This window comes from Euphorbia lathyris, chromosome 1, assembly GCF_963576675.1.
Source record: "Euphorbia lathyris chromosome 1, ddEupLath1.1, whole genome shotgun sequence".
NCBI lineage: Eukaryota > Viridiplantae > Streptophyta > Magnoliopsida > Malpighiales > Euphorbiaceae > Euphorbia > Euphorbia lathyris.
The window spans coordinates 31,950,862-32,022,950 of record NC_088910.1 but is presented as its reverse complement, the minus strand read 5'-3'; the positions used below and the strand labels follow the sequence as shown (position 1 = coordinate 32,022,950).

General features: G+C 34.5%; 4 protein-coding genes and 2 non-coding genes across 7 annotated transcripts; 2 read left to right on the top strand and 4 right to left on the bottom strand.

Annotated features, from left to right (window-relative positions):
* Window positions 1-5,782: 5,782 nt before the first annotated feature.
* Window positions 5,783-6,838, top strand: LOC136227060 (ethylene-responsive transcription factor ERF106-like). The gene has a single exon (XM_066015787.1). It carries the CDS (start codon window positions 5,970-5,972, stop codon window positions 6,657-6,659), a length of 690 nt encoding a protein of 229 aa, XP_065871859.1. The 5' UTR covers window positions 5,783-5,969; the 3' UTR covers window positions 6,660-6,838.
* A 16,842-nt stretch (window positions 6,839-23,680) lies between these two features.
* On the bottom strand, window positions 23,681-26,073 carry LOC136227042 (phosphopantothenoylcysteine decarboxylase-like). Its single transcript, XM_066015774.1, has 3 exons — window positions 25,919-26,073; window positions 24,578-24,925; window positions 23,681-24,302 (listed from the first exon to the last, which is right to left on the bottom strand). The coding sequence occupies exons 2-3, from the start codon at window positions 24,920-24,922 to the stop codon at window positions 24,024-24,026; spliced, it is 624 nt and encodes a 207-aa protein (XP_065871846.1). The 5' UTR covers window positions 24,923-24,925; window positions 25,919-26,073; the 3' UTR covers window positions 23,681-24,023.
* A 3,324-nt stretch (window positions 26,074-29,397) lies between these two features.
* On the bottom strand, window positions 29,398-38,059 carry LOC136227026 (ATP-dependent 6-phosphofructokinase 4, chloroplastic). Of its 2 annotated transcripts, XM_066015760.1 has the most exons (14): window positions 37,623-38,054; window positions 37,490-37,536; window positions 37,369-37,408; window positions 37,223-37,285; window positions 37,013-37,150; window positions 36,749-36,907; window positions 36,598-36,651; window positions 36,418-36,486; window positions 35,272-35,401; window positions 35,137-35,177; window positions 34,236-34,460; window positions 31,915-31,963; window positions 31,376-31,530; window positions 29,398-30,658 (listed from the first exon to the last, which is right to left on the bottom strand). In XM_066015760.1, exons 1-14 carry the CDS (start codon window positions 37,869-37,871, stop codon window positions 30,551-30,553), a joined length of 1,527 nt encoding a protein of 508 aa, XP_065871832.1. In that variant the 5' UTR covers window positions 37,872-38,054; the 3' UTR covers window positions 29,398-30,550. The 2 variants fall into 2 exon arrangements, with proteins under 2 accessions (XP_065871832.1, XP_065871836.1); XM_066015764.1 differs by lacking the exons at window positions 29,398-30,658; window positions 31,915-31,963 and having other exon boundaries at window positions 31,382-31,530; window positions 37,623-38,059.
* A 4,234-nt stretch (window positions 38,060-42,293) lies between these two features.
* Window positions 42,294-46,978, bottom strand: LOC136227018 (lipid droplet phospholipase 1). The gene is made up of 11 exons (XM_066015753.1): window positions 46,553-46,978; window positions 45,952-46,019; window positions 45,722-45,792; window positions 45,344-45,586; window positions 44,343-44,506; window positions 44,176-44,231; window positions 44,031-44,083; window positions 43,821-43,941; window positions 43,563-43,660; window positions 43,235-43,366; window positions 42,294-42,479 (listed from the first exon to the last, which is right to left on the bottom strand). The coding sequence occupies exons 1-10, from the start codon at window positions 46,717-46,719 to the stop codon at window positions 43,295-43,297; spliced, it is 1,113 nt and encodes a 370-aa protein (XP_065871825.1). The 5' UTR covers window positions 46,720-46,978; the 3' UTR covers window positions 42,294-42,479; window positions 43,235-43,294.
* Window positions 46,979-56,441: 9,463 nt separating this feature from the next.
* Window positions 56,442-56,514, top strand: TRNAK-CUU (transfer RNA lysine (anticodon CUU)). The gene has a single exon. It is a non-coding gene; the product is annotated as a tRNA-Lys (tRNA).
* A 1,104-nt stretch (window positions 56,515-57,618) lies between these two features.
* TRNAK-CUU (transfer RNA lysine (anticodon CUU)) lies at window positions 57,619-57,691 on the bottom strand. Its single transcript has one exon. It is a non-coding gene; the product is annotated as a tRNA-Lys (tRNA).
* Window positions 57,692-72,089: the final 14,398 nt, after the last annotated feature.

The following is a 72,089-nucleotide window of genomic DNA, read 5'->3' as shown; positions in this document are numbered from 1 at the left end:
ATCCTAATTGTTGAAGGCATAAACCTTAACAAAAACTTGAAAGAGAAGATTATAATTTTGATTAATGAAAAGTTAAACATTACACATGAAAGAGATGAATTTATATCATCCCTAACCCTAAAATTGAAATTACATAAAAGCCCAAAATATATAAACTAATTAAATAAAGCTTAAAAGATATAAGGATAAAGGGTGGTATGATTGTAAATAAGGAGTGACATGAATTGTAAATTAATGAGAAGTTAGAGTGAGGAGCAAGATGGACCTCTTATAGCATTTTAGAAGTCCACACGAGTGTAGGCTTATTAAGTTGAAAAGGTTGTTGAGTTTGTAAGTCCACACGGCTTGTGGACTTGGAGCTGAAACTTCTGGTTAAAATTTTTGATTCCACACTGCGAGAGTCGGTCCTAGGCCTAGGTCAGGAGTGCCCTGGCCAAGGGGTCCCAAAATTTTTTATTAGGTGTGTGTGTATATATATATAAAGTAAAAACAATTTGTATAAATATTAATATTATTTAGGTTTTAAAAGGCCCAAATAATTAATATTTTAAATTAAAAAAATGTCTAATTAATTTTTTGAATATAAATTGCGCGTTAATTTAAAAATTAAACTCGTACTTGATCCATGTGGTATCTAAACTTTTGTCATTTGCCCTATAGGTATAATTTGGAATAAGTTTTAGGGATCAAAACTTAATTTTCCAAGTATAAAAAAAAGGCAAGAATAATCCTCATGTTTAAATTGGAGAATGAACTTTTATTAGTTGAAAAAATTAGCTCAAAATAAATAATAAAATTCAATATAAAGACCAAAACGGGTAAAAATCTCATAGTTTGGGAAAATAATTTAATTTAAAATCTATTTTGTTTTAAAATGAATCCAGAGAATAAAGAATATCTCAACTGAGTCTCACCAATACAGAATAAGTAAAAAAAATAAAGGAATAAGATGACGACTCTTATGTCCCTCAACACATTATTCTTAGAGCTTGCCTCGAGTACTTCGTGTAGTCTCAACACCAAGAGTACTCTTGAGCACTTTGGATCTATATGGATTATGTAGATCTCTGATATTTGGCGCCTCGAGTCGGTATGCAGACTCTGCTTTATTTAGAAACTTGCATCTACAAGGTGTCTGAAATGTATTGACACCATTCTATATGCAGGATTTGCTTTGTTTGGGAACTTGCATTCGCAAGGTTCCTAAAATGTGCTGACACCAACCCGTATATAGGCTTTGCTGGATTCAAGCACTTGCATACGTAAAGGTGCCCAAAATGTGATGATATCATTCGGTATACAAGTTTTGTTTGCAAGTAGATGCTAATTGTACTAAGATTGTTTGAGAAGTGCGCTCTTTTATTTATAATATTGCCGTAGAGTTTGTATATTCCAAGTATTGTTTAGAGGCTTTCTCGTCAGTTGATAGTTTATATGCACCATTCGATAGGTATTGTGAAATTATATATGGTCCTTCCCAATTTATTCTAGTTTCTCCTTTCTTAATAGAGACTGTGAGGCTACAAGGTCTCCGACCTTGAATTGATGGGATCAGATACGATGGTTGTTGTATTGGGTGACCTTTTGCTTGTAAGATGTGATGATGAAGAGAGAGTTCAAACGAGATTTCTCAACGATGTCGTTTGCGTCCTTGAGTGTCTCCTTATTTTCGTTGTCGCTATAGGATTGTAATCGAGAGGATCACAAGATGACTTCGGTGGGGGGCATGGACTCTGATCCGTAAGTGAGGAAGAAATTAGTTTTCTCGGTGGCCGTATGTGTGGTGATGCGGTATGATCACAAGACCGAAGGTAGGTGGTTGACCAAAGAATGACTTTTGTCATGAAGTCGTGCTTTAAGGCCCTGGATAATGGTTCAGTTGGTGATTTGGTTCACTCATTGCTTTGTGTGTGAGTTACCGAAGTGAAACGACATTTGATCTTCCATTGATCATAAACTTTTGGAACAAAGCATAGTTGAATTGGTTCTTATTGTCTATAAAGAAGGAGTGGGGGATGGTGAAACGATTTAGCACGTGGGTCTATAAGAAATAAATAATGTTGGCCACAAAGATTATTGTCAATGCATGTGCTTCTACCCATTTTGTGAAGTGGTCTATTGCCACTACTACAGATTTTCTCTGTCTAGGCCACCGTATCGTGGATGTATACTTGTACAGTTCTTCCAATGTGTTCGACGAACATCATGTTTATTAATCGTTGGTAGTTTGCGTCTTTTTTTAGCCCGAAGGAAATTACTTTATAGCAAAAAGTGTCTTCATGGATAATGAAAGAAATTTTCTTAGCGTCATCAAACTTCATTGCAATTTGTCGGTATCATGTTATTGCATCGAATACAGACAGAATCTTACAGCCAGTTGTCTGATTGATATAGCAGATAACAATGGACATGTTTTATTAATATCGATTAAATCGACACATATTCGATAATTTTTGTTACTCATTTTTACAAAAACTACATTAAAACTAATCAAGTATCCATAAATTAAATGATACGATCATGTAATTTAAAAAATATATCCGTTGCGATAATAAAACGGGATAAGAATGCATATGGCATTACCCACGGGTATCGGCACCTTGTTCCCTACTAGACACCAAAGCAATTGTTGCAAAAGCTGTTTCAAATTTGACCGTTAATAAGATGAACAAAAGTTAGTTCATTCACCAAAAATAAAATAGCTATGCTTGTGTTAATTGGAGGGCCGACAGAAACAACAAAAGCATCATCAATTATGGATATGTTTGGCTTGTCTGATCCACTTGCTACCAACTTATTTATGATATTTATAGCTTCCCATCTTAATCTGCAAGTGGCCAACAATCATTCATTTTAAAACCATTTCTATTCATCTTTCTTAACTAAATTACTCTTTAATTTATCAAACATGTTCTATTAGTTGACATTTTAAAAAAATTAAATGACCAAGAGTAAATTATTGGCAAAAAAAAACATCATGACATTCCTGATCTTTCATTGTTTGGTGTATTAAGCCTTCGATCTTTTATTTAGACACTTTGAACTCTTGATCTTTCATTGTTTGGTGTATTAAACCTCCGATCTTTCATTTAGGCACATTAAACCCTTGATCTTTCATATATGGGTGTATTAAGTCATTCCATGAATCAATTTATATATATGTATATTAAGGGTCTGTTTGGTTAGGTTTATATAACCGCAGTGTTTAGCATTTTCTCTAGACACTGTATCATTTTGGAACTTTTTACGGAAAGCTATTTTCTAGAGTTTTTTTATGAACAACTGTTTATAGTTACTTGTTATTGACAAAATTATCTTTCTTATTTCCACAAAATGTGTTTCTTTTTTAACATTATTTTTTATTTTTAGAACATAATTATCGAAAAACAACGTTTTATTGTGTTCAATAAATTTTTTATTTTTTATTTAAATTACTTTTATTAATTTGTATAATACATTTTTTATTTTTAAATTTATTTGTTGATTAATTTAAAACATGTCTATATTATTCATTTTAAATACTAACAACAATAGTTCAGTATAATTTTACCAAACTAATAATTAAACAACTAATAACAAACAGCCAACAATAACAACAAACAGTTTACTACAATCGCAAACAACTAACAACTAACATTAACATCAATATCTATTAGCTAACAGTTGAATCAAACAGACCCTTAATACACTCATATATGAAAGATCAAGGGCTCAATGTGTCTAAATAAAAGATCGAGGGCTTAATGCACCAAACAATAAAAGATCAGTGACTCAATGCGTCTAAATAAAAGATCGATGGCTTAATGCACCAAACAATGAAAGATCAAGGGCCTTAGAATGCTTTTTGCCTAAATTATTTATATTATTTTTAAAAAAATAGATTAAGAGGTTGTTTGTTTCAGCACCATAGACTCGGGAAACAAAAAGAAGATGTGTACGAACGAGATATCCAGCAACAAGAAGGAAAAGGATTGAATAGAGGAACTCCCGAACATTTGACGATCTCAGATGTGTCGAATAAAAAAAATTCTTGTTTTGACTAACTAGTTATGGGCGAGTTATTTACAACCAGTTTTTAGGTGAGATTACACACAGAAAAAGAAGAATGTCATTTATTTTATCTGCTGGAGACGGAGCTAAACGATAAGCTGGCAAAGAAGCAAGGAATGAAGGGCATGCTTCCAAGAGGTCGTCTCCTTCCCCGGACAAGCTCATCTCATGGAGCTTTCCATAGCATAATGATTTCGGGCTACCTCGATTGCTAATGTCATAAGACATATTATTAGAGAAAATCAGAGATTTTCATCGAAAAAACACAGGTTTTAGCAACTTTTAGGAGCTCAAATGATAGATTTCGAACATGCTTTGGATATTCTGAACCTCGATTGCTCAGCAAAAGCGAAGTGAAGGAGGTATATAAGCTCACTAGAGTCATTCCTTCGGATGCATAAAGAGATTTGCTAAGTAAGTTTCTCACGGTTCAAGGACAAATCTATTTTGATCAATGCTTTTCGGAGGAGTGTTTAGCGTTTCATTCCAAACTGCATGAAATATAGCGTTTGGTTAGGTTTATATAACCGCAACGTTTAGTATTTTCTCTGGAAACTGCAGTGTTTTGAAGCGTTTCACGAAAAGCTCATATTTGGAGCTTTTCATAAACAGCTGTTTGTAGTTATTTATTATTGACAAAATTATCTTTCTTATTTCCACCAAATATGTTTATTCTTTAACATTATTTATATTTCTACAGCATAATTATCGGAATGACAAGGTTTTGTTGCATGCAATAAATTTTTAAATTTTTATATAGATTATTTTTATTAATTTGTATAACATATTTTTTATTTTATAATAGGATAAATTGAAAAAATACCTCTAATATTTATAGTCAGAAGCAATTTTACTCTTAACGTCTAAAATTGTTCAATTATACTCATAATATTGGTAGCTAAAAACAATTTTACTTCTAACAATTGCATCATTTTAGATGTTAAGAGTAAAATTATTCATAGTTGTAAACGTTATGGACAGTTTTTCACATTTCCCCTTTTATAATTTCATCGTTGGTTAATTTAAAACATGTCCATTTTAGACATTTTAAATCCAAATAACAACAGTTCAATATAATTTTACCAAACACTAGTAATTAAACAGCTAATAACAAACCGCTAACAGCAACAGCTAACAACGTACTGCATTTGTAAACAACTAATAGCAACCGCAACAGCTATTAGCTAACAACTGAATCAAACAGACCCATTCTAATAGTATCTCCAACAACCATTTAGTTTGGCTCTTAAATTAAAATTTGAGGAGAGAGAGTTAAAAATCAGCTTCAGACTCTTCAAATCATTATTAATAATTTATTATAAATAAATTTTTTTCATCTCAATATCGATAAATATAATAATAATTAATAATTTTTATAATAAAATAATAAATAAAAGGTGAATATGAAATATATTTTCAGAAATGATTTGTTTTAATGATTTTTAAATCATTAAAATTAAAAAGTGAATTATTTATATTATTAAGAGTCCCTCTAAAGTAATATGGGAGTAAAGTGAGCAAATGTAAATAGCATATAAATACTAAAAATTTTGCTAAACCCCTAGGCATATACCATGAGCTAATGGATAAGTTAGTTATGAAACTTAGGAGTTTTGGATTGATATGCACACAAAAAATGTTAAAAATTTATAAAGAGAAGTGGAGCCCATATATGATAGAGCTACTTGCAGATTGGACCCCGACCCTATTTAACTCATATACTGTATCATCATACCTGATTTTCCTGAGACAGCAAGCACAACTCCTAATCAACACCCATCTCCTGTGTATTTTCCCTAATTTACTTGCAAAATCTGTACGAGTTTCGATCAAATCACTTCAGTCCCCACTTTCAAACTCCACTTCTCACCTTCTTATAAATCTAATTTCTTTCTGAGTTCTGATCAATATCCTCAAAAATGGAAACCCCAGATGATCAATCTTCTGTTCTTGACCTCATCCGACACCATCTCCTCGGCGACTTCACTTCCACTGATTCGTTTCTCAACGATCTTGATTCCCGCATTTCTATTTTCTCCCACTCTCTTCAACCTGTTAAACTCGAAAACGACTTCTCCGATTCCAATTCCATTGATTCTAATCTTCTTATTTCACCTCAAACTTCAAATTTTCCCCCAAATTTTGAAATTCTCGACTTCACTATTTCAGAACCCAAGCCTCTCACTTCGGGTTCGGGTTCGGAGTCGGTTAAGCAGCCCTCGAAACCTCTAGCGGAGTCCCTGGATGGAGAAGAAGAGAGGAGGCATTATAGAGGGGTGAGGAGACGGCCATGGGGGAAGTTTGCGGCGGAGATTCGAGACCCGACCCGGAAGGGAAGCCGGGTTTGGTTGGGTACTTTTGATAGAGATGTGGATGCTGCAAAGGCTTATGATTCTGCTGCTTTTAGAATGAGGGGAAGGAAGGCAATCTTGAATTTTCCTTTGGAGGCTGGACGAGTTGAGCCGCCGGAGAATACTGGCCGGAAAAGAAGGAGGATGCAGAATGAGGAAATGTCCCCGGAATCAATCTCATCGGGAAGTTGGAATTCGGGAGTAGAGGAGGGAGTTTCCAGTGAAGAGCAACTGTCACCCGTTTTGCTGACGTGTTAATATCTAATTGGATAATAATTGTCCCCACATATGAATTCTCTCCTCCTACCAAATATTCTGTAAAAAAAATATCTCAATATTAACTTTTTTTAATGGGAAAGATGTTTAGTTAAGTTTATTGTTTTTTAGGATTTTTTTAATAGAAACATTAGTATTTTGGACCATCTTAGGCATTGCTTTTTTAGAGATTTTCATAAATAATTATTTCATATTTGATAAAATTATTTTTTTTATCTTCACAAAATACATTTTTTATTTAATGTTACCCAATAATATTATTGCTAAACAAGAACTCGGGAATTACAACGATAAAATAGAAATAAAATATAAATGTAAAAAAATAGCATACAACAAAGGAGTCATATTTAGATATAGGCCCTGTTTGGGAATTAGATGTTAGCTGATTACATTAGCTGATTTGATTAGCTGTTTGTGTAGACCTGTTTGGTAAAAATTAGTTCATTGATAATAGCGGTTTGTGCAAAAAGACGAATAAGGGCATTAATTTTGGCGCAGGAGAAGAGAGTCTATTTATTAGGGTTAAAGAAGTCCATTAATTTTAATATTGCAAAACGCTAATTGAAAAAGCTCCTTTTAAGAGCTTTTTCTAAATTAACGTTTTCATCCCAAAACTCTCTTCTAAACCTCTTTCCACCAAACACTCAAATTAGCGGTTTCAGTGGTCAAACCTCTAAAGTTGGTCAAAACCGCTCTTTTTATCCCAAAACGCTCTTTACCAAACAGGGCCATAATTTATCATTATTTTTTATAAAAATAAAAGATTAAAAATAGAATATATTAACGAAAAATATAAAAAATGAAAGATGATTGGACACTGAAGAGTTTGGTATATCAACAACAATAGGTAATATAGTTATAATTAGTATTTTCGTATTGGCTGACTTTTGGTGTAGGGCATAGTATTAAAGGATGAATTTGACACAATTTACATTTCAGGTAGAGAAGACTATTGAATATATTGACTTATCCGTACTCTCCGTTGACTTCACTGTTTCTTGAAACTTAATACTCTCGTTGATATGTAGATGGGGCAATATAAAGGAGCTGAGTTGCTCATAAGCGCGGTTCGGTGGTCGGTTCGATTTGTGAATGAGTCGTTCGTGAGTATGATTTATTGGTTCGGTTCGTAAACGAGACGAGTTTGAACAGGTTAAAGCTCGGTTCGAAAGCTCGATTATTATAAACAAATTTTAGTTTTGTAGAAAACTATATAGTTTTGTGTTAATTCACAAATATATAAACTTAATATTATTTCATTTGCTATTAGATTAGTTCATTCACAAACATAATAAATGAGTAATAGACGAACTATTTGTCAGTATCTTGTTTGTTTATTTACTAACTTTGCTTTGTGAGCTTGTTTACGTACACAATTAAAGAGCTACTTGCGGTAAAACTTTATAAATATAATTAACGATTTACTTACAAACAATTCATGGTTAAATAATTTTCTTAATGAACCAAGTTCAAATAGGATTTTGGACTCGAAGCTCGGCTCAAACTCGTTTATTTTCTAATGAGCTGAGCCGAACTTGAGCAGACCAAAGCTGGGCTCGGGCTCGTTAATTTTATAGCAAGTTGAGTTTGAACTGGCGAAAGCTTGGCTCGGCTCGACTGTAGCCTTATATGTAGAGTTATTAGTTGTTTTTTTCTAAAACATTTTTTATTTTTTATTGTATTAAACACTTTTTATCTTTACGTAGAATTAAAAATTAAAAAGTAATTTCAAACAATTGAAAACAAATGTATAGTGCTTTTTTTTGGTTCCTAATTAGTACAAGTTAGTGAAACATTCCACTTCAATAGTAAGCATATATTATTTGTATTTACCTAAATTTAACCTATTAGTTCTCATGACTTTAAAATATGGTTATGTATATTGCAAACATAATTTTTTTTATATGGTGGGCTGACATACTTTACTAATATGATACATTTACTGAATTACTAAACGAAGCCACAATTTCCTACTATTAGTCTCGTAAATAGACAGAAATATCCTTTGAACAAATTTTCAAAAATTCCAAAACCTCTCAAACACCCCAAACGCTATTGGATCAAATCCGGACTAATTTCTCAACCAAACCATGGATCGTGACAGGGGCAGTAAAGAGAAAGCAAAAATGGTAAAATTTACGGTTTTATTTTGTTGATTTGTTGTTGTTCTTTGAATCTGTGAGGCTTTTTTAAAAATCGTCAGAATCGCACTCGGGCGTATGAACATTACGCCCGACCTATGGTGCGGGCATGATAGCCTCATGCTCGCACCATAGGTCGGGCGTAATGTTCAAACGCCTGAACCACAGGTCGGGCGTAATGTTCATACGCCCGAGTGCAATTTGGGGCTTTTTTTATTTTTTAAATAAATATAATTAAATTAAATTGTTTGTTATTTGTTTAGATTAATTTGATTATAATTTATATGTTAAATGTTAAATGTTGTAAATTATATTGTTGTAATGTTTATGTTGTTGTTGTTGTAAATATTAAATGTTTATGTTGGCCCTGTTTAGGAATTAGCTGTTAGCTGTTAGCTGATTACATTAGCTGTTAGCTGATTACATTAGCTGTTAGCTGATTACATTAGCTGATTTGACTAGCTGTTTGTGTAGACCTGTTTGGTAAAAATTAGCTGATTGATAATAACGGTTTGTGCAAAAAGACGAATAAGGGTATTAATTTTGGCGCAGGAGAAGAGGGAGTCTATCTATTAGGGTTAAAGAAGTCCATTAATTTTAATATTGCAAAACGCTAATTGAAAAAGCTCCTTTTAAGAGTTTTTTCTAAATTAGCGTTTTCATCCCAAAACTCTCTCCACCAAACACTCCAATCAGCGGTTTCAGTGGTCAAACCTCTAAAATTGGTCAAAACCGCTCTTTTTATCCCAAAACGCTCTTTACCAAACATGGCCGTTGTAAATGTTTATGTTGTAAATTATATAGTATTCTAATTTAATTATTGTAAATTGTATAGGTAAATTTAGTTGTTGTAAATCATATTTGTTTTTAATGTAATTTTGTAGACGGAGCGGTCTCTATCACGGGGAAATATATCCCATCATCAGCTCGTCGTCTAGATATGGACGAGGAGGAGGATACACCACGGCATACGAGACAGCGTGGTATTGATGTATCGGGTCGTAGATGGAGAGGGGCTGCGACGCGGCAGGTGCGGAGGGGTTCGACTGAGGAGGCTGTATTGGATCAGCCCGAGATTCGAGGAGCGGAGGCGGCGGTGGATTATTATGATGACCGAGATCCTGATGTTGATGTTGTGGATGAGTATTTCCAGGAGGTAGCCCAGGTACAGCGACGGCATGTATCTGGTGGTGATGGTGAGGGTGGTGATGGCGATGAACAGCCGACCCAGGACAGACAGCGCAGAGGTGGTCGCTTTGCGAGTACAAGTACTTTTAATTTGCGTATAGTATAGTATAATTTTATAATTTTAGTATAGTATAGTATAATTTTCGTATAGTATAGTACAATTTTAGTATGGTATTTATAATTTTAGTATAGTATAGTATAATTTTATAATTTTAGTATAGTATAGTATAATTTTAGTATAGTATTTTTAATTTTAGTATAGTATTTATAATTTTTAGTATAGTATTTATAATTTTAGTATTATTTAAAATTTTAGGGACCAGCAAACGTCCTAAAGCTAGTGAGGACCACAGTTGGATTGTTTCTAGGCCGATGGATGGTGGCCCCATTGATGGTTCCGTGATTCCTAGTTTTCTAGGACATGTTGCCTCACGGATGCTGGGAGGGGAGCTTCGATCGTTTCTGACATGCTAACAGATCATTAGCATGTCAGAATTTGGGAGTGTGGTTACGTGGTGCGACACCTGAAGTAAGAATAATTTAGTTTGTCAAAATTATTTTAATTATTATTTTTAACTCTAAACCTCAAAAAATTTCAACAATTGTATATGTGTCATTTTACAGCTGAAGGATATGATCGAGAGGACTGGGTTGTCTCACCTCCCATCCACCATGTTCAGGAACCTCGACGCCCCGCTGATATCTGCGTTTGTGGAGCGGTGGCAGCCCGATACGAACTCCTTCCACATGTCGTTCGGTGATATGACTATTCTATTGCATGATGTATGACAGATTTTGCGTATCTCGATCGACAATCCGATGGTCTCTGGTCATGCAGTACTGAGCGGCTGCATGCCATATGCATGATGATGTTCGGGGTGGATCAGGAGGAGTTGTTGTCGCCGCTCCGAAAATATTGGAGTGGTGGAGGTGTATTTGTTGATGCTGTACACAGACTTACCAGCGAGGGTAGGGATGACGCGACTCGGGCCACGGCATGGATGTGGCTTATGCTCGGATCCACCTTGTTTGTTGACAAGAGTGACGATAGGATTAGAATGTCCCATCTGGCTAAGGTTCACGGCGGTGTCAGAGGGGCAGTTGGACTTTCATAGGGGTCTGCTACACTTGCCACGTTATATAGGCAGTTGGGGATAACGAGCAGAGGAGACTGTTCTGGTATTTCGGATGTTTGACCCTACTACAGGAGTGGATATATGAGTATTTTCCGGTGTTTCGGCCGCATAGACTACCACTCAGGATCCCAGTTGACCGTTTTCGGACATGCAGATGGGAGGTCGGGGTTCCAGGTAGGACGACCGCCCGACTAGAGACCATACGTGCACAGTTGGACCGTATGACGGCAGCCGAGGTATTTTATAAAATTTTAGTATTAATTATAGTTTTATTTATAATTTTAGTATTAATTATATTTTTAATTTTAATTTTATAATTTTGGTATATTTTTATTTATAATTTTAGTATAGTATTTTTAATTTTAATTTTAATTTAAGTATTATTTATAGTATATTATTATTTATTATTGAGTATTATTTTTTGCAGGTGACGTGGTTGCCTTATGGTCCTGTCCCCGATGATGATCAGCTTCAAGTGTCCTACGCCGGTTGGATACGGTGTAGAGACATTGTCGAGCCGTATATGTCGGATCGAGCCTTACGTCAGGTCGGATATAATCAGCCTATCCCGGATGAGCGTATTAGACCTGATAGAGCAATACGGCCATGAGAGTCTTTATCATACAGGCTCACGCATTCCTCTGTCACAGTTGACGATACCTGACGGAGATTTCTATCGGCTCGGAGCATTGATCGGAGGAGATGCCGACCAGTTGGATACGATCCCACTGCTTGTGATGCTGCTTACATGGACTGGTACATGCGATATTCACATCCTCATCTCCTTCATGCCGGACAGGATGGACCGGTCCAGCTTGCTCGCTCCAACAGCGAATATGTAAGTTTATTATTATTTAATATTAGTTTACATGTGTTTGTTTTTTAATATATTTTTTGTGTGCAGTGGGTTAGCTGGTTGTGGCGTATCACCCAGCGATCGGTTGCCGACCGAACTGATGAGGAGGCTCCACTTATTAGGAGTGAGATGGATGAGTTTATGGACGCGTGGCGTCGGGCGAATTAATATATGTTTGTATGAGTTTATCGACCAGAACTTATTACATTTTAACACTTTTGAGATTATATGTACTATTTTATGTTTATTAATTTATTTTAATGTTTATGTTGTTAATTCTTATTTGTAAAAGGTTAATCCGAGTTAAATTCCGTAATTTTTATTTCTAAAAGGTTAATCCGAGTTAAATTCCACATTTTTTTTTCCATATCCAGCCACGCGGGCGTGAGGATATCACGCCTCACCGTGTGCCAAGAGAGGAAAAAATCCTCCATTTCCCACCCCAAAAGCTTAAAGGGTATTTTCGTCTTTTCACGGGACTAGAGGTGGGAAATGGAGGCTATGTTTAACAACACCCTACATTTACCATACTTTAGAGTTACTTCTTGTTCAAATATTTCAGTCGGATATTATTTTCTTAAAACCGGTGATGCTCATTCACACTCACTCTCTCTCCATGGTTCCATTTCTAATGTGAAGTTTAGTTTATCTTAGACATGGTTCTTGCTCAAATATTCTACCATAGCACTATTCACTCCAATAAAAATAAAATAAATATGATATTTGAAATAAAAAATAATGGAATACATATAAGTTGTAAATAAAAAGTGAAAGTGGAATCAAACGGATTAGATCCAAAGATCCAAAGTAAATAGAAAGTAGTAGAAATGTTTGGTTTGATGTGAAATGGAGGTAGGGAAGGGAGGTTCATGCATGCAGACGAAAGAATAGAATAGATGGGTTGTCAAATTTTAGAAAATTGAAAACGGAAGTTGTTTTCTTGCAATCCACTTGATGATCATATATTAAATTTTGAGATAGGATTGATTGATGATAGACTTGAGCAAGTTGCATAATACAGAAATTCATATTTGAAAAATTATTTATAATTATATTAAAATATTAAAATAGTATTTTTAGTATATTTTAAAAATTAGAATTTATAAATGAAGTGTTTACAATATATTTTTTAAAATTTAAAATTTATGAATTTGATCTAAATTTTTTTAAATTACTGTATAAAATTATACTTTATTTATAATATATAAAAAATAATAATATATTATAAATTAAATTTATAATATGATTTAATTATAATTTTATATTTATTTATAATTTTCATGAATTTAAGTGTAAAAAGAGGTTAAGAGTTAGACAGGATATTAGAGTGTTATTTAATTTTTCAGAATGCGGATGTGGTTGTCCATATAATTATAATCTATTTCCAATGCTTATAAGTTTGTTAGTTTACAAGTATCTAGTTAATTAATACAGTATTTTTCATATGGACCTTGATAACCATATGAATTTGGTTAATAAATGTTGTTTGTATCCGGAATCTTTGGTTGCTAGGCTGCTGAAAGCTCGTTATTTTCCGAATTCTGATTTTCTTCATGCAACTATAGGACATAATCCGTCCTATATTTGGAGAAGTATTCTTGCTGGTCGTCATCTCCTTTTGAAGGGTCTTCGTCGTAAAATTGGTAATGGCCTCTTAACTGATATTTGGGGAGCCCCGTGGTTATTGGATGAATTGAATCCATTTATCGAAAGCCCTCTCTCGTCTAATCTTCCATCCGGTAAGGTTGCTGATCTTCTTTTGTCGGATGGGCGGTGGAATTATGAGTTAATTTCTCAAACATTTAATTTCAGGGATGTTAAACTTGTTTTGGCTATTCCTAGGAGAGATGTCTTGGTTGAGGATTCTTGGTTTTGGGGCTTTGATAAATCTGGTTTGTATACAGTTAAATCCGGATATAGGCTTAGCACTAGCCGTTGTGATTTGTTGCCTGGTAGCGGTGTCTGGAGCAGTATTTGGAAGTTACTTTTGCCTCCAAAAATCAAAAATTTTATTTGGAGAGTTAAGGCTTGTTGCTTACCGGTTATGAAGAACTTACTGAGACGACACATCAATCTCTCACTAATTTGTCCAATGTGTAATGATGAAGTTGAGGATGAGGCACATATTTTCTTACATTGCTCGTTCTCCCAAGAGGTATGGTTTGAATTTTATTCGGATAATCGTATATTGGGGGTTCGTGATTTTGATGCTTGGCTGGATCTTTGATTAATGAATTCTGATCAGTCCGCTTCTGGTAGAATTTTATTTGTTCTTTGGTGGCTTTGGAAGAACAGGAATAATCAGGTTTGGTCTCATTCTTGTTTATCACCTCGGGATTTAATTCGTGTTGCTTCTAAGGAGTTGGAAGAGTGGAATATTGCTCTTTCCTTGAGATATTCTTGTTTTTCTGGTTCGATTAGTCGTCCGGCTTATTGGGTACGTCCCGAGCCTAGTCAGATTGCTTGCAATGTTGATGCTGGTTTATTTCATGATGAAGGTTACTGTTCTTATGCGTTTATTTTGAGGGATTATTTGGGTTTATGCTTATTTGCCTGTCATGGTGGTTTGAATGGTTGTTTTGAACCTGTTCTGGCTGAGGCTATGGCTGTTAAAGAAGCTCTTTCATGGATCAAAGGAAGTGGTTTAAAGAAGGCGGAGATCCGATCTGATTGTTTGTCAGTTGTTCTTGTAATTAAGGAACGTCATCATTCGATTTCATATTTTTCTGAAGTGATTTCTGATTGTATTTTGTTGATTCAAGAGCTAGATGATGTATCTATCTCTTTTGTTAAACGGTCAGCGAACTGTGCTGCTCACTGTCTAGCCCGAGCAGTTAGTTCTGTGTCTTACCGTAGTGAGTGGTATTTTGCTCCTCTTTTTTTGTCCTCTATTCTTTTTACTGATATTAGCCAATAATATTCCCTTTTCATTCAAAAAAAAATGTTGTTTGTAAAGATATTCATTCATTGATTAATTGATATTTTTCCATTAAAAAAAAATTAACTAGTGAAGGCTTTCTCTCATCTTATCCACTTGCAAATTCATTCGTACATATACAATGGCCCAACAGTGCTATCAAACCCCACTTGTCTATATTAAATAGCCATTCCATTCCCAAGTTGCCTCAACGACACCAAACTTTGAGTGTCCTATTATTACTAGCCACCTCGGATTCTTATTTCTAATTACCCCTACTATTAGATCTAAGTTTATTAAAATTTGATGGTAGAAATTAAAATTATCATAGTCATTCAGATAGCCATCTCCATTCATTAGAAACTACCAATTACGAGCCTTGGGACAAGCTAACCACCGATATTTTATTCCTTTTTCATCCTTTCCGGTGGCACTAATAGAAAGGAAGTACTCGTCAGAGACTTTTTATTATTATTATTATTATTATTATGAATTGACATCATTGAATAAATCCTTAAGTTTATATTCACACCTTCTAGATTTAAGGGTGACTGTTTGGTCGGTCAGTGACTAGGTAAAAATTACGGTTTTATATTGTTGTTTTTTTTTATCGAATTGTTCAAATGCTTTCAATAACCCATATTCTTATCTAATTGCATCTAGTAACTCCATATTCTTATCAAATCACATTCAATAATTCCTTGTTTTTTATCCGATTGCATTCAATAACTTCAAAATTTCAACTTTTTCCTGAACTTTTAAAAATTTCTAATAATTTATCTATTTAATATTTTCTTTTTAACAGGCAATGAACATTTTGACTAGTGAACGTGTAATTTCAAGCAAGCCACAACTATATCAAACATATTACAATTATTTAAGCATGTGGAGATTTCTGATAGAATTCAGAAGTAGCCGACAAGCCCATCCCCAATTTCATAATTATTTAATAGGTCTTGGCTGGATTAAAACTGACATTTCAAGGTCAACTGCATTAATATCCTATATTTGCCAACCGCCTCAAATGGTAATCCTTTCTCTTCCATTTCTGCGGCTTATCGTTGATTAACATGTTTGACTATTTAATAATAATGGAGACCACCTGAAAATGATTTTTTTTTTTCTTTTTATAAGAGCCCAAAAAAAAGCGTGACTGGAGACACATTTAGTGTGGCTCGGGCCGCCTGACACACAGCCCAAGCCAACCATAGGGGGCCTCAGCAATCCGAAGGTGATCGGGCCACCCAAGGAGACTGAGGCCCATCTAAGAGAATAGAAAAAAGTCATTAGGGTAGAGCTGTGACATTTCCGTCACGTCTCAATTCCTCGGTCCCCGATAAAAAAAAACCTTTGACAAATAATTAAAAGGATAAATTTCAAATAAAACCCATGTGGTTTCACTAATTTTCAGATAAAGGATTGTGGTTTACTTTTTGTCAAAATGAGGATTGAGATTTCGCACTTGGATTAATGCTATTAAAACCATCTTTAACGACCTGAAAATGAAAATTTTCAAGAATTAAAGTTGTTCAATGTCATATTTTTTATGGAACTACATTTTCGATTTTCGAAAATCATCTTTTTTAGAACTTTCTCTCTCTAAACATTAACTTTCTCTCTCTTTACCAAACATCATCTAAACAATCTCAAAATAAAAAAATTGAAGAATTAAAGTTGTTTAGAATATTAGTAGTTCTTAAAATATGTCATTTTTGAAGTCGTCAATGGTGATTTTAATAGTATCAATCGAAAAATTCCTTATTTAAGTTGAAAACCTCAATCCTCGTTTTGACAAAAAGTAAATCACAGTCCTTTATCTGAAAATTAGTGAAACCGCAGGGGTTTTATTTGAAGTTTACCCTAATTAAAATTGCAAAAATATCCCTTTTATCTTTACTCACTCCATTTTTTTTTGGTCTTATGTTGTTGCTCCTCGTATCAAGGTTGGATGTGTAATGTTTATTATATTTTTCAATGTTGTTGTTTTTAAGTAGGTTGTATTGTGATAGAGAACAGGTTTTAGCCCATTTGCCTAAGGGATCCAGGGTTGTTAATGTTTATTTTAGAAGGCAAAAGGCAGTTACAGCAGGTACTGATGAGGTGGCACAGAGTTAGTTACGGATCTGGAAAATAGGGATGATTAGTTATATTGACAGGGGTAGTGGGAAAGGAGACAGTTATGCCATTATTCTTCTATTTTGGCTCTTAGCAGAGAGAGGGAGATTTCCCTGGAGGGTGCTGTTAGCAGTCCCTGTTTTCTTTATTCTATCTGTTCTTATTTTCATTAGACCATATTAATATCAAACCTTCTTCTGGTTTTCTTCTCTTAATTTGTTCTATTATTCCACTTTCTTTGGTGATTTCCATCATTGGTCCGACCTGCCAAATACGTGAATCGGAAAAAAAAAATTGACAGTCCGATGGAAACACGAACTCAAGCCCGTTTGGATGCCCATGACGTGCAGATTCAAGAACTCAAACAATTGATAGAGGTAGAGAAAACAAAACAGGATGAATTCAGAACTTACATGCTAAATTGGGTTAAGACCCAAGGAAAGGCAAATATTGATGCTGAAGGCCATTCCGGACACAGCTTCTAGGAATGACGATCTGAAGGGAGGGAACGAAGAGTTCCGTCTAGCGGCGAAGAAGGTCAAACTCCCTGAATTTAATGGGTATGATCCTTGTGGGTGGATTTCCAAAGCAGAAACTTATTTTGAGATTCATGAAACCCCGCCGGATATGCAGCTCCGTCTGGCCAAGCTTAGTATGACTGGCGTTGCGCAACATTGGTTTGCTGTGGTCCAAGAGGTTCACGATTCATTGACATGGGCTCAGTTTACCGTTGAACTCCTTTAACGGTTCAGCGGATTGGAGATACAGAATCCCTACGAGCAACTCTCCACTCTTCGACAGACGGGTTCGGTTCAGGAATACATCGAAGATTTTGAATACCTTCTTTCTCTAGTTCCTCGTTTACAAGAGCGATAGGCCTTGGGTTATTTTTTGGGAGGTTTGCATGAAGAAATTAAACGGAGGATAAGGCCTCACCGGCCGGAATCTCGATTGGCAGCGATGTACGTAGCAAAAGATGTAGAAGCCATGTTGTATCCATCTGAGGAATTTTCTTCCCGTTGACTGCGACAACAAGAACGGCAAACTCATAGGGCTCCTTTTTATCATCGACCCGAATCTAAAACGGGTTATGTCCACCGACCCGATTTCAATGCCCATCGACCCGAATCCAAAGAATTCAAATCAGCCTCTCAACGCACCGTTTCAACAGGTAACTTTACTAATCGTGATTCTCATCTTTCTTCTACACAATGTGCTCCTCTTCTTTCACCTACAAATCGCGATTCTACCAAAAATGACCGTCCTGACCACCGTTCTGACATCTCTTCTAACCGCAATAGGGGTTTCGATCCCTAACTCGTACTGAATGGGAAGAGAGATGAAAGAAAGGGTTATGCTTTAGGTGTGGACAGATCTATGGACCCAACCATAAATGCCCTGAAGGGAGGCTTAGGGTTTTGTTACTTGCTGATGATGAGATAGTGTCCGAAGATGGGGAAATATTTTGAGTTGAGGAGGACGAACCAGAATCTACTGTAATTGAAGGCGAGTGCCAAATTCTTGAACTACTCGGTTTGGCATCTGACCAGGGGAGAGAATTGAAGACACTAAAATTGAGTGGGGAGTTACTGGGTATTCCCATTGAAGTGTTGGTAGATAGTGGTGCAACTCACAATTTTCTATCTAGAAAATTGGCTTTAGTATTGGGAATTCCAATTGACAACTTTGCTGGAATGACTATTAAATTGGGTGATGGACACCGTGTTACGATTTCAGAGCAATGTCATTCTCTTTCTGTCAGTTTGTGAAATTTTACATGTTCAGTGGAGGCTTTGATTTTTGACATGGGAAATCTAGACATGGTCTTGGGCATTGAATGGTTGAAGACTTTGGGCGATGTAACTCACAATTGGGATTTACAGTATATGCGTTTTATCTCTCAAGGCAAAGAAGTTGTTTTACAGGGCATCACTAAATAGACAAGAGACACTAATTCTTCTCTGCGTGGATGGTTAGCTTGTTCTTATGAGCCTGTTGAGTCGTTACAATTGTTGGGAATTGAGAAACAGCGAGCTAAGTTGGGAGAGCAGAATTTGGAACCGGCTTACCAAGCGGATTTGGATGCTTTACTTGAGAAATTTTTGGTGTTATTTCAAGAACCTACTGGTCTACCTCCTCAGCGATTACACGACCATGGGATTTCTCATGAGCCGGGTCAGGGTCCCGTATGTGTCCGCCCCTACCGATATCCTTATCATCAGAAAACTGAAATACAGAGCCAAGTTCAGAAGTTGTTGCGAATTAGAGTGATACGGCCTAGCAAAAGTGCATTCTCAAGCTCGGTTATTTTAGTGAAGAAAAAAGATAATTCGTGGCGAATGTGTGTTGACTATCAAGCATTGAATAAAGTCACGATTCCAGACAAATTCCCAATTCCAGTGGTTGATGAGTTACTTGACGAATTGAAAGGAGCAAAATTTTTCAGCAAGCTAGATTTGAAGTCGGGATTTAATCAGATTCGTATGAAGGCTGACAGCATAGAGAAGACCGCTTTCCGTACACATGATGGACATTATGAGTATTTAGTAATGCCCTTTGGGCTTACTAATGCCCCATCGACGTTTCAGGCTGTTATGAATGATCTTTTTCGCCCTTTCCTACGCCAGTTTGTGCTTGTTTTCTTTGACGATATTCTGATCGACAGTAGTGAATGGGGGGATCATCTTTCTTATCTTTGTAATGTCCTCCAATTACTCAGCGACAACCAATTTGTTGTGAACAAAAAGAAGTGTGAATTCGGTAAGTTCTCTGTGGAATATTTAGGCCACATTATTACTGGTTCGGGGGTTTCCATGGATCCTAAGAAAGTGAGCGCAGTTAGGGAATGACTGATTCCCAAGCATGTTAAGGGGATACGCGGTTTTTTGGGTCTCACGGGCTATTACCGTAAGTTCATTCGCCATTATGGAAGCATTGCATGCCCTTTGACCGAGCTCACCAAGAAGAATGCTTTCACATGGTCTGATGGAGCTCAATCTGCTTTTGAACAATTGAAATTGGCTGTTTCTTCAGCCCCGGTTTTAGCTTTGCCAGATTTTTCCATTCTTTTTATGTTGGAATGTGATGCTTTCGGTCGAGGTATAGGTGCTGTTCTAATGCAAAATCACCGCCCAATTGCGTTTTTCAGCAAAGCTCTTTCGGACCGTAACCTTGCTAAATCAGCGTACGAGCGAGAGATAATGGCTTTAGCCTTGGCAGTGCAACATTGGCGTCCTTATCTATTAGGATCTGAATTTACGGTGTACACGGATCAAAAAAGCCTCAAACACCTTTTGCTACAAAGAATTACAACTCCGGACCAACAGAATTGGGTGGCCAAGTTACTGGGATACAATTTCTCTATTTGCTACAAACCGGGAAAAGAGAATCGGGTTGCTGATGCTTTGTCTCGTCAAAGTGACGAAGGGGAATTTGCTGCCATTACATCAGTCCCTCATTGGGTACAAGGAGCTCAGCTTTTAGATGAGGTGAAACAAGATTCTTTTTTACAGAAAATTATATCTGACTTGCAACTTGATTCTAATCTACATCCTGGATACTCTCTTCGCAATGGCATCCTTTATTATAAGAATCGATTGGTTCTTTCTCGCCAATCTGCTTGGATCCCAAAGTTAATTGAGGAGTTCCATACCACCAACACAGGGGGTCATTCGGGGTACTATCGTACGTATAGGAGGTTGGATGCAAATTTTCCTTGGGTGGGGATGGCTGCTGCAGTTCAACAATTTGTTCAGTCATGTGATACTTGCCAGCGTTGCAAGGCTAGTTCGCTAGCTCCGGGAGGTCTTCTACAACCTCTAGATATTCCAGCAGTGATATGGGAGCATGTTTCCATGGACTTCATCTTAGGATTACCGAAATCTAGGGGTTTTAATGCTCTTTTAGTGGTGGTTGATCGACTGTCAAAGTATAGTCACTTCATCTTGCTGAAACATCCTTATTCAGCCAAGACAATTGCTGAGATTTTTGTTCATGAGGTGGTTCGACATCACGGGATTCCTAAGTCTATTCTTAGTGACCGGGACCCGATTTTTGTCAGTAATTTTTGGAAAGAGCTGTTCAAATTGCAGGTAACTCGGCTCAACATGAGTTCATCATACCACCCGGAATCTGATGGCCAGATTGAGGTCATTAATCGTTGTTTGGAGTCGTATTTGCATTGTTTCGCGGTAGACCAGCCTCGGATGTGGTCATTGTGGGTTCCTTGGGCTGAGTTTTGGTATAATTCTACTTTTCACAGCTCTATCGGCATCTCTCCTTTCGAAGTGGTGTATGGTCGACAACCCCCTTCTGTGGTGAAATTCTTCCCGGGCGAAGTTAAGGTGGAATCTGTCCGCCAAGAATTACGGGACCGTGATGAGGCTCTACGCCAACTTAAGTATCATTTACAGAGGGCACAAGAGCATATGAAAGCACAAGCTGATCAACGTCGTAGAGATGTTAGTTTTTCTGTCGGAGATTGGGTGTATTTGAAGTTACGTCCCTATCGATAAATTTCTGTATCTCAACGCATCAATCAGAAATTATTAGCCAAGTTTTACGGGCCTTTTCAGATTGTGGACAAGATTGGTGTTGTTGCATATCGCCTTCAATTACCCGACTCTTCAAAGGTCCATCTTGTATTCCACGTCTCTCAATTCAAGAAGGCTCATCTTGCTCCCACCGTCGAAGCGTCACTCTCGTCTGAATTGGAATTGGAACTCTCTGATCATTATGTCCCTGAAGCTATTATTGCCGGTCGTTCCATAACTAAATTGTGCGATACAATTCCACAATGGTTGATTTTATGGAAAGGGAAATCAGCTGAGGAAGCTACTTGGGAAGATGTCATTGTTATTCAAAGTCAGTTCCCTCACATCCGTCTTGAGGACAAGACTATTCTTCCAAGAGAGGTACTGATAGAGAACAGGTTTTAGCCCATTTTCCTAAGGACCCAGGGTTGTTAATGTTTATTCTAGAAGGCAAAAGGCAGTTACAACAGGTACTGATGAGGTGGCACAGAGTTAGTTACGGATCTGGAAAATAGGGCTGGTTAGTTATATTGGCAGGGGGTAGTGGGAGAGGAGGCAGTTATGACATTATTCTTCTATTTTGGCTCTTAGCAGAGAGAGGGAGATTTCCCTGGAGGGTGTTGTTAGCAATCCCTGTTTTCTTTATTCTATCTGTTCTTATTTTCATTAGACTATATTAATATCAAATCTTCTTCTGGTTTTCTTCTCTTAATTTGTTCTATTATTCCACTTTCTTTGGTGATTTCCATTGTGAAATCCCTTACAAGCATATCCATGATCACTTGGCCACACTTGGCCACTTCTTTTAAATAAGTTTGACACAAAAATAGTTAATTGTTGATGTATTGAAGATTGGTGTGTAAATGTTGAAAGAAGTGTTACTTTGATTTAAAGGGGAGAAAGTCAAGAATAGTTGAATCTTGTTTAGCTAGATTCATCAGAAATTTTTTGACTAAATTTGAACGGTTTATTGGCTAAATGACAATTGGCACATACAATACGGCCAGTTGCTTCGCGTCGGCTCCCTAGCTTGAAGCAGCATGATCAGCAGTACGGGATGACGTCCCTTTTCGTCTGGTATTTCATAGGAATAAACGTCCATTTTTCGAGGTCGCAAAGGGGTGTGGGTCCGAATGATCAACTCTGCAATCAGCGGTACTTTCAACTTTATGATTGTATTCCAGGCAGGTCCGAGTCAAATAGCAATGATTTGAAGTCCTGAACCACTAGACGATGGGGGCACGTTTGCCCGACCGCCAGCGTTATTGCTGTGCTTCCAGTCACCATTCCGGTCGGCCAGTGAGACGATGGGGGATAAGCTTCATCGTCCCCTTCCTCGGAGAAAGACGATCAAACAATTCCCAATCCTAGTAACAAATCTATTTCCTCCATTCTATAATATCCGTCACTTTTGTTGTTTTTACTAGGATTAAGGAGCAATTAATTTGTCTTGCATTTAGAAAGATTTAGAATAACTCAAATTTATTTAATGCATAAACTTAAATCTGATTGGCTATAAATAATGAATTTAATACATTTTTTAAATTCCAAAACACTTTCACAACCCTAAACTTGAAAAAGGAACATTCAAACTTTAAAAGTAACAAATAAATAGAATTTACGATTATAGATAAAAGTGACAAATAATATGAAATGGAGAGTGTATATCAAAAGTAGTGAATGTGGAAGAAGAAGAGCACAAGAATCAAGTATGAAGGCAAAAGAGAACAATGGAGGAAGATGGCATTGCTTACCTTATTTTCATGCAGTTAAGAGAAGATGTCAAGTTCCACCCAAAAATTAATTATTTTTCTCTTACCAGGTATCGTAAATATACAGTAGTGTTCACCTGAACCCTGAATGACCAAGTGAATTTGATCATTCACTGATAGATCTAGGCTTATTCAAATCCTACATTGGAAATTCAAAGCATCTAAAGGCCTAGATTGAATAAACCTAGATCTAACAGTGAATGACCAAATTCACTTGGTCATTCAGGGTCCATGTGAGCACTACTGCATGACAATTAAAGAAAAAGAAAGAAGCTAAAGCCTTATAATCATTGTACATGGATTGGTTCTAAAAGTAAAACTTTCGGAAACTTCGCAAATTGTGACATGACTAACCAAACATAGAACTTTCATTCTAAACTCCATTAAGCTTACTAATTTAATTTAATCCTTACAGAGCACATTCTTTATAGTGATAGAATTTACAAGCTCTGATTTCACTCCAAATGCAAGGAAATGAACAGAACTATAGTCTTATACAACACAATAACTAATTTACACTAAGAACAGCATTACTACACAACGTTCGAATGGTGAACTATCACACACACACAAGTCCGGACGTTCGCATCCTAACTCATAATTTTTCACCACAAATGAATCTATCTCAAGATGAGCCAAAATAAAGCATTCACATTTAACTAACCAACTCTTCTTCCACCCCCCTGCTGTTAACTGATTTGAGTTCTCGACTCCAAGAAGAGTCTAATGGTCGAATATATAAGAGAAGGTTCGGCCATTGCACCATTCCCATAATCCCCACAAGCCAGTCTTTTCGTGACAGGTGGAATTAGAGAAATTCCAAGTTCATCAATCAACATCAGATGTCGTTCTGTGAAAGGATTGCTCCACATGAAACTATTCATGGCTGGTGCAACAAACAGGGGCTTGTTGTAATCCCATGCTCTAACAACACATGTAAGCAGATTGTCACACAATCCCCCAGCAATCTGCATTCATTCGTACATATACAAGCAAAGATATAAGAAACATAACTAGATATCTAATGAATAGCAAGATTATGCAACAAGGCTATCCTATCCCACTTGTTTTATATCTATCTATCCTTTTAGCAAATATCCTTGAAAGGGTAAACAACCAAATAAAAGAGGAATTTCCGCATGAGAAAAAAGAAGTTCAAAAACAAGCTACTCATTACTTTATTACTTCGGTTAAATACATCAATAATAATAGACAAAATATAAAGTTTCAGAATACTTGATACCTTTCCAAGTGTATTTGCTGATAATGGTGCAATAACCATAATATCTGCCCACCTCCGCAGCTCAATATGAAGCACACTATCTCCAATTTTTTTCCAACTAGACCATTCATCTTCATCAGTGTAAAGAACAATATCTTTAGGAAGTGATGTTCTATCGATGAAATGTAACGAAGCCTTGGTGACAACTGCTCTTACTTCTGCCCACTCCGAGAAACAATGGCAAAGATTTCCAAATTTTATAGCAGCTACACTTCCACTAGCAGCAAGTAGAATCCTAGGTTTCCTATGAGTAGCATTTACCTGGATTGACTCCTTTTCTTTTGTAGCTGCTTCTGAGTATGACATAATCTAACCAACCAACATGGAGAAGTTAAAACTTGAAAAACAACTAAGAGCTTTTTGTGCATTAAAACATATCTTCAACCTACAAGTTACCAATTTTTCAAAAAAAATATTGCAAATGGAAAAGTTACTAAAAAAAAGTAAACCTATGAAGATTTTTGCAAAAATGCTTGATATCCCTATACGATTATCAAATCAACACATACTGGAAAAGAAAACTCATCTTTGTGATACCAGCTAGCAAGAAAGTTAAGCTATTCAGTTGGCCCACTTATCTATTTCCTTGACATCCATGCTTGTCAATCAACCCAATTAACAAACAATATCTTTTCTTTCCAATAACTGTACAATTATTACCATTTTTTTGTTACAACAATTATTACCATTTAATAAAGCATGTCTAAAACTCGGGACCACAGGCAGTGGCTTAACCAGAGTCCTAGATGATCCGGGGGCTCAAATTTTGAACAAACAAAATTTTGATAAAGTAAAAAAAAAAACAAAATATTGAAAAGTGTACCTCTAAACAAGTGACAATTGAGTTCAGCGATTGTAATACAAATATTAACAAATGATAAAGTTTATAATTAAATACAATTTAATATCAGCACATGTAAATTCTAACCCTCAACAAGCAATTGAGTATCAGTACATGTTAATTCTAACTTTGCAAAAAAATTTGCAGTTCTAACCCTTTGCCAATTAAATACTACAAATGGGAGCATCAAACTGGTCGCACCAGGAAACTTGCCAAATGTGTACAATACAATTGAATACAAGTTTAGAATTAAACAAACACCGTTCAATTAAATTAAACAAAGCAAAGCACCTACTTTCAATTAAACAAAGAACAAAACACCCACTTTCAATTAAACCTTCAATCAATTAAGCTTTTATCAGCAAAAAAGCAACAAAACAACAAAAGAACCAACAGCAGTTCAATTAAGTTGTGCCTTCAAAGAACAATTTAAACATTCATATTCAATTGAGATTACTAACCCGTGACCTGTCTGCCGAAATTGATTTCCGTTTCAGTCGAAGAAGAGCGAAGGTTGCGGTGTCGGAAGGATCGGCGCCGGCGGTGGAGTCTGACCGGCCGTCAGTGGAGTGGCGGACTCTCTTCTCTCGTGCCGCAGCAATTCAAATAATTAGGGATGGGGGGGAGACAGTGGCAGGGTGTATTTTGTTGTATCAGTTTTCACTTAACAAACGACGTCGTTTTTCTCTCATTAAGAACCGACATCGTTTTGCTAATTAAGTAAACCGACGTCGTTTTGATTTAAAGGAATAAGAAATTAAAATTACACAACAGCCCCTAATACTCTTCATCTTCTCTTCTCCAAAGAGCAGCTGCAATCACGATGAAGGTAAAAAAAAAGGGTAATTAATTTATTAGTCCTTATATTTTGACAAAACACATTGTTTAGTCTCTGTATTTTCAAAAACACATGATAAGGTTCCTAACCTTTTTATCAATGAACTGTTTAGTTCTTCCGTCTGTTTGTTATATTTTTTTTACCGTTTATGACTTCAGAAATGACTAAATTACCTTTTACTATTTACCTTCAAACTTTAGAAGAGAAAGTCTAATTTAAAAGAAGTTATTTGTATGGAGAACAAGAAAAAGAAAAGACCCAATGAATACGAATTTGAATGATTAAGAAGAAAATCAAGAAGAAGAACATTCAAAGTTGATTTCAGATGCATTAGAGTTTAAAGGAAAGGAAAAGAAGAACGCAAATCCAAATTGACTAACAAAATCTTCATGAGAGTCTAACGGCAGGGACTAAACAGTTCACCGAGAAAAATATTAGGGACTAAACAGTTCATTGATAAAAAGGTTAGGAACCTTACCATGTGTTTTTGAAAATACAGGGACTAAACAGTGTGTTTTGTCAAAATATAGGGACTAATAAATTAATTACCCAAAAAAAAAATTGCTTAGACTTCCGGTTTCCGCCAGTGAGTATCGGTATCAAAAATTCAGATAAATTATGGTCCTCAACTTTACCCTGACTTTCTGGGTAAATTACTCTTATGGTCATTCAGCTTTACCCTTACTTTCTGAGAAATTACTCTTATGGTCAGTGAACTTTATTCCAATTAGTGTTATAGCCACTAAACTTTAAGATATTTTAACCATAATTATGGAATATATGGTTATGCTTAAAATTAATTGACCATGGTGTAATTTACTTTTTACTTTCTTTACGATTCTTGAACTTCAAAACGAGACATAAAAACCATGAATTTACCGATTGCTTTTTTTTATGACTCCTTTCGTATAATAGTAGATAACCTCAAAATTGAAAGGATAAAAAACTAAAGTTGTTTAAAATTATATTTTTCATAGAACCATTATTTTCGATTTTTCAAATCATCATTTTCGGATATTTCTTACTAGACAATTATATTCGTTTTTCCTAACTAAACAACATTTAAAATAACTTCAAAATATCCGTTATTAAAGTGATCACCTAGGTAAACTATAGATAGAGCCAATCTATAGATAAGAGTGTAACCGCCTCGGATTATGGGGTAAAAGGAGCCCATTTATTTACTATATATAAATAGTAAAAATTGTATCATCATAAAATGTTACAACTGGCCTTATGGAGAAAAGGGGTCATAAAGAAAGTAAAAAGCAAAGTTCAGGGTTTTTTATGTGGGATTTTGAAATTCAAAGGCCATAAGAAAAAAGTAAGGGTGAAATTGAGTGGCCATGGTGTAATTTACCCTCACAAATTTAAGTTATTGTATCATTTAGGTCTTCTTTAAGTGCACAAAGAAAACCCACCAGTAGTATGTACGAATCCATATTGGTATATACTTTACTGATTTATTTGTGGTGTGTTTAATTGATAAACATATTTATTTTACGGTAAATAATTATGAGGTTTTTATGTTTTTACTTAACACCAGGGCCGATTCTGAGATTTTAGAAGTTCAGGGGCGAGTTACCAAGTGAGACCCTAATAAACGATCTAATAAAAACATTGCATATGAAAAAACATTTTATATTGTTTTAAGTACCCAATTTCTTATACAAAATGATGTCTGATCATTTCTAGATGCAAAATTCTCAAATTTAATAAATTATGAAATAGTTCTAATATATTTTATGCTTTTCAGGACACAAAGTATGGTAACATAAAAATGAAAAACCAAATCTGAAAATCATCTCACTTAACGGGATTTGGGGGCTAAGTTCTTGAAATTTGAAGATTTTGATGCGTTTCTCCCATATTGCCTATGAAGACCAAGTAAATCAGAATTTGATAGAGTTTTTCAAAGACAAAAAAATGCTAATAGCAATTGGAAGTTTCACAATGGGGTGATTAGAGAACAAAATTGATTATATAGCTAATGAATTGAACATGAACTGAAGATGAAAGATAATACCATTCAATATTCTTTGGGATTGGAGTGTGAAAGGGAAGATAAATTAAAAAATTTGTTATGATTGATGAATGAGAAAGATAGTTATGGAAAGACTTTGAGATAAATTAGGGAACTGATGTTCAATATTATTATTAGAAAATTTGGAAAGAATTTGAGGTAAATTAGAAAATTTGGTAATTTGTGCTCATGTTTTTAATTAAGTATAAATTTTTTTTTTTTGAATTTAATCTAATGTCAACGTTGTTTTTAATTTAGAAAGAATCTGATGACAATGTTTTTAACCAAAATATATATTTTTTAATTTAATCAAGTATAGTTTAAAACTCTTAGTACTATACATTACTATAATTGGGCCCTCTCTCGTCCATGGGCCCTGGGCAGACGCCCCTCCTGCCCATGCTCAAGGACGGGCCTGCTTAACACGTTAGTAAGTCTATCATATTATTATAAGATTCTTAAGTTTTATTTTAATCAATTCTTTATTCATTCCATTTGTTTTGGTAAATGAAAATCCAAAATTGTTCCTAGTTACATACATAAAAAAATTTATTTTTTAGTTTCAAATTTTATCTAATTAGTTTTAATAAAGTTTTTGAACTACATATACACCAAAATTAATATACTTAATAAATATATTATTAATTTTCTTAAATTGTAATTATTTTTTTCTTTATTTTTTAATATAATATCTTTAAACTAACATTAAATATTATTATAATTTTTTATAATGTTTTAAAAGTCATATTTTTTTCTTCATTCGTAAAATTTATTAGAATTGTAAAAACTTTTTACAATGATAGCCTTACTCATATTTTAATAATTTTTGAAATATTTTTCATTCATTTTTTATTAAATAAATTTTACGTTATTAAATTAAAGTTTTATAATTGTATAAAAATTAATAAATCAATTACTTTATATTGGAGAGATTGTGATTATGTAGGAAAAAAGAGAAAAAAAATATAAAATAAGAAAAATAGATGTTTTATTTTTTGAGAAATATACTTGTATTTTCATTAGATGGAAAAAAAAAGGATTACAACAAGCAAAATATAAGAAATAAAAGTTGAAACAAGTAAAGGTTAAAGCCAATACAAGAAGGATGAAAACAACTGCAAAGAGCAAAGAAAACCATAAAAGGTATAAAAAAACATCAAACAACAATGTAACATATACTTCTCGTAAATCCAAATCTGTAGAAAAGCATCTGCAATCCAAATTTCATCCTTTAGGTCATTCTGAACATTCGGATCTGAGTCCTTTTTTTTTGTTGCAACCACGCAGATTTATTGATCCACGGACAATATAAACTGTTTCCGCTCTTGCTAAATCCGAGAAAGGTATAAACGACAAAATAATAGAACAGATACAATTCAAATAGATAAAGAAGATCCGATAAAATATATGAACAATGAAAAAAAAAACAAAACAAAAAAAAAACACAGAAAGGGGAAGAAAAAGGATAAACTTCCTCCATCCTTATAGTAGATCAACAAAATAGGAGACTTTAACATAAGGAGGAAAAGAGGAAAAAAAAAAAGAAGAGAAGGGAGATGAAAGTTTTTTCTGGAAGAGATGGAAGTGTTTTCTATAATTATAATAGATGTTTTATTATTAAAATATAAAGTAAAGGGTAATTTTGGTATTTTAAAATTTATTTAGTATAGTTTGACCATTGACCCAAACATAAGGACTAAGGAGTTAACAAAAACAAAAACTGGAGGACTATATAATTATTTCTAAAAACATAGGGACTAAGTAGTGTATTAGGTAAAAACACAAGGACCTTATAATTATTTACCCTTATGGGCGTGTTTGTTTACTACTTTTTCAACCTCCTGTTTGAAAAATAGTTTTTTACAAAAGCAGAGAATCTCTACTTTTCTAACAGCAACAACAAACAAACAGCAAAATCGTAACAGCAAAAAAAGTAAACACCAGCACAGAGGTAAGCCAAACGGACACATGTCCTAAAAGGCATAAACTGCAAATTCAAGTTACATCATGAAGGGCCTAAACTATACCTAACAAAGCATTACCATTTACCATGCCCCTAAAGTTCGCTACCTAGAGCATATGGCAATTGTTTTATGCATCTCAAAGTTTAGGGACAGTGGGTGCAATCAACCCGATTTCGACATGATCAAAGCAAGACATAAAACTAATCTCTTTGATTCACAAAAAATCTATGTAGAAATTGAACCTTGTGCAGTCATTTGTCACCTTTTCTTAAAAGGTTTCATTGGAATTCAAGAACGTAGGCTGATTTGTAGATGCAAGCAGTCTAGCCCACATTCTATCTGTCAACTTCACTGTGTTTGTTGCCTCTGTCACCCGCTGCAATGCAGCATCATGCTATTAATATACATATAAACTGAAATGTTTAACTGTAAAACTTCCTAACAAATGCCAAAAGATACACTTGAATCCTTGGTTTCTTCCAAATTCAATGATTTCATCTTTGAGCACTCCTTTAAAGCAGTATACAATTTACTTGGTCCTTACTCAGTAAGTTAAATATTTATTTTAGCCCCTAAATTTCTAGGAAGCAAAATGTGACTACCTAAAGACACTTTCACCAGATTCTGATCACATAAATAATGTTATGTGAAGATTAAGAACAAAGCAACCATTTTATGCAGAAGTTATCATCTAAGATTAGTACTTAGCACCAACACTAGAGACAAACTGGTGGCAATTACGTCTACTTTGCATCATCTGTAAGAAGAGATGCTAATTGAAAAGATTGATTAGCTTTCCAACTCGGTCATCAACAAGCTCAACAATGAGTGATGGTAGATTTGACAAGACACTCGAGCCATTTACTATAAGGAACCCAAAATACCCAAGACAAATCATTATGGTGCATTTTAGCCCTAACAAGCATTTACCTGTTAGATAATACTTATCGTAGTTTTGATTGTTCAAGAAACTAAAATAGTATATTTACCATGACCTCGGGTGTGTTATACTGATTCAAGGCATTACGACAGCAATCATTATGGTAATTGAAAGTTCAAGTAGCCACATTAGAAATTGAAGACATGTGCTTACTGCAATGGGGATATAGGCATGTCTGCTGTTCACTGGTCCAACTGTGAAGCCTGTGTACCCAGCCATGGCTCCATGAACTGAACTTTGTGCAAGAAGAGTGCAATAGATGTTGTCTGATGCATTACTTGGTACAGCTCGTATCATGTATGTTGGATCTGCAAAGTAAAATATTGATCATTAACTAATGAAAAGTTCTGGCTGGACTATAGATTCTTGATTCCTTTTCCTAGAAATCTTTCACCAAATGCCACTCAATTTTCATTGCATAGACCATATTGTTTGGCATCACATAAAACTAATCAGTAATATCACAGAAAATATATCCTTCTTCAAGAGAAGTAGAGGGAAACCTTCAAGTGTGGCCACAAAATTCTGCTTGCTCAAAGATATATATATCCTTAAAGAGAAAGTAAGTGCTAAATTTGTGATCAAAGAAACTATGGAAGTAGAGACAGAGTTTTAGTAGAAATAGAGACTTATTTGAAGTGCCTGTAAGTAGATAGAGATACAAGTTATAATCTACTACTGCATATTGATACCTATATATTTCATATTCACCGGAATCTTCCGGACTTTCATAAAATGATCCTGCATAATTAAATATACAACTATGTGAAAATTGGAGAATAGATAATTACAATAAACAAAATAGATCCCGAGACAGAAGTGAAGTATTGTAATTCAAACAAATGACACAATCAGCAGCAAAAAAGGCAGTAACTTTAGCTAGCAGGTGAAATGTGAAATGCAATTAAATTCATTAGACAAGCGCAACGATAAAACGTTGTTGTCGTGTGACTGAAGGTCACGGTTCGAGTCTTAGGAGCGGCCTCTTGCCAAAAAAAATTGGCAAGGGAAGGCTTGCCCCCAGTACACCCTTGTAGTAGGACCCCTCCCCGGACCCTCGCTTAGCGGGGACGCATAGTGCACCGGGCTGCCTTTGCCTTTGAGACAAGTCGCTTAATAGCAATTGTGTCCTACAAAATATGTGCTTGATGTACCGGGGAAAGGCAGTTGGCCACCTAAGCATTGATACAGCTTCAAGGAAACATATCAATGGATTGTTCCTCCTAGACACCAAGTTGGTATAAGGACTACTATATGAGACAGGGACTCTTCGGCGTAGTCCGTAGGATCTCCGCCACTCCTGGGTTAGTGAACATACACTTGGCTTATGTGATTCTTTGGCTTCCGCCGCCCCTAGGCTAAAACAGGCACTTAGCTTAAGTGATATACCCTAGTCTATCGAGGACTAAGAGGAAGGCATCTTGCCTTGGGAAAGAGAGGTGAGATATCTTCATAGGGAAGGATCCCAGGGACGGATCCAGGATTCATTGATAGGGGGTGCTCGGGGTGCTCTCTGGTGATCTATGGGTGCTCAACTGATATTTTTTGGTGTTTTTGCAGGAAAAAATAAAGCCGCGTACATAGTTCCATGGAGTTTTCCGACCTTTTTCAGCGATCAGTGGGTTCTCGAGCCCCTACCCACCCCCTTTGAATCCGTCCCTGAAGGATCCCTATGGACACTATGGGGGGGCGACGGGCCCATAGTGCACTCTCCTATGAGGGTTGAGGTTTGATACTCTAGGGAATCTTGTGGGACGTTATTCGGAATTGGATAACGAATATTGGCTAGGTTCGGCTATATTCTTGGAAGTAGGGCTTGCCGGCATGCTCATAGAAGAGAAATTTCCTTAGTGTCAGCTGGTTGGCCCTGGACTTAGGGAAGTCTCTGCACCACTCAGGGATGTTGGCCCAATCCAAGTCAGTTTCCTTGACACCTGCAAGAGTTATATCCAATTTCCCACATTTAATCCATGAGTCTTCTTTGATATGTTCTCTGATGAGTTTGGGAAGGAGCTTGTTTTGCCCACAAGAAACCTCTTTCTGTATTCTGAAGTTGTATTCATCACATTCAGCAAGAGGTTTGACAATCTTCCCTCTGTGATCCTTTTTCCAGGAAAAAAAAAGATAAACAGGAATAACTTGAACAATTAAAAGAACAAAAAAGGTCAGTCAAAACTAGACAAATGGTCCACAGTATAGTATTATATTTTCTCAGCTATTTTCTCAAATTTCCTTTGTCAGTATAGATGCAATACAAAGGCTCCACCATGCAAAGCAATGTAGTTTTTGTCAAGAAACATTTGAACCAAAAGCTTAAACTAATAAACTAATAGTTAAGATCCAAGAATAACTTTTATTATTATTTTTGACACCCGCCTCACACGAATACCCGTGGGCTTGAAGCGTGTACAACAAAGGTCATCTTACCATGTGTTGAAATTGCTTTTAATAAATGAGAGCTGCCAGGATTTGACCCTCAACCACTTGGTTAAGAGGCTCTGATTAGGGATGTAACTGAGCCTAGCTTTGGCTTGCTCGTGCTGGGCTTGGCAGAAAATGGACGAGCTCAAGCTTGGTTCGAGCTCAATTTATTAAAAAAAATTATCTGATAGTGAGCTGCTCGCGACAGCTCGTTAATTATGTTCATGAACTTTACTTGCGAACAACTCATTAAATATGTTCATAAACAAGGCTTGCGAACAACTCGTTAGGTTCTGTTTAAAATGAAGAACTGAAGTTTCTCCATGCTCACTCGACGTATCGAACCTCAAAATTGTGCTCAAACTCGGCTCATTTATAAATCGAGACGAACACGGTCGAGCTTTTATTGAGCCGAACGCCGAGCCACTCATAAGCGGGTCGACGCATTTACAACCCTAGATTTGAAACCATGTCATAGAACCATTTGAACCAAAAGCTTAAACCGGGCCATGAAGAAGAGACTACTTTTGAACTTGCAAAATGGTACATTCAGACCATGAAACAAGAAACACAAATGGGTTTTCACTTCCACCTTAATGTTCTGAGACAACCACAGACCAACATCAAGAAGAAGTTTGTTTCCTGATGCATCTCTCTCATCAGCCCCATGTGTGCCCTGCGCAACGTAGTCCTGCCCTGCTCCTTCTGCTATCACAATGACTAAATGTCCATTTTCTTTGAGCCGCTGTTCAATATATTCAAAAAGCCCACCTGGGCCTTCAAGATAGAATGGAGATTCTGGAACCAAGCAACAATCCTGATTCATGCCAAATATTGTTAATATTGTTAGTAATACACAGGTGCTCCTATCACTTCATGAAAACATATTTGACAGTAGCATGTCTTCTCTGGTTTTTGTTTGGATAAGGAATGAAATTATTGAATATAATACAATAGAAGTAGAATTAAGCTATTGAAAAAAGAAGGAAAAAAATAATAGTTGTAAAAGAATGAAAGCCGACAACCTCATTTGCTACAGTTATATGGCTATTGCAGACTGTAAGAAACACACTAACATAACTTTCCTAATAAAAGCAGTTGAATAATTTTAACATTAATCATCTGGAAGAACTGTATACTACTAAACTGACTATATATATATATATATATATATATATATATATATTTCAAAACAAAATTGTTTAAATATACTTTTTCTTTCTTCAAAAAAAAAAGTAGACCATAATAAAAGGCTAGCATTGAGTTGTTGACACAGAAATTATCACAAAGAACGAGTCAGCTGAAACATACCAATGGATAAACAATTTTTTGTCTCATACCTGTGTCAACACCAAGCGGACTAACCAGAAATAGGTCCTTTATCTTTTCCAGAATGCTCATCCAAACTATTTTACGTATTATTTGACACACTTACAATACCCAAAAGAAGTAAAATTGCACACGGAGCTTCACACAAGGAAGTAATGTCTTACCACATCTCTGCTTGCCAAAGTTGCAAACATAGCAATGAAACCTCCAGACATTAGGCAAGGCAATGGAGGCATAAATCTAATGTTTTTAGAATTTGTGGGAGCCTATACATCAATTATCATGTCCGGAAATCCTACCACTGTATCTTCCCATCAGTTTAACTATTCCAACTCCATTTTCCACACTTTCAACCTCCACGTGTGCAGCATTAATTGCCCTCTGAGCTTCCTCAACAGCAGTATCAAATCCAAAAGATTTATCTATCACCTAAAACCATACATAAGGAAATTACATTCTTGGTACATATTCAATGTCAAATCAACCATGACTTAATTCCAGATCTACATAAAAATGGGTCTAGAATAATTGCTTGCTGAGGTTCAGCTACAGCTATATCAAATAAACTAGAACTTTCTTATCACCTAGAACCACTCACACAAAAACATACATCATACGTAAAGTCAATATAACTGGAGCCAAGCCTGGCTTAATTCCAAATCAAGATTAAAATGTCTTTGTTTTCATAATATTCTAGAGAGTTCAATGAAGATAAAGATCTATTGATGAATAAACAGAATTGTAGCAGATTAATCAGAAGTATGATGCACAATAAGTTCTTGATTCTTATGGTTATTCATGAATGCGAGTGATCTTGGTCACTTCTAGTGGAATCATTTGCTGCCACATTCATATAAAGTCATTTTAACCCAAGAAAATAATATTGGTGCATGTTTAGTCTATCTACTCGTCTACAAAGGGGCAAGGCTTTATGCCCTGTGTAATTGAGGTGAAAGGAAAGACAATCAATAATTCAAATATAAATTTCACTATAGATCCCATACCTGGAAAATCATTTTCAACTTCATGGCGACCACTGTCAAGATAGGTAACTTCTCCAAATGGATTACAAGGTTATAGGAAACAATGCAAGAATGAGATATACACATGATATTTCATGTAATCTATCTGCCACCAAATTAACCAAGGCTATTCCAGACTCCAGAGGACACAGTTAGACATTTTCATTAAGGACAGGCAATAGCAAGCTAACCATCCCAAAAACATAAGAACACCCGAACAAAAGAATAATGCCAAAAGCAGTTCTGTTGCATATATTTTATTGCAATTGATATTAAGGCCCCCTATGTGTGGTTTAACAAAGGATTAAATTGCATTAGCCTAAAAACATATATCAATGATAAAAACGGCCAATGTACTAATGCAAGTCTACATGGCTCGTGTACTTTTCCACCTTAAATTGGAATATAGTTAACAAAACTTACAGCAATGTCATTATCAATAGTCTTGGGAATCCCAGCAACAGCTATTCGAAGACCGCGTTTCTCAATTTCCTTCACAAGAAGTGCATCAGTGAACACAAATCTGAGTAGGAAATTGCAGTGTGACTAACACATAGAAATGAGCGAAGTAACATATCTTATCATTACAGGAAAATTAATCACCTTGTAAATTAGAGCCGCTCCTCGCTGAGTGCCATCCCCCCCAATAATGTACACCTACAACAATGATACATCAGTTTTATGTATTTCAATTTGTCCACTTGTTTTTATAAAAGCCAAGTGTCGCAAAGCAAAAGAAAGCACAGGTATGTACGTGGTTTATCCCCCTATCCTGAATGCTATCAACTATCTTGTTGGTATCATGACCTCCTCGGGAGGTGCGAAGAATGGTGCCTCCACGCTTATGGATATCATTCACAACTTTAGGATTCAATCTCAAGGTATTTTCAGCATAGAAGCCTCTATAACCTCCCTGCAAGATAAACTGAACAATTAAGAGAAAGAGACCTAAAAAATGGTCAGCGGAGCCTGACGACGAATCAGTTATACTAGCACACGCCATAAGAACAGAAATCACCTGAATCCCTAGTATGTCATCGACGTTATACATATAGCTCAATCCACAAACTATCTCGCGAATAACTGTATTGATCCCGGGACACAAACCACCACAAGTCACAACGCAGGCACGCACTTCTTCAGGCGTAAAATAGACCTATCATCGACATACGTCCATTAGCTTGTTCAAATTAAGGATGAAATTAAACAATTCAGTTTAACAGAATACCTTCTCTCGTGGCCCAGCACGCCTAAAATGTACTCCCCTAGGACTATCTTTCTGGACAACAATCTGAGGGAAGAAAATGCAGAGAAAGAGAAGTTGAGCTAGTGAAATTAACGCCAAATTATAATCAAATTGCTATTTCTACTTACTTTTTCCGCAACCACATCCTCTGACGCAACGAAGGTTTGCCTGGCCAAACAGCAACAAAAAGAACATATAATCACCAGCAAATTAACTTAACTTAGCTTCTTGTATTGTGAATAGGCGTACCGGACGACAGCATATGCTTGACTGAGCTGCACTGGATTCGGGTACGACTGGAAGGAAAGGAAACCGTTAAAGTAATAAATTAATAATCACAAATAACACCTAAATCGGGGAACATAGGATAAGAGATCATTACAGGTAAATCAGGGAGAAAATCTGTCAAGTGAGGAACATCCTCGAGAAGGAAGCCATCGGCATCAACCGCTGCATTAGAAGTTTGAGCTCTGACGTCGTGACGATTTTGGCGCCAAACCAAGGATTGAAAGTATAACTTTGTGGAGTTGAGATTGAAGTTGCGGATAACCGGAAATACAGTAAGTTTTGGCAAGTGTAGTAGAGAAGAAGAAGAGGTTCCTGAGAAAGATGAAGGAATTGAAAGATCCATCTGCAATATTTTGAATCACTGTGGAAGAGAAGAAATCAGTGTAGAGAAAATGAGTGTTTGAATAATGGAATAAAGAGTTTTTAACTACAAAATCTAATCCATGGAGACGATGATCTTATAGCTTGCTGTATGTATCAGCTCTGTTTCCAATTCAACAGTCTTAACTGGCAAAATCAAATAACGGAGAATAAAATTGTTTGACTTATTAGACCAAATTGTAGTTTTCTCCGTTTCCCACGATTACCTTTTATCTTTTATTTCTAAAAATTACATAAAAAATTGTTTGCTCTTACATAGTAATTCCAATATTTTTACATATTGTATTTGCCAACCTTTTACTTTTAGAAATAATTGAATTTTTTATAATGATTTTGATGCAAAGTAGTGTAAAAATAGTTTAACTAAACAAAAAATATCTCTAAATTCGTTATAGAAATTATTATTTTTGCTTTTCAAAATACATGTTTTTTTTTTTTTTTTTGTTTCCTTGAGCATTGCACGAATCTTTTGAATTTGGTACCAACGGGTATTATACCCCTTAGAACAAAGTTTTCTTTTAGACCTTTCAACCTATTGATACCACCGCGAAGAGCAGCTTTTGCTAAAACGTAAACAATTTCTTGAAAACTGATCTCAAATATAAAATTTTAACTATTGAGGGATGCTCTCGATATTAAAGTTACATTATTTATTATCTTTTAAAATAGTAAGATGATTATGTAAAAGAATGTCAAAATACATAATTAAATTCTTGAAATTTTAAGGTTTTAAGAATTAGGGTAATTAATTTATTAGTCCCTATATTTTGACAAAACACACTGTTTAGTCCCTGTATTTTCAAAAATACACGGTAAAGTCTCTAACGTTTTTCTCGGTGAACTGTTTAGTCCCTAACGTTTTTCTCGGTGAACTGTTTAGTTCCTGTCGTTAGACTCTCATGAAGATTCTGTTAGTCAATTTGGATTTGCATTCTTCTTTTCCTTTATTTTCATTTCCTTTAAACTGTAATGCATCTGAAATCAACTTTGAGTGTTATTCTTCTTGATTTTCTTCTTAATCGTTCAAATTCGTAAGCATTGGATATGTTCTTTTTCTTGTTCTCCATACAAATAGCTTCTTCTTCTAAATTGGATTTCTTCTTCTGAAGTTTGAAGGTAAATAGTAAAGGGTAATTTAGTCATTTCCGAAGTCATAAACGGTAAAAAATCTAATAAACAGATGGAAGGACTAAACAGTTAACTGAGAAAAAGGTTAGGGACCTTACCATGTGTTTTTGAAAATATAGGGACCAAACAGTATGTTTTGTCAAAATATAGGGACTAATAAATTAATTACCCTAAGAATTAAGCTATTAAGTTTTAATTTTTACACACATTGAACCATTTACTAACGGTTTTACTAATGGAGCCTTTAATGAGAGGGTAAATGTAATTAAAGTTTAAGGATTTAATATGAAAAAATAAATGATTCGAGATTCAAATTTTAAAATATTGATAGTTTTAATTATATGTTTATCCATTAAAGAATAATAAAAAAACAGTAAAGATAATTTAAAGGGATAAATGATAAATTTGAACGTTTTCGAAAAGTGCAAAAGTGCAGATTTTGCGCTAACATAAACAATGATATAATTAAATCCTAACATTTCCAAACAATATCAATTTTATCTTTTATTTAATGAAAATTTTGAAATAATTAGTTTGACAATTATTTAACTATTATATTGGGTCATCCAAACAAGTGTGTCCATAAACTAAAACAGTTTTGCATATTTTTTTTAGTTATTTATAACTATTAATAACACAATATATATATATATATATATATATTTTACAAGAACACAATATATATATATATATATATATATATATATATATATAATTTAAACACTTTCACATTTATAAAACTGTATTAATAATATATTAAATATTTCAAATATAATTAATATTTGAAAAACTGATGTGACAATTAAATAATAATCAAACCAATTTTTTTTAATCAAAATAATAATTATATAGAAGAGGCAATAATATCCTCATGAATTACATCTCATATCAGATTCAACTACATCTCACATATATAAGCAATATGCTTACTATCGCACTCGGTTTGATCTATTCTATACGATCGGGTGTGCGTTCAATTGCACATTGTCCATCTAATGTCACATAACATTTATACAATTAGTCTTTCATTTAAACTTAATAAAAATGTAAACTAATGCATGTTATATGATATTTACAAGACACTAACTCCACAAAGTTTATGCAATCTAATTCTTTTATCTTAGATCCTCATATGACCTACTTGCACACCTTCTACCATAACTCTATCTATATGAATCCAAATGTCATGTTTATTGAACCTACTAAAACTAGACATATATTGGCGTAACATATCCAAAGTTCACATTAATATCACCTCTACACAATATATGGCATGCAAAATGATTATATCCTGTTTTCAGCCAGGAAACAGACTATCCATATTTGCATCTACCATAATTCACTCAACCTAGCTCACGATAAACACAATGGATTTCCAAATCCTTTTCCAGACATGTACTTCAAGTAGTTAGGAACACTTTTGTATAAGCAAATGTTCCCAAATTCTGAACCTTAGATCCTCAAAATACTACATCAGCATGGTTGCCCCACATAACATCCAATTTCGAGACAATCATGCTCCATCAAGGTTATCTTCATCTATATATTGAATTAAAGTCTCATATTTTATATAGAGTTTGTTAATATATATATGAAAATAGTTTATTCTTTATGTCTTTCCAAATTTGAAAAATATCAAGATGAAAAATATGTTCTAAGATGACTGGACACAGTATCCTATATTTCTATTTAGGGCACTTGATGCATACCTTTCATTTAGACAGCCTATAACCAATTTAAACAACGTCAAAACTCAACAAACTCACTCATAACTCATCCACAACAAATTCTATCATCATACTTGGGTATTTCAGAATCTCAAACTCATAGAAAAGATGCTAAAACAGCCTACTAACATTTAATTAGTGTCTTTCACCTACTATGCTTCCTAACTTGACTTGTTTGGCTTGAAAATGGAAGAAAATGGAAGATTTTTCTTGGAAAGGGTTTAGGATATGTAATATGAAGGTTTTCTGAAGAAATGGTTAAAATTGTGGCTGAGAATGATAAGGAATGAGTCATATGCATCTTTTTGAATCAAGGATGCGTACTTTGTTTTAACCATGGGTGACATCTCATGCTTAGTGAGGTGTTTGCTCACAAACTCCAATTTCAGCCCCCTTTAAGTCTATTTTACTCAATTAAGGTAATATTTATTCATTCATTTAAGTCTTAACTCAATTAACTCTCACTAACAAATCGTTACATCTCACTAATCGTCTACTAATCGCACGGTAATCGCATTATGCATATGAAACTTCTAATGACAATGAGATGAATATAAAATGTATGTATTCAATTATGAAAACATATATGAATGTGTGAATACTCATACATTATAATTTTAAGGATGTTACATATATTTTTTTTTTGTACTTTTCCCATTTATATTTGCAAAAATTACTAAAACCAACCACGCTTTAAAATGTAAAAACAAAAAGAAACTACATATACATTTGATTTGAGAAAACGTACACTGGACTGGCTGACTGTTTGGACCTGATTTTAGTGAATAATTCTTTGAAATTTACACAGAAATTCACATTTGAAATTATTTACAACTATGTCAAGTATTAATTTAAATAATGTCAAACTAAGTACATAATTGTTTTTCATATATTTTAAAAAATAGGTTTTATGAATGAAGAGTCTAAGATATATTTCTTAGGGTTTATGATTTATGAATTGAGATCTAAAATTTATAAATTAGGGTATGAAATCATACATGTATATAAAAAAAATAATGATATATTAAGAATTAAGTTTTATAATATGATTTAATTGTAATTTTATAAGTAGATATGATTTTCATGTAAAAATCTCATAATATCAGAGAAAATGTTTTCCACTAATCTCAGGCGATCCTATGTTTTCTATTCTACACCCCTTTCTTATTATGGATTTTGAAGGAATAAATTTCTACTGTTTGGAAGAAATTAAATAATAAAAAAAATTTCAGTAAAAATAGGGTGATGGTTTAGGGAAAGACCGGACATCCCAACTAAGTCGACACCCCAGCCAAATAACCCAAACCCGGACCCGAATATTATTAAAAAGCAAACGAAGAGTATGCAAAGGAATAAAGAAACCGAAAGAGGAAAACATAGCAAAACTAAATCCTAAATTGTTCAACCGAACTATAATCCTCATAAATGAAAGAAATTAATCAGAATTGAATTTACTTTCTTATAAGAAATTAATTCCATAGGGTCCTAACAAGAAGAACCTTCATTTTTATCTACATCCCATGCCCAACTAAAAATAAAGACTTGCATGCATTTAAACAAGGAAAATAAATAGCACTTAATGTATTTATCGACATTATTGCGTTTACGTAGTTATTAATTACAAGATAAAATGAATAAACAAAATTTCTCTTAACTGCCGATCAAGTCACTTGTCGAGTTTGCCATCGATAATAACAAAGTAGAGAAACCTCAACCTGCAAACAATAAAATATCAGTTACAAATATTTCAGATTGAACCTTTTTTTAGTAAATGCGGTAATACATCATTACATACCTAAACTTGTCAATTTTCACTTTTTATTGTTGATAGCTAAAACTTATACTTTGACCTATCGCACCTAAACTTATCAATTTAAGACCTCGAGTAGCTTATTTGCTACATTGCATGAAACATGTTTAGGTGAAAGTTTAACTCAATGACGTCGTGTCAATTTTGAAGTCTATCAAATCAGCAAATAAGAGTATCGGTGGTCCAAAATTTTCACTTTTTATTGTTGATAGCTAAAACTTATACTTCGACCTATCGCACCTAAACTTATCAATTTAGGACCTCGAGTAGCTTATTTGCTACATTGCATGAAACATGTTTAGGTGAAAGTTTAACTCAATGACGTCGTGTCAATTTTGAAGTCTATCAAATCAGCAAATAAGAGTATCGGTGGTCCAAAATTAACAAGTTCAGGTGTATGATAGGTTGAAGTATGGGTTCAGGATGGCAAACAACAAAAATTGACAAATTTAGGTATGTATTAAGCTGTAGAAACTTCATTGTATCTTTTGAAGTCTCCCATTTTTGGATGAGATGTGACCTATCATATTCTCAAAATTTGACCCTTCCATCTCAGAATGAAGAATGATTGAGATCTCGTTAGAAATAACATTTTAAATTTTCACAACGTAAATAGCTACTCAATGGATGATAAAAAGAAACTCAATTTGTTCATCGTACCTTAAAATATAGGATCTTGGATCCAGCAGTAAATGTATTATACCTAGAAGTCTTTGGCTTCTAAAGAAGAAATTGATCAATCATATGCTGTGTTACATCTGCACCTTCTATATGCATGATATCATCTTTCACCTGCCAAGCATCAGAAAACAGTTTGCTTTTTATAATGGATTTAAGTATATTATGTTTATTCCTTGTAGAAAGTGGTTCTTGTCCCCAAAATAAAACACACATTGCAACCAAAATGGAAAAACAAGCGTCTATGAGAGGGGGTAGTGCATGTGTGCGTGCATACTCGTACTTGTGAGTGAGAGAAAAAGAGAGAGACCTGAATGACACTGTGAGCTGCAAATCTCTGTCTGCAGGCGTGGAAGCTAACATCAACTTTTTCCCATGACACCTGAGACAGACCCGTCACTAGTTCCTCTGAGCAAATAATTTGGAAAAGAAACTTTTAGATGCAGTAACCCATCAAACAAAATCAATGAAAGGCAATAATACTAAACTATCCAATTAGTGTGAATTGATGAAAAGCAAGGTAAAAGAAAGCCATCTGTTATATAATTAAGAAGTTGATTGTATATACCTTCTAGCTTGTCGAAACTATTCTCTTCTGTTGAAGTAAGATTGCTTTCTTCAGTATCATAGGCCTTGCAGAGTTCCTCATATACAACATGTGGATATTTTTCATTTACATTGTCTTCCCACTGATATTTAAAAGAAGCCGATGAATTCCAACCAGCAGACCAAAAACATTTCATATTAAAATGGAAATAAAAATTTCAAGCAGATATACCTTTGGTAATTCATTGTTACGCCTAATTGATGACGTTCTCCAGCCCACAATATCTTTTTTTTTTCATGAAGGAAAAAAAAACAGAGAACGCGGAAATTTTTACATCACAAGCAATGATAGAACTTAAACTGAATTACAAGGATACGGTCATAGCCCACATTTGAGTAGACAACACGACGCTTGAACACACGCAAAGCTGACCTGCATAATAAGTTAAATGTGTCTTTGGAATTAATTCTCTTGATATTCACATGGATGTCACTTTACCAACACTCCCTTAATTAACAATTGGAACTTAAGTGGTATACATACATGAAACAACAATCACCATAATCTTCAATCATGCGTTTAAGCAATGGGGGTTTCCCTTGATCATCATCTGTGAGAAAAAGGTGCCGACCAGTTCTCTTAAAAATCCAATGAATAACAAGAGCTGCAGCTTTCTCCATTGCAGTCAAACCAAAAAGAAAAGGGACCTGAAAATGATGACAATTTAGTAATAAAAACTGACAAGGAGTCAACAAAAACCTAGGAAAAAACAATAATAATTTGTATGTTTAACACAACAATAAACACAAATTACACATTTAAATCACCAGAGTTGATAGTATCCAGAGTACATACCAAAATGAGTTGTTATAAAGTATAACTAACAGGTGATGCAAACTTGCAAATCACTACCATAAAGTGATATATCAGGGTGCATTTGTAAGTTCCTTAGGCCCGTAGGCTGTCACAGCAATATATACCCAGGGGGTAATAATGAGGAGTAACAAACCAAGATGTCTAACCTAGAAAATTACCAAACATCAATCATCATGCATTCTAGGTACACCCCCAGACAAGTAAAAGTTTTGCAGATTAGATAGAAGAGCTGAGGACGAATGGAAACTTCAATTAATGATGGCTCTGGCTATCAAGGTAACTCAAACCATCAAACAAAAAAAGACCCCCTTTTTATTGTTAGATTTGTTATCCTTTCTCCATTAAATTATTTTACCATCTGAGGCATAAATGAAGCATTGATTCAGTTCAGGCACTAAACCACTTGTAATACATCCTCTCACAAGCAATAACCTGGAAGCAACATATGAACTCTTTCAGAGCCGAATTCAGAAGAGTTTCAATTTGTCAAACTATCATGTATTTCTTGTATACACTTCCTCATGTGAAAAGAAGTACATGTTATTTGTTCCTCTCCCTCCCTCTCTCTCTCAAATAGATAAAAGTTTTAATATATTCTATTTCATTACATGCATCTCAAGTCTTCAGATAAATATGATGATTTTTGAAGTATAAAAACAGATAAAAACCTGCTTATTCCCCCTTGAGCCAAGGTGAGGTGTAGCAACCGTGATGAAGTTCACAGGCTCCAAGCCAGCTATTGAAGCCCTTAAGTCCTCTTCACAGGTGTTAGCTGTTGAATCCAGAACATTTTCTTTCTGGGGTGCTCTGTACAATCTCCCAATTGCATATCTAGCCACCAATCCTCCAACAGAATGCGCAACAAAGGAAATCTTCCGCAAATTTGGCTTTCCCTGTATTACTTCAAGAACCTAAAGTTCACACATTCTCTTAGACACGAATGTGCACTAGATGCAATTGTTCATAAAGTAAACATTTTGGGTAAATAACATCTGGAAGAAGCATGAAGTTTAAAGGCAATTCAATAAGAGAAGCAAAATACCAACCTCTTCAGCCAACCGCTCACCCATCACATCGACACCATCAAGTGTCAGCTTAAATCCATTTCGCTCACTACCTATAATATAGGCAAAACAATTACTTGGATTCTACTATGAAAAAATAAACATGAAATCATTGGTCTGAACTCAGACCGCACAAAGTGATAATGCCAATTAAATAACTTAGGCTATCTATGATTCTGAAAACATGATTTAGGAAACGAAAAGATCCATACAATGAACAACCACTTTATCAGGAAGCATTCTAACAAACTGCTTTGCTCCAAACTTCCAATCCGAAGCACTGAAAAAAATAACATCAACACCATCATCAGCAAACAAGATAAGCAAATAAATGACCTAAAATGTGAAAATAACCATGCTTGGAACTTTAAAAAAAAAAAAAAAAAAAAAAAAAACATGCCTGGAGCTGCAAATTAAACAGCACAAAAGAAAAAGAATAAAATATAGTAGTTTCATTATCCACGGAAAACAGAAAAAACTAAAGTCAATTCAATAGTTACATTATCTGGATTCTTTTTTTTTTTATCTAAGTAATAAATTACTAAAATTAAACAGAAAACCCCTATTGTTTGACTTAGCAAATCACGAATTCGATCAAAACATTGAGAAACTGTTCATAAAAAATAGCATATCATACTTCAAATAGCTTTCAAAGTGCACACAATTAAGAGACTCGACTATCGCAAATTTCCAGAATTATAAAAATAAAATAACTGTCGAAGAAGAAAAGCAACTTATCGTTCATAAAATAAAACAAATTGCTCAAAAGAACAGTTAAAATAGAAAAAAAACGAACAAATCTTAAAATCGTACCTTCCAAGGATACCATGTACCATGATGACGAGATGATCAGCAGAAGAAGAATCAGAGTTCTTAGAACTCCACACATCGCAGCTTCCATTGACAGATTCCGAAGCACACACTCCATTCCCTTCAATTCCACTCTCTACAGTTGCATTTGTCGAGGTGCCGTTTTCCATAACTGTAATAATCCCTCCTTTGTCTCTCTTAGATCAATCAATACGCATTTGAATTAGGAAAACCGATGATCAGGTATAAGTAAAAACTTGAAACACGAGGATCTTTGGGTTTGATGGGGATTTATCTGGAGAAATAGAAGAAAGTGAGGGAAAATTGGAGGCGTGAAAGCTTGGTTGGTTAGGAAAAAAGGAGAGAGACAAATGCTGGGACCGAAGATATTTTGAAAAAGCGTTCCCTAAATGCCTTTGTAACGAAGATTTTAATTGTGTGAACTGCTTCTTCCTGCAATGCGTTCTGTTATTAGTGAAACATATCCACGTCGGCCAGGTAATTCTATGAAAGGCAAAATTGTTGGTTAGGTTAAAATAACAAAACTGGATTAAAAGGTCTATTAAGATATTTCCATATATAACATTACACATCTAGAATATCTACACTATTTATTTATAACTTCCTATTTATTTATAACTTTCTCAAAATACTATATATATATATATATATTATATATATATATAACAATTTACAAATTTCTTACTCTTTCTTTTTTTCCTCTTCGCTTATGAACTTGGCACTCCATTTTTAATTATCGACTCATACATAAGTAAATCTTTCTTTTTACAAATTTGACACTCTGTTTTTAATATTTTATACGTTTTACTTAGGGTAATACTTCCCGCATATGATTTTACTTTGCAATTTTTACAGATTACGAAGTCTGTGAAGAGAAATACTACTTCGCAAAATGAGTTTGCTTCGTAGTTTCGCAAACTGCGAAGCAAATTCATGTACTGAAGTAATATTCCTTTCGCATGTTTGCGAAAAATGCGAAGTAGTATTTTTTGTTATTTGTCTAAAATATACACAAGTAAACAACATGTATAGCAAACTAACATTAAAACATAACACTATTAAAATTTACAACAAAATTGCAACAATAATCACTGTCGTTTGAAATACAGCTGAACTCTAAACCCATATATAACCAAACAATATCAAAGCAAAACATTATCAAAATTTACAACAAGATTGCAACAATAATTCAAACTCTAAACCCTAAACTAAGTACTTCCCTGGTGATCAGTTCTTGGATCAGTAGGTACACGAGGCTCATTGAATGAAGTTTGAAGCTGATTAGTGAATGTACCATGGGTATGCATTCCAGCAATGACATGAGCACCAGTATACTACAGTAAACCCTAAACCCAAAAAGACAACATTTGCTCTCTAGTTAATTTGGTCTTCACTTTCTTCATCGCATCTCAATCACTCACCACTGTGATTGATGCCTTTGTATTCAAGCTAAACGGATATTTGAATTTGATGCCTTTGTATTCAACCTTCACAAAAATTGAGTCATTTTAGGAAAATAATGAAAGAAACGCTTCGCAGTAAGCGAAACTGTGAAGTCTGCGAAGAGAAATACAACCTGACAAATACGAGTTTGCTTCGCATTTTACAAAAACTGCGAAGCAAACTCATTCCGTAAAGTCATTTTCAGGAGAAAATACTACTTCAGTGGATGATTTTGCTTCCCATTTTTCGAAAACTGCGAAGTAAACTCATTCTCCAAAAGTCATTTTCTGGAGAAAATACTTCTTCAGTGGATGAGTTTGCTTCGCAGTTTTCGCAAAATATGAAGCAAACTCATTCTGCGAAGTCATTTTCTGGAAAGAGAGGAAGATGAACGCATAAATACAGTAGATACTTACATTCTTTCTGCCTTTTATCATTGAAATCGACAATAAACGTATGATAAACGCAGAAGAATGATGAAAACGATGCATTCGATCTGTACAAGAAGAAAGAAATAAAGAAAGGAAGAAGAAACAAGAAGATGAAGAACGATGCCTTCGCCTCACATAAGAAAAAGAGAAACAAAGAGAGGAAGAAGAGACAGGATGATGAAAAAATGGCTTCGGTTCGCACAAAAAAAAGGAAGAGAGGAAGATGAAATGATATAAAGGAATAGAAGAAGATAAAACGATTGGGGTATTTTAGGAAAATCACAAATAAATAGTATAGATATGTAATGTGTTGGGTAATTGGTCTAAATATGTAAATGGATCTCTCATTTGACCTAGTTTTGTGATTTTCTCTATTGTATATTATAAAATATTAAATCATTTAATTATTTGTTTTTTTAAGTAAATGTAACTATTAGATAACAATTAAAATTAAGTATTTAATATAAAATAGGGTAAATTACAAAAATGGGTCAAATGGGAGGTCCATTTACTCAACCTACTACATATCTAGACTGTTTTTATGTGACTTTTCCATAATACCCTCAATAGTTACGGAGCGACTATCTTCCTCCCGTCTGACTTCGCATATTCTAGCATATGCGAAACCTGCGAAGCTAATGTTTGGTTTAGTTGATGATTTTAGTTAGCATATATGAAGTCTGGTTGTGTTTTTAACAAAATTCGCTAGGTGGTATATAACAAAAAATGCCAAACAACAACGGATTCTAACATTAAAATCATAATATTATCAAAATTTACAATAAGATTGTCACAATAACAACATTAAAACCATAACATTATCAAAATTTACAACAAGATTGCCACAATAAACTCCTAACAAATCACTTCAAAGTGAACCTAACTAATCTGGACGGAAATTTCTCCCTCTACAGGAAGTCCAGACTTTTTGGGATGAGAAATGGAAGTTCGGACCTTTTGAGATGGACGTGTCCCATGGTGCACACCAAGATTGGCACAATCTCTCCTAATCAATTATTTCAAAGTGAATGTGCCAATCTTGAAGGAAATTTCTCCCTATACAGGAAGGAAAGTCATCTCCCCTGCATCCGAGGACACCGCCTTCCAGAAATGGATGTTATGTATTCAATCACCTTTAAAAAAATTAATTGTGTTAGGCAGGAAAAAGGACGATTTGGCTTCGCGAAATGAGGCTTAGCGAAGCATGCGAATGTAAATGTGTAGGGAAGAGGATGATTTTACTTAGCGAATCGATGCTTTCGCGAAGTCTGCGAGGTCTGAAACGTGGCGATCTACTTAGCGAATCGATGCTTTCGCGAAGTCTGCGAGTGAAATTATCGTCACGTTTCAGGCTCTTTCTCATCGGAGATCTTCGCGAAATCATCGACTACACAAAGTGATTTGATGAAAAACGTAGAGAAAACAATAGATACTTACATTTTTCGCGTCTTTCACCATTAAAAGCGACAATAACAATATAATAAACTGGAAAAAACGATGGAAACAACGTAGAATAACCATTTCTTTGATGGTAACAAGAAGAAAGATACCAAGTAACGAGCAGGAACAAGAAGATAAAGAACCATGGCTTCGTTTTCTAGCAGTAGGAAGATGAAGAATCAAGAGATGAAGAGAGGAAGAAGAGAAATACATTGTGATTTGAAGAAATTGTGCAGATTTCGTGCAATTTAAAGGAATATAGGAAGATTAAAAGTCTGGAAATCATTAATGGAGGAGCCAACCGTTTCGCGTAACCAAGGAGAAGCGGGGAGAGACCGTTTGCGTGAGGGGAAATGGAAGGGTTAGGGGTATTATGGGAAAGTCACACAAAAACAATGTAGATATATAGTAGGTTGAGTAAATATGTTAAATATGTAAATGAGCATCCAATTTGACCCATTTTTATAATTGTCTCTATCAAATATTAATTGATAAGTTTAATTTACAATTTTTAAATTAAATAAATATTAAATATGTTAATTTATTAATTTATTAAATATGGCTCAAAAATCCTCTCTCTTTCTTTTAAAAAAAATAAATCATTCAGCTTTGATTACTAAGTGTTCAACTATAAAACCTGTTTAGTTTTAAATCTTTGTTTTTTTTTTTTTTTGTCCTTTTATGGAAGTTTAGTTTTGGTGTTTCAAAAAAAACAAAAAGAAGTTTAGTTTTAAACTAAATCTTAATATAACAATTTTGATAGAATTCACATTGATGGTGATGGCGCGTGGGTCGGTGCCTGTTATGAGAATACAGTACATCCAATTATTCAAATATAACTTTTATTACTTCAAAACTAATTGAACATTCCTTAATCTATTTTTAAATTACCGACATCTCCTTTTATTTTTAACCAATAATCGACTTTGACTTCAACAGCTGAGCTGTAATTAACTCTGGGTTGGCAATTTTTGTCCAATTTATTCATAATTCTAATTCTAATCCTTATCTCTTCTTTTCCGAATTGTATATGACCCGTAAAATACTAAAAAGAGAGCTTTTCTAATTCTCATAAATTTTTAACTAATACAATGGAAAATTTCAATTATTACTCCTTCGGTTCAGATTTAATAATTAGGAAGAATATTGTGTTCCTCTCATTGTGCCTGCAGACTATCTGAGTTCTATTGTGAAAAATTAGAATATTCATTCATTTTGGTGAAACTTTTACATCAGTCAGTTGAGATGCTTGATGAACTGATTTAAATTTTTCAAAACTGATTTAAATTCTATTTGATTTGATAATAAAGATAGAGAGAGAAAGAGACAGTGAAAGAAAGAAAAAAACGAAGAGTGTAAAATGGATAGTTTAGGTTTTAGATAGATGGAAGGAGAGAGAACCGAGAAGGAGAGTCAAAGGCAAGAAAGGCTGGTCAACGGTTATAGTGGCAATCGATGTTAAAAAAACGTAAAGTTTAGTGGTCATAATGTTAAGAATTAAAGTTTGGTAATCATAATGGGTAAAATTCAGTGACCATAGATATAATTTACCCTTATACACCTAGTTTAACATGGTTTCTTAAAACATTTGGATAGAGGTTATGCTTATTTTGTTTTTGACAAAGTAATCACTACTTTATTAAAAACGAAGTAACCATAGAAGCACCAATAAATAAATAACATAAATACATAATACCACTTTATTTATTTAGAAAATATAATAGTACCAGTTGATATATACAAAGATTCAGTGTCTTCTATGGTTACTTCGTTTTTGACCAAATAACCATTACTTTGTTTGTTTATACCATTTGATTAATTTTACACTCTATCGTCCAATGGTGAGACAAACAAAGTAATGGTTACTTTGTCAAAAAACAAAGTAAGTATAGTCTCTACCTTATTTATTTATTTTTAAGAGATGAGAGGGAAAACCCAAGTTGTTAGCGATATTTTGCAAGTATGCTAATTTTCAACCTTGTCACGTGTGGTTAGGGTGCGGGCGTGCCAGCGAAATTATTTCTCAATTATTAAAGACGATTAAGTTTATGGATTTGCACGCCAAAAACTTGAAATCTAAACGAAGCGATTGGCGAGGGACGCAAGGATTGAAAAAGTCCCTCTTGGGTCTCTAGCGCCGTTATAGAAACTTTGCTAGATAATTATTTTTATTTAAGCAATCGTGAATAAATTGAAGACGGGTAAAATAAAGAAATTAAAGGTACAAAATTGACACAAGATTTAGCGAAAAATTGATATTTTATTAATAGGAATCAAAGTTTGAATACATATGTTCAAAGTAAGCATAAAAGTGAAATTAATTACAATTGAAAAATTTCTATACTAAACATATAAATAATCAATTGAATTGAGAAAAAACAAATCTTCCGCCGCCCACCCCCCTCATCTCCTCCTTTCCTGAAACTGTCTCCTCTCCCTTTTCCTTTTCTTTGTAAAATATCTGTTTTTGCCCCGAGTTCACAACAAAGTACAAAACTACTTCTATCTAGTTGAGGAGGAAGAAGGAAGCCTTCTTCCTCCTCCCCCTGTTCTTTATTTTTCGTGCTAGTTTGTTTTCCCTTTCCGTTTTCTGTTTGTACCAGTTTATTTTGGTTAGATCTGACATATTTTATCCGATCTCTGGATCCTTTTGTCGTGCATTTGTTCGTTAAAATCTTTGTTTTTATAACATTTTCTGTTGTAGCAAGCGCGGAAAAGGTAGATCTTATCCGTAGATCACTGGATCTACGTGGGTGCAAAAGAAGGGACTTAGATCCGATGTTTCAGAATGGTTCAAAGGATAAAGATTTGACTACAGTTGCTCCGCTGCGAATCTGGGGTTACGATAAATATATGGTTTCTATTTTAGTTGTACCTTTCATGGCTTTTTTTTGCTTTTTCTAGTCTTTTTCTTGCCTTCATGGATCATGTAATAGGCTTTGCCTATATGTATGTGAGGTTTTACTTCTTACTATGTTCCTTACTATCTTCATATTGTACTATCAATCTTATTACGAAATGAAATGGTAACATTCTCATCAAAAAAAGAAGAAAAAACAAATCAATACAAGGAATCGAAATGCAATAAAAATAAAAATTGGAATTCAAATGACAAACTCGGAGCCACAATAGCTATCTCGGCTGGACGTTGAATTTTGATGTCGGCTTGAAGTCCTCGGAGCACCACGGTCGGTTGGCACGTGCGAAATTGTTTTTGGAAATCTCTGACTTATGGTAGGCAAAATATGGCAGATTTAACCTTCAACTTCGGAGGGATCGTATGAATGCTTAAGAACACGGAATTGGATGATTAAAAAGGCTAAACTTAATTTCGGAAAGTCAGGAACAAAATTCTATAGGGGATCGAAGGCTAAAACGAATTGTAAATGGACGAAATTGGGAGTTGAAAATAACTGGTCGAATCTGGAAAAATCTGGAAATAAAATATCTAAAACGATTTGGGTTGCAAAGATTGGCTTGTAAACAGAGTTTCTAAACACGGAATTAAGAAAATTAAAATTCTAAATTGAACATCAGGAAGTCAGGAACAAATTTGTTGAAGGGATTAAAAGCAAAAATGACTTTAAATGGACGAAATCGGGCTTTGAATATAAGTGGATGAATCTGAAAAATTAATTTGGAAACAAAATTCTAGCTAAGGATTGAACAAACTAAAGGCTTACGAATGCTAAATTGAATTGAAAAAACTTGGAAAGAGCCTATTGGAACTTGAATTAAAGCTAAAAAAAATGAAGAACAAAAAAGAAGAACTTAAGAACTAAGAGCTTACATAGAGAGCATTGGAAGGGACCTTAGGAAGGGGTTTTGTTGTGTTGAGTGAGTCATTTTTTTATGAAAAATTGAGGTCTATTTATAGCATTTTGAGAGGGCGTTTTGAGTAATTAATCATCAACTAACCTTTATTTTTCTCTCTAATTTTGACCATTAACTTGCCACCTCACTAACTTCCTCAACCACCACTAACTTCCTCCAACTTTCATGCCACATTACCCCACTACCTTGTGGTTAGAGAGACTTTTAAGGTTTGGGTATAGGTGTGGGGATGGGCTAGGCTTCGTATGTTAGCTCGTGGTTGTGTTTAGGTGCATTTGGGGAAGTCGGGTGGACCGAAACGAGCTCCGGATGAGGACTGACCTCTAGCTCGCCGAGCTGACTTCCAGCTCGTCGAGTTGGAGGTTAGTTTACATATATATTCATTTTTATTTTCCATTCATCTTATTTTATTATTATTATTATTTTTTAGAAAATAGAAACTATATCCTAAAATTAAACATCAGCTTTCTATATACATGAAAATAAAATTTATTCTATTTTGGGCCAACAATTGCCCCCCTCTTTTGTGCATAAATGAAATAGCAAAAATAAAATTTATGCATAAAAGAAGTTTTATTGAATATCTGTTTTTTTTTATTAACAAAGATAATAGAAAAAGAATCCTGTAGAATTTTTAGAATTTGAATCCCTTACAACTCTCCATCTTGGTCAATCTGTAATTCTTCTTCATCTTTTACGTTTTTTTTGCCATTTTTTTTTTCAAAGCTCAGCAAATATTCAAAATCAAGCTCTCAATCTTTCAATCATGGGTATGCAAACTATCTTTTCTTCTCTATTTTCTTTCTTTGCTGTTTTTTTTTTTTTTGCTTTTGTGTTAATTTTACAGTATGTAGAATTATGTTTATTGAAAAACTAATAGATTGAATTGGCATTTAATATAAGAGTTTTAGAATTACCATAAATGGGTGAAGGTTTTATTGCTGAACTTTTGTATCTGTCTGTCACAGCTGCCTATCCATATTCTGACACCATTCGTGATGATTCTCTCCTGGGCATAACTCTTGGCTTGCAGGAGGTAATTTTTAATTAATTTTGCAATTTCCTGATCATGTATTTGAAGGTAGCATTCGTAGGTTTTAATTGATTGTGTCTTCAATTCAATTTCAGGATAGTGTCTTTACTATTAGCCCTATTGCTGTGAATAACTCCCCATTGAGTAGTGCTACTGAATTGGCCTTTCATAGGGAAACTTATTAGTTCCCTAAAAATAAGAGAGGGTTGATATTCCCTCATTGTTACACTAGATGGAATGACCTTGTAGATCGTCTAGAGCCGAGATATGCGGGTGTTTGGGACTGGGTCGGCATTAGGGATTTAGTTCGTTTGATTCGTTGTGAAATTAATCCCTGCGTGAATATGCTTGAAGGGTGTTGAATTATTGGTCGCCGGTTTGTAACTCATTGATTCTCCCGTTGGGCCCCATGTCCATCACTTTACATGATGTGGTTGCTTTGACGGGGTTGCCTATTATTGGAGAGGAAGTCCCAAGTTGCATCGAGACAGATGCATTCCCTGAAGTGAACGTTATCTTATCCAAAGAGGCTGGGACATATGTCTAAATGATTAAGAAGAAATTGGACAAGAGAGAGCTGGATGATGAAGATCATATGCATTTCTTGTTGATGATGCTGAGCAATTACATCTTCGAGCCGTTGGACCTTTGGCCTACTGCAGACCAAGCTCATGTACATTAGATGAAGGATTCAATAGAGAGGGCTTCGGTACTACAAAAGATCCTCTAAAGATAGTTACTCATCACCAAACAAGGCACCACCTCTTCATCAGCTAAGAGGAGAGAGACCAAATGTCAAAGTACTAATTCAGGCGCACATCGTAGCAATGTTTCTAGATTCAGACCCCAAAGAAGGAAGTCGTTTCCCCAAAAGGTCTAGCTGCTGCTTCACTTTAAGGGAAAACTCATCCATTTCATTGACCAAAAGGTGAAGCAAGTTTCTCGTCATCGAGCTATCTTTGTAGTATAAGCTTGTCTTTCTTCTCTTATTTAGTTGTTATATCTTAAGCTTCTGCTTCAGCCTCTAAATCTTTTCTTCGATAGGGGCAATGTCAATCATCTTATTGGTGAGAACATCTGCTTGCTTTTCCACTACTTCCATGTAAGGAAGCATATATGATAATAGATAAATGTGGTAAGAATCCCTTTCAAAGACTTTTGTACTAAGAAGAAAGTGATTTCTTGACACTTACATAATACAACTTTTGAGCCACGTGAAGCATATTATTGTGAAGAGATATATTAAGCAGCTTCTCTTCATTTTTGGGCATGGCTGTCTGCTTTGTATGTAGAAATAATTCGGGGATCTATAATCCGTATAGATCCTCACATAGTTCATGATGGAGATCGTACAAATAGAGAAGAGGGCAAACACCCAGTGGAAGGAAGAAATATAAGAATAAAAAAAGGAAAAGAGAAAAAAAAGTTAAAATAACTTGGATAATAGCGATTTTTTCAACCACTTTTTTCTTGCTTAATTGGTAGAGCGCAAGGCTCTTAATCTTGTGGTTGTGGGTTCGAGCCCCACGGTGGACGAAATTAAATTATTGTTATATATTCTATTTTTTTTAGAACAATTGTAAATTGAGTTTATATTTTTATAACTATTTTGGAAAGAAAATCAATAGAACTTTTGCTAGCTACTAATAACAACGATCAATAGATAGTTAATTATGACAATAATACATATGCCCGTCTAGCTCAGTTGGTAGAGCGCAAGGCTCTTAACCTTGTGGTCGTGGGTTCGAGCCCCACGGTGGGCGAAATTAGATTTATTTCTTATAATGATGGATTAGAATGAAAAAAAGAAATGTTTATCACACTCTTTTGAAAAGAAAATCAAGAAATTAAATTATTGCTATATATTTACCCTATTTTTTAAAACAGTTGTGAATCGAGTTTATATATTTTCAAATCCTGATGATCATACTGAGAGACATTAGGATGGCTGAGGAATCCATTGGAGACAGTTGATGAGGATAATTTAGACAGTCCAAACGTTGATGAAGTTCCTACAGGGGTTAAATCTAAATCCAGGGCGTTTAGGAGCAATAATATATCAACAAGTGGTGGCCCCTCCCGAATTGACAATTCAAACAATAAGGAGGGTCCCTTTATTGAAGACGAACTTATTCACGATCCAAAACGGCCACGCATGGAGAATGTCAGTATGGAAGTAGAATTTGATATCCTATCAAAAAACGGATATGGGGCGGGTCCTGCAGTCCAGGCCCGACTGGGATTATAAGTCTCATAAGATGGAACTGTCGTGGGCTGAGAAACACATGGACAATTAGTGTTTTAAAGGATCTGGTGTAGGTCCACAGGACCATGTTAGTGTTTCTTATGGAGACAATAGTTAACTCAAAATGCATCTCAGAAACATGTAAACAACTTGGTTTTGAGGTTATTTTATCTTGTGTTAGTATCTTAAAAGAGTTAGGCAATTGCTCAGTTTTTTATGTAAAACGTTCAGCGAATTCGGCCGCTCATCTCTTAGCTAAAGTGGTCAATTCTCAGTCTGTTCGTGGTGTGTGGGCATGTCCATCACCCTATCTCAATGTTGTTCTTTCTTCTGATTCTAATAATTAAGAAGTGTTTTATTTCAAAAAAAAAAAAAGTGAAAAGACATCTAAAACAAAATCAACAAAAATTTTACATGTCTAGCTCAGTTGGTAAAGCGCAATGCTCTTAACCTTGTGGTCGTGGGTTTGAGCCCCCTGGGCGAAATTAAATTTATCTCGTTCTTGCAATTCAAGATTGTTTTTAAAAAAATAGTAACCATAATTTAATTTCGCCCACCGAAATTTATCTCGTTCTTGCAATTCAAGATTGTTTTTAAAAAAATAGTAACCAAAATTTAATTTCACCCACCGTGGGGCTCGAACCCACGACCACAAGGTTAAGAGCCTTGCGCTCTACCAACTGAGCTAGACGGGCATGCATATTGTTGTCATAATTAACTATTTATCGTTTGTTGTTGTTAATAACTGGTAAAAGTTTTGTTGATTATCTTTCTGAAATAGTTATAAACAATTGTAAATGAAGAGAAAGAATCGTGGGACTTTAACCCATGACCACAAAATTAAAAGTCGTACGCTCTACCAACTGAGCTAGATGGATGTATATATTATTATCATAATTAACTATTTGTTACGGTTAATAGCTTGTAAAAGTTTTATTAATTTTCTATCCAAAATAATTATAAACCGTTATAAAATTCTAATCCAAATACTTTTCTACTCTTTGGAGCAAAAAAATACCGAAACTAGAACTAAATCAAATATTTCTACTCTTTGGAGCAAAAAAATACCGAAACTAGAACTAAATCAAATACTAAATGACATCAATTAAATGTTTTTGTGAGATTTGGATGATAATTAAAGCATAAGTCTAAAGATATATAGAGTTTCCCGGAAGTAGTAATAAATTGAAGCAACAAATTAATTACTTAGAAAGTAATTCAACCACATATCGTGTCCATCCTTAAAAAACAAAGCAAAATGTCCATATCTTTTATATAATTTACTTTAGGACCATAATCTCATGTGTGAATGCCACTAACATTATTATATATGAAAATAAAGTTCCAACGCATACTATTTCATGTTTGGACGTGGAAATTTACATTAATTAATTAGCTGTTAGACTTTACATATGTTTTATGGAAAAAGATATAAATGAACCCTATCATTGTTATTTGGGAGAAAAGATTTTAGGGTCTGTTTGTTTAGTGTTTGTTTAGTGTTTGCTATTACAGTTTGATGTTTACAGTTGGAAAATGTTGTTTATGAAAAATTACTTTTCATAGGTAAAATGCAAACAGAATATCACTAACCAAACACATTATAACTTTTTCTTTCGAAGTGAAAAGGCAATCAGGAACATAAAAATTAACTACCAAACATTCATTTAGTCATTTCGTAAAATATTAAAATTTTAGTTCTAAAATTTATCGCTTGGTGCAATTTTAATCTAATAGATAAAAGATAAGTGTTTTTTATTAATAAAAAATGCAGAATGTCAAGCTTTTATTATAGGGTCTAACATTTAAGGGACAATTACAAAACTAGCACCTTTTAAGGGGCTAGTTTTCTTTTCTAACTCATTTTGAAAAACTCACCAAAACTAACACATTTCATTAACAAAATTCCAACCGTGCCCTCCTCTCTAACACTCCGCTCCCGCTCTTTAACATTCGAACATCCATCTCTCTAACCTAACACCCCGCTATTCATCTCTCTAACTTTCCGGCGATTCATTGCCCGATTCTGTACATTTCATCCGGCGAATCTCTGTTACTTCGAGTGGACATGGCGAGAACACGAAGCTCAGACGACGAATCGAATTCAGAAGGAAGGACGAAAAAGAGGGTAAATAACTTGACTTTACATTTGCGTTTCTCTCTTGTATTGTATGTACATTTGTTGTGTTTGAGAAGGAATATTTCGTTTCGTTTCGTTTCGTTTCGTTTACTTCTTCTGGTGTTAGGGTTTATCTGGGTTCGTCTGGTGTTAGGAAGTCATTCGGTTTGGTTGAAATTCGTCGATGTGTATGTTCATCGGCAACCTAATTGTAGATAGTACATAGATATAGACAGACGAATGGCCGATAGAACATCCATATCGACGATCTATTGCCGATAGAACATTCATATTGACGATCTATTGCCGATAGAACATTCATATCGTCGAGCTAATTGTCGATAGAACATTCATATCGTCGAGCTAATTGTCGATAAGTCTCTTATTTTAATCATACGCTAGCTCATTCTAGCTCAACGTTATAATTAGCTTAATTGTATGTTCCCTGATGGTATGTCTACAATATTTTTCAGCATGATCGTGTAGACAAGAGGAAGAGAGATGAGCATGGCTCTCCTTCGAAGAAGAAAGCCAATAAGAAATGTGAATATAAATACAAAAAAGCATTTGGAACGGAAAGCGTCATCACAGTTAGGTGTAACCTAGAAGCAGCAAAACATATAAAGGAGTTTTTAACACCAAACCAAGTAAATCTATTTAGGAAGAGTTGCTTCGGGCAGTATTTGGATATGACCAATACAGTATTTGCAGGAGTCCTCTGTCATACCCTTTTAACAAGGGAGATCATACATGAAGAACTCAAACCCAGAGAGCTTTGCTTCAAAGTTAGAGGTGTTGAGTTAAGATTTGGGGATTGGGAGTTTGGACTCCTAAGTGGGTTACGGTTTGGAGACATGGAAGCATTTACCGAAAGGTTTAGTGCGATAAATAAGCCATATAGATTTAGGAATAAGTTTTTCCCAGGCATCCCTACACCAACCTTTAAAGACTTGGAAACAATTATGCTGCAAACTGCTTGGAATGATGAATCTGATCAGGATGCAGTTTCATTTGCCATGTTGTATTTTGTCATTGGCTGTGTGTTGGATAACACTGCCGCGAAAAAAGCTCTTCCTTGGGTGTTGGAACTTGCTGAATTTCCAAGATTGTTTAACGAGTTCCCGTGGGGTGTTTGTGTCTGGGATGTGACCTACAGGTCTCTTGTTAATGGGATAATTGGTGGAAAAGACCGAATTGATCAATTGGTCGCCTATAGGGAGAATTTTAGGACTATTTGTGTCTCATACAACCTATATGGTTTTGCACACGTATTTCAGGTATGATGTGTGTATATTCCGCAACACTTGATCACCGTAATTCAACAACCATTGGTCGCCTTACTTCCGCAACACTTGTTCGAGGAGTCATGGTAACATATAATGGCATCACATCGGGTTTATTCCATCGACAAAACTCAACGAATCCAGCAATATCACTGTCATCCACTATGTGTGCTAATCTTCTAAAAAGTTTATTTGGACCGTATGTTGTGTGCATTGCCATTTGTATGTCAAAACATGTTGCATCAACGTTCAACGAAGCGTGAATTCTATCTCTCAAAGTTTGATAATTAGTTGGCGTTGAAAAATGGAGCACCTTCGATTGACCACCAACGTATATCATTGTGTCCATGGGCCCCTCTTTTTTCCATTCTCCATCCCACGAAAGCATACACAGACAAGTATTCGGGGTGGACATATTTCTGCATTATCATAAAAACAGAGGTAAATTATATATTATTTGTAACTAAACGAAGAAAGCTACCGGTGCATATCATGGTATACACATTTCAAACTATAAGATACATTGATATATGTCGATACACATGCATATCGACACCTATCGGCACATATCCACACATAAAACTGACTACTCCGTCGATATTTGACCTATATCTACGATGCATTCTCGATATAGATGTCGATAGTGATCATATATCGACTGATATCGACGGAAGATCAAAAGACGTTTTTCTAGAATGATTTGTTAAAGAGCATTAAATGCAGGTAATGATCACTTTGACTTTCACTCTTCTTCGAATATCACTCGACGCATTAAATATGAGGCTTGTTTATTGAGATTTCCCATGTTTAATCCGGTTCTTTCTCCTATAAATAGACGCTTTGTCTGTTCATAGTATATTCATTCTAGTAAACTCTCAAACACTCTAGTTTATCCAAAAATGGAAGCGCCACCACCACCACCTCCTCTGCCTGAGTTCGAAGCATTAATAGCTACATTCAGCGAATCCTTCCGTGAAGGTGACACGGACGAAATAGTTTGATTCATGAGGGGCATGGCGCACACCATGTCTTTCGCTGCTGAGGCCATGGCTGACCATCTGGAGTCAGTTATGGAAAAAAACAGGCGGCTCAGGAGGACAATTAGGCGCCTCAAAAGGCAGTTGGAGAAGTCCAAGATGGACTACGCTGACGCCCTTTTGGGTCCTGAGTACCTGAATGTTTAGTTTATGTATTTTTTGTCTTTAATGTTTATGTACTTTTGTTGTTTTGTGTTTGTTTCTCTTTTCTTTATGTGTTTTGTGTTTGTCTATTATGTTTTATTGTGTTTTTTTCCGTTTTTTTCCGTTTTGTGTATTTTTTCTTTATTTTAATATAAAAATATTGTTCTCATCTATGTTTTATGTGTTTTGTGTTTGAATATTATGATTTAGAATGGAAAATCTCATTTAACCGAGGTCGATATACATCGATATTCTTCATCTATCGACGCTGATATGTCTGTCGATATTAATAAGATATCGACGTATATCGACCATTTCGGGAAAAAATCGCAGAGTGAAGTTGCAAACCAAATGCATCTTCCTACAACAATGTCACTGTTTTTAGGGATTCGCACGAACAGGAATAACATGAAAAGGCAACAGCAACAATATATATTGGGTTTTAGAGAAACAAAGTGCTACGTCTTAACCATGAATAGGATGAAGCTTTAAATATTGTAAATACATGAAAAACTTACATGATTGTGTATAAAATCTTGAAGCACAAACTGTGGGTTGGATTGATTGTAGATCGTTGTCTGTAAATTGATTTGTTCTTTAGAGAGAGAGAGAGAGAGAGCGAGCGCGCGAGAAAAAGAGAAAAATGGGGGGGAAAGACAACGTTATAATAAGGTTAGAGAGGAGGGCAAGGTTGGAATTTTGTTAATAAAATGTGTTAGTTTTGGTGAGTTTTTCAAAATGAGTTAGAAAAGAAAACTAACACTTTAAAAGGTGCTAGTTTTGTAATTCTCCCAACATTTAAAAGTTAGATGTTTGCTAGAATACAACAAAGAGTCTAGGATAAATTAAATTAAATAGACATATAACTCCACAAGTCTCATTCCTTCGATCGTATAGCTTTAAAACATGTCTGCATATATTGAAATATATTATATTAATTAATAGTTCAATCACTTTCTCCCAATTTTTGATATGAGATTCATTTTATTCCTACCTCCGTCATCATCTTGTCACATCTTATTTCAAACCTTTCATATCATTCTCTCAAAACCAAATCGCTAAGAGATTCATAGTAACTCCTCTCCTCTACAAACATATTATTACTATATATATATATATATATATATATATATATATGAGATGGCTCTTGTGAGAACCATTTTTTAGGTGAGGACACTTCCTTATGGTGAGAACACTCAAAACTATGTCGTTTTGAGTATAAAATTTAAAAAAAACGCTGTTGCTAGTGTGGTTCAAACCATGACCTCCTCAATTATACTCCACACTGCTTACCACTGAGACAATCGCTTTTCTTGTGTTTTATGTCGCGCGCTGCTTAATATACCACATCCCTTGTATCTTCTATTGTTTAATACTTGATGCATTCACTTATTAACATCAATTAAATTCACATAATAATAAATTATTAATAGAAAAAAATAAATGTGCATAATAATTAATTATTAATAGAAAAAAATCCAAGAACATGCTCTAATTTCTTATTTATTTAATTCCTCTATATTTTTGTAATTTATGTTTTAAAATGTTAAGGACGATGTTCTAAATATTGTTACATGTGTTCTAAACTTTATAATTTGTGTTCTAAAAATTAAGATAATGTTTTAAAAAAATAGTAAATATATGGACCATTTTTTTTTTGTTAAAAAAAACTCATATTCTAAATAACATAACGTATGTTCTAAAAAAACATAACGTATGTTCTAAAGTTTATAGTTTGTGTTCCAAAAATTAAGTATAATTTTCTAAAAAAATCAGTAGATATCTGGATCGTTTTTTCATTTGTTCTATAATATAATTTATAACTCATGTTCGAAAAAACATAACACATGTTCTAAAAAACATAACGTATGTTCTAAAAAATATGTTGTACGTTCTAAACTTCATAGTTCGTGTTTTAAAAGTTAAAATATATGTTCTAACGTATGTTTTAAAAAATATATAGTTTGTGTTCCAAAAATTAAGTATAATGTTCTAAAAAATCAGTAGATATCTGGATCGTTTTTTCATTTGTTCTATAATATAATTTATAACTCATGTTCGAAAAAATATAACACATGTTCTAAAAAACTTAACGTATGTTCTAAAAAATATGTTGTACGTTCTAAACTTTATAGTTCGTGTTTTAAAAGTTAAAATATACGTTCTAACGTATGTTTTAAAAAATATATATTTTTATATAACATAAATTACAAAAATATAAAGGAATTAAATAAATCATAAATTGGAGCATGTTCTTCGATTTTTTTTCTATTAATAATTCATTATTATGCACATTGCTTTTTTTCTATTAATAATTCATTATTATGCATATTTTAATCGATATTAATAAGTGCATGCGTCAAATATTAAACAATAGAAGCTACTAGTACGATGGTATATTAAGCAGCGCGCGTGATATAATGCACAAGAGAAGTAGCTGTCTTAATGGTAAGTAGGGTGAAGTGTAGGTGGGAAGTCTCAGGTTCGACCCCCACTAGTATCACTTGATCCCTCCCCTATATATATATATATATATATATATATATATATATATATAGGAGATGACTCTTGTGAGAACCTAGGACTGTTCATCTATACTCCATGTTGTTTACCACTAAACCAATTGTCTTTCTTATGTACTATGTGTCGCGCTGCTTAATATATTACGACCCTTTTAGCTTCCATTGTTTAATATTTGATGCATGCACTTATTAATAGAAAAAAAATGCAAAAACATGCTCTAATTTCTTATTTATTTAATTCCTCTATATTTTTGTAATTTATATTTTAAAATGTTAAGGACGATGTTCTAAATATTGTTACATATATTCTAAACTTTATAATTTGTGTTCTAAAATTTAAGTATAATGTTTAAAAAAATAGTAAATATATGGACCATTTTTACATTTATTCTATAATATAATTTATAACACTCATATTCTAAATAACATAATGTATGTTCTAAAAAACATAACGCATGTTCTAAAGTTTATATTTTGTGTTCCAAAAATTAAGTATAATGTTCTAAAAAAATCAGTAGATATCTCGATCGGTTTTTCATTTGTTCTATAATATAATTTATAACTCATGTTCGAAAAAACATAACACGTGTTCTAAAAAACATAACGTATGTTCTAAAAAATATGTCTTACGTTCTAAACTTCATAGTTCGTGTTTTAAAAGTTAAAATATATGTTCTAACGTTTGTTTTAAAAAATATATAGTTTGTGTTCCAAAAATTAAGTATAATGTTCTAAAAAAATCAGTAGATATTTCGATCGTTTTTTCACTTGTTCTATAATATAATTTATAACTCATGTTCGAAAAAATATAATACGTGTTCTAAAAAACATAACGTATGTTCTAAAAAATATGTCGTACATTCTAACTTCATAGTTCGTGTTTTAAAAGTTAAAATATATGTTATAACGTATGTTTTAAAAAATATATAGTTTGTGTTCTAAAAATTAAGTATAATGTTCTAAAAAATCAGTAGATATCTGGATCGTTTTTTCATTTGTTCTATAATATAATTTATAACTCATGTTCGAAAAAACATAACACATGTTCTAAAAAACATAACGTATGTTCTAAAAAATCTGTCGTACGTTCTAAACTTCATAGTTCGTATTTTAAAAGTTAAAATATATGTCCTAACGTATGTTTTAAAAAATATATTTTCCTATGTAACATAAATTACAAAAATATAAAGGAATTAAATAAATAAGAAATTAGAGCATGTTCTTGGATTTTTTTTATTAATAATTTATTATTATGCACATTTCTCTTTTTTTCTATTAATAATTCATTATTATGCACATTTCCTTTTTTCTATTAATAATTCATTATTATGCATATTTAATCGATATTAATAAGTGCATGCGTCAAATATTAAACAAAAAAAAACAATAGAAGCTAAAAGGGAGATGGTATATTAATCAGCGCGCGAAACAATATACAAAAAGAGCAATTGGTTCAGTGGTAAACAACATGGAGTGTAGATGAACAAGTTCTAGGTTTGAACCCTCTAATAAGCAGCTACATTTTTTCTTAATTTTCCTACTCAAAACTACGTAGTTTTGGGTGGTTCTCACTTAGGGGAGGGTTCTCACTTGATCCCTCCCCTATATAATATATATATATATATATATATATAGCACAAAAAGATGAAATATTTCAATCACTAAATTTAGAAGTTTGTAGACGGATAAGATGAGAATGCACATGTTCGTTGGTTCTCCAGAAACGCGGATGTGTTCAATGGTGAGCGCCCTACAATCCAAATTGCTCTTCGTAATCTATGGATTAAGGAAGCGAGTTTTGGTGTGCCTGGTACGTGTGGGTCTGGCACGTCTGATAGCAGAATTGTTGGGAAGTTATTTGTCCCTGACCGTCCTCCTCCTGCGCCAAATTTAATTCCCATTCGCTGGACCCCTCCGCCACGCGAATGAACTAAAGTTAACACGGACAGGGTTGCTCTCGAGGCTCCAGGCATTGCGGGTGCAGGTGGGATCTTTAGGAATTGTAGGGGTTTCACAAAGGGAAGCTTTGCTTTCCCAATTGCTAATTCTTATGCTTATTTGGCTGAACTGAAAGTTGTTATTTTCGTTGTTGATAGTGCTTGGGAACGACAATTGACAAAATTATGGATTGAATCGGACTCTGCATATGTTGTTAACTTGATGAAGAGCCATTCGCATGAGGTCTCATGGTCTGTCCGACAAGATTAGTTGAAATGTCTATGCCAATGTGCCTCCATGGACGTGGTCACGACTCACATCTTCCGCGAGGGTAACCGCGATGCAGATGCATTAGCCTGATACGACACTACCTATACTGATCTGATCTGGCGGAACCCCGCTCCTCTGTTTTGTGCTTCTTTTATTTCTGATGATGCTTGTAATTTAGTTCAGTTCCATTTTCGATAACTCTTCCTTTAGTCTGTAAATTCTATTCTTTATTATTTATTTAATCTGGATTGGTCTTTTTTTCGATCGGGGGTGCCAACATGGTTGGGATGTCCGTCAGCGTAGGTGGTCTTTCCCGATATTCATCCAAAAACTTTAATGTTATATGCATATTTTTTTTATACACCAATTATCTCTCATGTAATGATATGCAAAATAAATTTTATTGATCGGTTGTATTAATCGAACACTAATGCAAAATTTCTCTACAAAACGTGAGTTGGCTTGCACATGGAAAGTTTTATTTTTCCGTATGCATTACATCAAATGATATATATAGGAATAAAAGTAGTAATTAGTTAGGTCCAAAGGTGGGTTATAATGGTGATGTGAATATGAATTTCCCAATATCTCAACTCAAGGAAAAAGACATATCCATAAATCCACAAACAATACTCAGCATATAAAGCCATCCATTTCTTCATTATCTTTTACCCAATTTATTGTCCACAATCTATTTAAGGGTCCTATATTGTTATATAAATATCTCATTTTCATATATCTTTTTTTGGTTTTTCAGCTGGTATGCTTTATGAGAAAGCAATTTCAATTATTTTAAATTGTGGGATCCCACTTATCCATAATTCACAAGCAATTAAACAAGATTTGACCATAATTAGGGATATTTGCCATTTATAAATTCTTAATTATATAAACAAACAATTTGAATCCATACTCCAAGTAACAAGAGTTGTAAGCAATATATATATATAAAAGTCTCTTGATAATTCTCCATTACAATGATGATTTTATTTATGTAATTTCTTGTTGTCAGTTTCATTTTTCACTCGTTAGTATATATGCTATACATATGTTAAATTCATGAATGAAATTCACAAGTTAAATAGAATCAGGATTACTTCAAAAAAAATAGAATCAGAATTGATGAAAAAAAAAGTTTCATTTTAAATTTTACGTAGGATCAATTGCGTACGTAGGAAAAAATTCTACTGTATATTGGAACCGGTATTCGTCCTTCCACTCAGATAATGTCACATCAGCAGTTGGATTGACGTGACATCATCTGAGTGGACAATACTGCCCCCGATCCATTGTAGAAATTTTCGCAAATAGGTTAGAAATAAATAACTAGAAGAAGTAGGAGAATCGAAAAAAAGGAGGCTATTTAGTTGAGTAAAATAATATATATGAATTGAAGAAATGTTTTTCGTTTCTATCTATTTGTATAATTTATTTACATATTTGAAAAGAGAAAAACTTTACTAAGCACCGTAAGAATTACATCATCATTCAACAGAGAATGCACAAATAACGAATCCTAAGACTAAAAGCACGGACTAACATTTAAATGTGTCACCCTATAGTTAGACTACGAGCAAGACAATTAGCTTGATGTCTAACAAAAGAAATAGAGAAACCGACAAGTTGGTTAGCTATTTACTGACATTTATGGATGACGGTTCCAAACTCGATAAAACACTTAGTTGAAAAGATTAACCATCAATAGGGAATCTGATAGAGAATGCTACAACGGATCCAAAGCCTAAGATGTCTCAAGTTTATTCATTTTCTTTCTTCTCTTTTTCTATCTTACTTTATCCTGAAATTTGAGATGCAGGACAAAGTAAGATAGAAAAAGAGAAGAAAGAAAATGAATAAACTTGAGATATCTTATATTGATTTAAGAAAATGAAATAGTAAGGACATAATATGCTATGAGCACATTCCAAGGAATTCTTCCCTCCCTCGCTAAGAGCCTAAAACAAAATAATCAATCCTCTTCTTATTCTTGTTTTGCTAGATATTTATACTAGAGGTTAAGAGTTTAAACTAAGAAAGCTAATAAAAGGAAATACATTTGCTCCTTATTGAATATTGACTATTGACTATGATCCTTGACCATGACCATTGACTATGACCATTGACCACTTCCTAACTTATATTATGCCATCTCATCATTCTCATCAATTTTCTTCCTTCTAGAATAAACTTAAGACATCTTAGGTTTTGGATCCGCTATAGCACTTCTCTATCAATATCTGATTCAAGAATGACATTAACGACATTGTTCTCCTTAAGCCAAGACAATGTCTCTTTGACCCATAACGCCATAACCACAGCCACCTCGGGAAGACCATCCCAGCAAGCACTCAGAAAAATAACCAACAATTGCCCCAAGCTCATCTCGAATAACAACCCCACAACCGCTCTGGGTCGTCTTAGAAAAGCAAGTAGCATTAACATTTACCCTAAAGAAATTGGAGGGGACCTAGTCAATGCACCACACGCATAGGGAGAGCAGGATCTTGGGAGGAGGGCGAAATGAACGTTTGGGCAGCAGCAAGGTAATGCATATAAAAACTTAAGGAGAGGGAAATAGTAGCATGCACACGCAAAGTAGAATTATTCCAAATCATTTCTATGCCATTGCCACCATAATCCCTAGAGAAACATACAACCCTTCTCAATTGTAGCATTATCATGTTGCTATAACAAAAACATGAACCACTCGGCAAAATAAGTCTCTGAACGAATTAACTAAATGTTGCAAGCAATCTAACACGACATGGCATACTAGGAACAAGTGAGTTGCATGCTACCCTATATCACCATAGACCCTACAACAATTATCGACCTAAATACCTTTTAGAAAAAGACCGCTCCGTTAAAGGAAAAAAGTTGCTACAGAGCCGCTATATGAAAAATTTTCTTCCGAGGAATACGGATCGTAACAATGTTGATAGTTTTGATCTAAGACTAACAAAGAAAATACTCTTCTCTAGCTAAACTAGAAGGAAATAATCCTAAAAGTATGAACACCTTAGCCTCCGACCGATGGATAAAGTTTGTATTTGATTTGATAAAAGTTGCATCGTTTACAAAAAAAAAAAGTGAGGCTTTTATACCTTAATAACCCTAGGATAGAAAAGATATAATCCCCTCAATGCACCACTAGTATAACTTAAGGCATTACAGGTAGAATGATTACAAATAACTAATGGCAAGCTAGTAAATATGCTAAATAGTAAGACAGTAATTCGACAGTGGCAAAACAGTAAATTGAACATAATGAAAAAGTAGAAAACTCAGCAGAACTTGTTGATTAAGTCAACTCACATGGCGTGTGGTGTGTTTGACATGTCATATGGGTTGAAACCCGACTGAGCCACACAACGTATTGGGTAAACTACACATTGTGTGAATCAATAGAAAAGGAACAGTAGTTAGTCTTGATATCCACACGTCGTGTGGGCTACCTCACACGCTGTGTGGGATTATTTTCTTCCCCTCTATAGCTCTCTCTCGAACCACACATTGTGTGGCTATCCCACACATTATGTGGGCCCTATTCCATTGGGATCCTTTTCTCCTTCCTAGATGTGATGTCTCCCACATGTCGTGGGTGTCATATCACTCCTTCATTCGATGTGTCGCCTTCTAAACTCGAGACCTCTTACATTGGCTTGATAATCTCACTATTTCAGGGTATGCTAACTCATATAAAACCTCTTGAAATCCTCTTGAATGCTTCAATGCTTGCTTGACCCCCACAAAACGGAACAAATGAATTAATGTCATCATCATTCTCCTTTTCTTGAAAAGATTTGGACCTTAAGTCTTGTATAGGATAAGAAATCATGGGTGTCCCTACGAGCTTCATTTTATCTATACATTCAAAAACTTCATTCACCATATTAAGTCTGTTAGGACCACTACCTACCTTCAATAATTTGCCAAGGCTCGGGACGGGCATCAGGTACGATGTCCTATGGGTTAGTATTTCCACTTAAGTTCCCCACAACTACTCAAGTTTTGTGTAACAAGTTCATAGAAGGTGCACATTGTTGGTCCCGTGTGATTAGTTCCAAGGGGGGGTTAGGAACTAATATAACTTTTTTCGTTTAATTGATATGCTGACTTAATTATTTTGCAAGTTTGTCAACTCGGCTTTTGGTCAGCTTGGCCAGATATGCTATAAGACAGCTTTGGCCGGATATTGACTAAGGCTGTTTTATTTGTAAGTTAGATATTGACACTCTTGGAGGTCAGCTTCTAACTCAGCACTTGAAATTACTCAGAATCAACTTTAAACAATTTTATATGCTGAGTAAACTTCACACACAACACATGCACATATATATATTGAGAGAGAGTTTAGAGATTACTCAGTATCACTTATCCTGGTTCGGCCTCTCTGCCTACGTCCAGTCCCTAGAGTCCTCCGGGCTTTTAGAATCCAATACTGAGCTCTTTAAAGGTAGAGCACAAACCAATTAAAAGGCAGTTGAATATGCAAGAGTACCTTCCTCTATTCGTCTACTCAACTCCTACTAAGTGCTACAGCCCAGCACCTAGATTTCTCTACCACTGAATGTTTACAACCAAACACTCAGCACAACACTCTCAATTTTACAATTGATAAACACTTGTTCCTTTTCAAATAAAGAACACTTTAGAAGATTACAAGTAATCACTCTAGCATTTACACAAGGAATAGAAGATGGGTGTAAGATCTCTTTTTGTATCTAAGTGCTTTTGTATCTTTTCTCTCTTGTATTTTTCTTTTTGTAATTCGGCAATGATCCAAGAAGTTTGATTGTCCTTATATAGGGAAAATCTGTGTTGGATCCTTTTGAAATGATTTAGCCGTTAATGTTAAAACGGCTCTTTTAGGGGACAGATTCTGGTCAGCTTCAGACTGTTCCGGCCATTCCCTTCCTCTGTTTTCCTTCAGACGTCAGGCTTGTCTTCTTGCGTCTGGCTTGTCTTTTTGTGCCAGTTGTCCTTTACCAATAATCCATTGACCCATACATCTCGGAATGTGTCTTCTGCGTATTTCCAAGGATTCAATTATTGGTTCAGAGGGGCGGTAATCATTGTCTTTTAGCAAACGACTTTTTCATGCTGTCCTGAAGGATCACTCAGCTTCTACTGCGTAAATCATTGTCTTTGGCAGTTTCTAGGCTAAGTATATTTTTGGTCAGCTCAGCTTCGTAAGACAGTTGTTGTTGCTGTTTCTTAGGATGAGTTGCATTGTTTCTCTTTGTTGGACTTTTATGCCTTAGTCTCTTGATGCTAGGCTTAATTCCACTCAGCTTGATACTTTTAGGCTTCTATGCTGACCTTTGCTTGTTTTGTTCATTTCATGCTGACTTCTTCCTGTCTTTCTTTTTATATTTCTCTTTATTTATATTCATACTCAACATTGAACAAACGGATTAGTACAATTAAAATAAAGCACTTAAATTTAATTGTCTCTTAATCATGGATGATTTTGTCAAATCAAAATCTTGTGGAAAGGTGTTTCAACAAACTCCCCCATTTTGATGTTGGCAAAATGCATAATTATGGAACTCAGTTTTGAAATTCCCCATGATTGATTTATTTTTCATATTTCTGAAATTTCTCCCCCGTAAGGGTTGCATCTGTTAATTTACCTTTTAAACCTTCCAAGATTTATTTTGAGACAAATTAAGAATGTGTGTACTGACTAGATTCAGTTCTAATTTATTTTGAGTCTAGGTCAGCTTTCAGAAATACTTGAATACTCAGTTTGATTTACTCGTTATTATGTATACTGA

Excerpts from the sequence above, each read along its gene's own strand:
- LOC136227060 (XM_066015787.1), top strand. The coding sequence starts at position 5,970 with ATGGAAACCCCAGATGATCAATCTTCTGTTCTTGACCTCATCCGACAC.
- LOC136227042 (XM_066015774.1), bottom strand. The coding sequence starts at position 24,922 with ATGTCATACTCAGAAGCAGCTACAAAAGAAAAGGAGTCAATCCAGGTA. Across the intron at positions 24,303-24,577 it reads CAGCAAATACACTTGGAAAG|ATTGCTGGGGGATTGTGTGA; the intron begins GTATCAAGTATT and ends GAATGAATGCAG.
- LOC136227026 (XM_066015760.1), bottom strand. The coding sequence starts at position 37,871 with ATGGATCTTTCAATTCCTTCATCTTTCTCAGGAACCTCTTCTTCTTCT. Across the intron at positions 37,151-37,222 it reads GTGCTGGGCCACGAGAGAAG|GTCTATTTTACGCCTGAAGA; the intron begins GTATTCTGTTAA and ends TGTCGATGATAG. Across the intron at positions 30,659-31,375 it reads ATGCCTATATCCCCATTGCA|CGGGTGACAGAGGCAACAAA; the intron begins GTAAGCACATGT and ends GCTGCATTGCAG.
- LOC136227018 (XM_066015753.1), bottom strand. The coding sequence starts at position 46,719 with ATGGAAAACGGCACCTCGACAAATGCAACTGTAGAGAGTGGAATTGAA. Across the intron at positions 44,084-44,175 it reads CTCAAATGTGGGCTATGACC|ATATTGTGGGCTGGAGAACG; the intron begins GTATCCTTGTAA and ends GAAAAAAAAAAG. Across the intron at positions 43,661-43,820 it reads TAGTTTCGACAAGCTAGAAG|AGGAACTAGTGACGGGTCTG; the intron begins GTATATACAATC and ends TTATTTGCTCAG.